General features: G+C 45.9%; 1 protein-coding gene across 1 annotated transcript; it reads right to left on the reverse strand.

The window, feature by feature from the left end:
- Nucleotides 1–13,739: 13,739 nt before the first annotated feature.
- On the reverse strand, nt 13,740–59,255 carry LOC119449928 (zinc finger protein 808-like). The gene is made up of 14 exons (XM_037713221.2): nt 59,127–59,255; nt 57,551–57,768; nt 55,699–55,851; nt 50,599–50,848; nt 48,241–48,394; nt 45,265–45,353; nt 41,379–41,585; nt 38,705–38,882; nt 33,628–33,818; nt 31,625–31,858; nt 28,630–29,013; nt 25,788–25,943; nt 18,813–19,026; nt 13,740–15,141 (listed from the first exon to the last, which is right to left on the reverse strand). The coding sequence occupies exons 2-14, from the start codon at nt 57,738–57,740 to the stop codon at nt 14,446–14,448; spliced, it is 3,096 nt and encodes a 1,031-aa protein (XP_037569149.1). The 5' UTR covers nt 57,741–57,768; nt 59,127–59,255; the 3' UTR covers nt 13,740–14,445.
- Nucleotides 59,256–60,948: the final 1,693 nt, after the last annotated feature.

Genomic DNA, 60,948 nt, shown 5'->3' on the forward strand with positions numbered 1-60,948 from the left:
GAAAGGCCACGGTCGCTGCCTAGATAAGCCAGTTCCTGAGCGAACGCACGGCGCAGATAATTCGCCAATAATTTCTAGCCATTGAATGAGAATGACTCGTTTTAAGAAAGCCTACCAATTTGTTGCCCCAATTTATTATCTTGTCAATCTCTACCACGTTTGCATCCCTTTAAAATCATCTGCGGTGCTGTAATCGCACTTCTCTGCTTCGACGAACACATCACTCTATGCGTTGATTACGTAACGTTCCTTTAATTAATTACTGGCATTGCCTTGGTGCCCCAGACAACTGAAAGCAGTTGTTTCCCCATTTACAAGCTCGTAAGCTTTCTGGATGTCAACTTGAGAACGTTATTTCATATCTACGACGTCTTGCATTCGTATCTATTATGTTTCTTTCCTTTTTTCTTTTTTTTTTGACAGCTTGGCTAATGTTAGCTGCGATCCAAGTATATGTGTCAAATAATGCACTAACAGCGCTGCAAAGTTATCGTCAGCAGATTTAGCAGTCATACTCCTCCAGTAACATGGTGAAGTCGCTCGACGCCTTTCTGCACCTGAGAGGTCGTAACATGGAATACCATCTGCCCGTCCTTTCCCGACTTGCAGGGATGCAAGTTAAAGTGATAGAGAATGGAAAATAAAACAGCCATTTGCAATGGTGCGGAATCTTAGCACCCGAATAGAACCGGTACGGCAGATTCACATTCTGATCTCTTACCTGGACCGAAGCGGACTCAGCGCGACTAGAAAAACGGGAATGAACACGCCGCACATGGCTTTAAGCCTGCGAACAATGATTGGACCTCTCGATTTATCCACAATATGACAAAAGCACTTAAAACCATTGCGATTCATTCATTCATTTATTCATTTTTTTTACATGATGGAACTTATAAACTGGCACGCATTTGCAACGTGAGACGTTTACGGTCAAAACAATGCAAGGCACTCCATGCAATAATTTCCCCACTTGTATACATAACAGCAAAACACTCTCACTCACTCACTCACTCACTCACTCACTCACTCACTCACTCACTCACTCACTCACTCACTCACTCACTCACTCACTCACTCACTCACTCACTCACTCACTCACTCACTCACTCACTCACTCAGGTATAAAATATATGTGACAGTGACAGAAATATATTACGAACATGGCTGTTTGGGCATGTTAGTATGACATGAGTTATGCCTTTAGCGTACAACAAGGCGCCGACGAGAAATAGACACGAAACAGCGTTCGTGTGTTTCGTGTGTCCTTCTCGTCCTCGCCTTGTGGGCTAAATGCTTCACTCATCTATTACGAGCTCTGTATATAGCTTTGTGCGCCATTACGAAGATACCTCCTTTCCAAAGAGGGCGATCCACAACGCACCCACGCGCCCACATGCACTGTACAAACATCTTATTTCATTTGCGTCTCTATAGCTTGTTTCCACACCAACTGCTCCTCGATATAATGCATAGTACAGATGCCAAGCCGGGCACGCTTCCTTGGTTGTACCTTTGTACAAGGATCCACGTATTATCTCGCAATCGCTCAAACCAAGATTTGTCGGGTGGTGGAGCATTTGCTGTGCGCTATAATCACGCTTGTCAAACGCTGACCTTCGCGTGACGTTCGGTATCTGATCGACGCCCAACAATAACGAAACCGCCACCGCCACTCACCGCCAGATTCGCTCAACGCCACGGATGAGTCAGTCACTTTTTTCATCGACCTTTTCGCGCGTGAGCTAAATAAAAGAACTCATTCACGAGTGCCCGGCTCACACACTCCTGAACCATGAGGAGAGTGAGCGAGTGCTTTTGGCACAGTTGATTTGATACGGCAGGAGAAGTGTATAGGAGCTTCGTCACAATTTTACCCCTTCCTGAAAACAGGCCCGAGCCCGTGTAATAAACGCGGTCACCTACAAACGTTTATGGGACACCGATCTGCGAAGCCGTTGAGTTCCCGCGAAGTCTGAACACAGTCTCGAATTCGAAGTTTTAATATGTATAGTAACCTTTGCCACCTACGCATTGATTCATTTAATTGGAGGCGTCATGCCTTAACAGAGCAGAAATTCACATATCTTCTGATACCCGTGACCTGTAAACTTTTGTGGCCGCCGATACATTGAATCAGCGCGATCGCGAATGAATTCCTTGGGCGAGAACTGCTGTAACGGTCATAAAAATGCCGTAAATTATTTCATTCACTCATCAGGGCAGTGACTAACACTCTCATTAGAGAGCCTTGAGGTTGCGGTAAGTGGCAGTTCAGTGTGAGTACAGACGTCAGTGTATGCGAACTTACATAATCGTGATTGAGTGTCGCGCAAGTTCTCCGAGGTACGCGCCAGCAACTGGTCAGCATCAAACAGAGCGCATACGGTATATCTGCATGTCGCGACGACGAAGTATGTGGCTGCAGCGTGGACTGATATCAGTGTCGGCTGTTGTTGCGATGGTCTCTGTAGGCACATTCCTCGGCGGATGCGCGATTGGGCCTGCGAGCAGGTAAAGGGAGGGTTAGAGGGGTGGGGGGGTCTAATTTTGCGAGCGGCCACCCCGTCTCCTCCGGGCGGCAGGCAGCGGATGCTGCAGCGTTCGTCGGGGGATGGGGCCCGTTTCTGGGGTAGCGGCGGCGGCGGCGGCGACGAAATGCAGGCCAACTTGCCCCTTTCAAGGCCGCATGCCTGCGGGCGCCTGCGTGCCCCTTTACCGGAACCCCTCTCATGCCCCACCGTGTAGCGTAACCGGCTCACCTGTGCCGCCGCCGCCGCGAACCCGTCCGCCCGGCCAGCAGGCAGCATCCATGCAGGGCATCGGCGCCGCGGAGAGCACGTGGTGGAACGAACACCACCCCCCACCACCACCATTGCCACCCGACCCCACCTCTTCCCACGGACGGTGAAACTGCTGCCGGGGCGGAGGTAAGAAAAAACAATAATAGTAAGGAATAAAGGTGACTCGATGCCGCCTGTCGTTTGGGTGGTGCACCTGTTCGGCCATTAGGCACTGCCTGCTGCAACTGTTTCTGGCGGTCGCATTCGGAAACAAAACGCAAGCGAGGATGCACCGCTCGTCAGGGCCTGCATGGCTACGCCTATTCATTTCGCTGCGAGAGGCGCTCGAGGAATGAGAGACCAGGCTCACGCGTTGTCACTCCGTTAGGAGCCGTTCAAGCTTTAACTTTGGCTTGAACTTGTAATAGCTCACGAATAAGCAGAGACATACATGCACAAGCGCACATTTGTATACATGCACAGTCGTCCTCATGCTGAAAGTTTCGAAATCGCTGCGCGTCTGACCGGATCTGAATTGAGGCCTCCTACACTGATGGCTCGTGCAAAATCTTTGCTTCTTGAGCGACCCGTCTATAGATTGGTAAGGGCGCTTCCATTTAGTATTCTCAGTGTCAAAGCACCAGGCACCTTGTCAGAGAGCTCGACGTCAGATCTTGATACAGAACAAAGTGGCTTAGAAGATCTTCACAAGGACTGTTTACATGCGTCTACATACAGTTTGCGTACTTCATAATATTGCTTATTTGCGTAAATTTCCATATGTACGTGTGTATGCCGAAGCTCTCAACGTAAAGCGTACAGTATTTCGTTGTTTTCGACTTGAACTTTGCTGGCTGCACGGAGCTTCAATGAAAAGCGAAGATGACCGGACTCGGAGAGTTCTTATATCCTTATAAGAACTAGCGCAACGGCAAGTTTTTGTCACAGCATTGCTCAACCAACACTGAATTTTCTGTAAATTACCGGCGCGCACGGGATATGTATCAGCTGCAGCTCGAACATTTCGGGAACGTCAACCCGTTCCATAACATGAACGCAGCCGACGTTTCTGCCGCATGCAGCAGCGAAAATAAAGGAAAGGTCACCTTTCATTATAGTTGTTGAAATAATATATTGCTGGACATTAGAACTCAACGTCCCCGGTCCAAGGTGCACGTATAGCAGCCAACAGCCCAAGAACGAAATTAACTGATCTGAATTAATCTGCACGCGCGCTAATTAATCTTTAGCAGAAGTGAGCACGTGGCATGTTTCGTAATATACCCTGATATGCAAGAAGATGAAAGTCCGGTATTTTACTCTGATCCGCAAAACTCACTTTTGTCTCTATCAGCTTCCATTCTCGGCTTGCGATGGCGATGAATACAAAGAGCGCGCGCGCGTTTGTTCTGCGACTTTACAAAGAAAGAAGGAGAGATATGGAAAGTGAGAAAGAAACCCAGAAACAAGTGGCACAGCCATGTAGAGCACGGCCGAATTTAGAGCTCAGGTAACGAACTTTTACACTCGCGTTCATTCCTTTAATGAATTTGCCTATACGAGCACTTCAGTGTGATCACTATTTTCTCGGTGAGAATACACATACAGTGTCGACACAAAGCTAGCACGTGGCTGCCAAATCGGCATTCTTTGACAATATTGTTATTATATCTTTATTTTCCACTTTTGTTATAAGCATCAAAACGATAGGCGCAAGCTGGGCTGACAACCGAAGGAAAAGGCAGTGCCGCTTCTTGGGCGAGTTGGTAATTCATATTGTGCTGGTGTGCACTTGCAGTCAAGAGCCAGAGTGAGGCACGCAAAGACAATTATACGGCGGCACCAGAACCCGCATTACAGAAGCGGCAACGTCACACGGGGCGTTCTTTTTTAAAATGCGGAACTATTAGGTTCGGCACAGCGAGAGTGTCACAAGAGGCGTGATTTTTGTTTCTGGCGCCATAATTCTTCATCATCACGTAACCGCCACCGATGAAGTTAACAGTCAATAGCGGTTTCAGCATCACGAAGAGGCCCGTGTTTTTTTTTTTTTTTTCTTTTTTTTTAAATCAAATGTCTTTTTGCGCTCGCGTGTAGCAGCCCCACTGATCACAGATACGCAGCCAGCCACTCGTGACGTCGTTACACATCAACCTCACGGGCACCGAAATTGAAACTGGTTCGCAGAAACAACAATAAATTAAGGGGTTCAGGTGCTTGCCACTATTCATTCTATAAAATTTAGGGCTATTGAATTGGGCATTCGTTTAACGCTTAGACAAGTCGAAAATCTCATGTCAGCACTGACGTACCGTCCTCGCACTCGAAAGAAAAATCTGAACTCCCATTCTACTCGGCCCGTTTAAAAAACTCGGAGTACGCTTAGGCTTCGCATTTAAGAGTGGAACGCGATAGCGTTATTGGACGCCGTTGACGCCGACACCGACATCGTATTTTCTGCGACATGGGGCCCGATCAAAATTTAGAAAGGCTCGGTTTTCAACATTCCCCTCAATGTTGCCTAGAACCAAAGTATACAGCGAAACACCATCAGAATTGGAGGACGCTTAAGCTTCGCCTTTAAGAGTGGAACGCGATGGCATTCAAAGGTCCCTGGCTGCTTATCAGGCTTTTTTCTCTTATATTCAAATTACAATCCGACGCTATCACGTCTGTAGGTTGTGGTTAAGTCGTACTTTACAGTCTTCAGTAGGAGGTTTCGGCTGCGTAGCGCGCTATGTCAAACCGTCTTGAGGCTTAGGTAAACTATACCAGGGCCTCCTTGATATTATCTTTATCGAGGAGGCTATGACTATACCTAAATGTAGACGACCTTGTAAAGCTATAAAATTTTACATCAAACGCCCACTAAATGCCACCGACTCACTCGTTCAAAGGAGCAGATGTGCAAGTAGGCATCCGCGGAAAACTTTGACCTCGAAACTCGACCTCGCTGAGCATTCGACCTCCCTCAACCTATCTTCGTAACGGCGCCACAGAAAGACACGAACACGGCATGACACATAAGATCACAAGTGCCGATTCACAATTACAAGTTTATTCGCAATAGACAGGAGCATATATACCAACACGTAGTTAAACAAACAAGCAAAGGTTAGCCCTTCAAATACAAAATTTCTTCTTGGTGCAACGCAATAGTTGGAATACTGATACATCCCTCAACCTCCCTCAACCTGACATTGGGATGATATGAAAATTGTTCACCTCACTGACAAAATTTCTAGCAGTCGCCAACCTCACCTCAACCACAACTAACATTGGGACGTTGGGGTAAAATTGAGGTTGAGGTTGACATCATGATGTAACCTTTCCCACCTTTGCTGGACATCACTGCGTTGCGGAGTAAAGTTTGGTATGTGAAGTGAAATTTATATATGAAAAGTTTATTTATAAAGGACAATCTTGATAAATGCATAACTATGAGAGCTAAAGAAATAGTAGGAACGGCAGCATTCCAAAATACCACCCATCTTACGAGCGGAAGAGCAGAAACGTAAAACAGCCTCACCGTCGTCGTCGCCGAAGACGCATATTTGACGCACAAGTCGGTTTCTTCGGCCATCGATGCACCAATCAGTCTCCGACACCTCATTAGCATTTTACCAACGGACTGTGGTATTACATTGCTGAGAACAAGGCATTTGAAAAGAAAAAAAAAGTGCCGAAGGTGGATGTACGGCAATTGTTCGTGCAGCGCTCTGCTGAGTGTATCAATATCGCTCGTAACTTTCGCAACGCGGCACGGCTTCCATATAAGGGCGCTCTCGAAAGCGAGCGCTCGCGTTCGTTTGCGCGAGCTCGGCGCCATTTACGAAACCCGAAGGGAAACAGTGTGCGCGCATAGTTGTAGCTATTGCAGGGTTATATAGCTGCTGCATATTTGGTTGTGGCATAAGATAAGCAAGACGATGTAAAGAAAAGATAGGGCGAGAAAGAGCGTCATTCGTAACTATAAGCTTATCCAGGGTGGACAGTCCGCCCTTGAAGGAAAATCTTGTCAGCGCGTGCGCAAGCACATATGCGTATGACGAAATCAGATTAGAGACCAGGGGAAATGAAGCTGCCAAATTCTACGCTTATTCGAACATAAAATCTCAGAATTGATGTTCACTGCTGAGCAGGGCCAAAGACCAACGCACAAACTCGGAGGCTGCAGCGAGCGCAAAGCCGCGCCCTTCGAGACGACGTTCTGCTTGCGTCACCCAGCAGCAGGCAGCCAGTGCGTTGGGCTCCCGGCATGAAGGAAGGAAAATTTTTTACCTCCATGGCTCCCGGGCTCCTTGCTGTAGCAGCGCGCTAACTACCCGCAGTTGGGTGACGTAACCAGAACGTCGCCCCGAGAGGCGCGGCTTTGCGCTCGCTGCAGCCTCCCAGTTTCGGTTTCGCGCGCTCTGATAGCCGAAATTCGTCGTGGCACAGCTCCGCGGGTAATCGCATATTTCCAGATCAAAAAAGTTGATATAGTTTGTACGGAGAGCTCGCTTCAACTTCCCAATGAGCCCGCTGTAACTAAATGTCTAAAAATTAGTTCATGAATTGTTTTTAATTAGCGACTAATTACTACGTATCAATCACCCGTCGCCCCATGGTCGCCACCACTGACGCTGTCTTTGGAGGAACCATTCTCTTAATTATATATATATATATATATATATATATATATATATATATATATATATATATATATATATATAGTGCGTCAAAGGTAATGGAGCGGCACCCTGGATTATGATGCCGTTACTGCACGTCGTCCTTCTCTTCCTCGCTGCTCTCCTAATGTTGTTGTTGCTGCTGATGCTGCCGCTCCGCTATCTTTGACGCACTGTAACGATATGTATATTCCGGGTGAGCCTCGAGCAGTCAGTCACGCGGCAATTTTGCGTGTATTCGCGAACTGCTTTCACGCTCGGAAAAGCACTTTTACGTAGCACGTATTGAGCAACAGCAAGCTGTATCTGGAGTTTTAAGCATGAAAGTGCTTTTATCTCCCGTTGCCGGCGACCTTCAAGTGACCTTGAGCCAAAAGCCAGACTCGTTATCCGGGTATCGTTGCGAGAACAAAACAAGATCATCCAGGCAACCAGCAAAGAGTTTAAAAAAAATGCCGTCTCTGGCCCCAGCCCTTTGTACAGGACCGCATTACATACGCTAGTTACTGCCCAAACAAGTTACAAAAAATAATGCTTCCAAGTTATTCCTAATGTTTGTTCACAATATCACTCAAGCTGTAACTTCTAGTACGCTGAAGTTTTATTTGTCCTTTCCAATAGCGACGTTCAAAATGCATATACAGGGCACCAGACACTTGTTTGTCATCGTTTGGCGCTGAGACAGGGTTGCTTGTGCTCTTTTGAACGCCAGCGGTCCGTGAGTTCCGCGGTGCGGGTTTCGGGTTTCCTCGAGAGATGGCGCCACGCTGCGTGGCGCCTCCTTCAGGCGCTTGTCGTCTTCCAGCTGGGCAGTGCGCTCTGTCTACCTGGAGTCTTTCACTGCCTGTCCTGCCGCCTTTAGCCGGCTTTCTTCTAGCTGGGCAGCGTCCATAATGGATCAGTGCACAGCATGGCGTGATGCGGTGTGGTGGGGTGTGCCGTTGCGAACATGCGCTACATCGATTTTATAAGGTTGTGGCTATCTCCAACCAATCTGCTTTGCCGGTAGCCATTTCATACTTACATCTACTATCGATTACGGGAGAGCCAGCAATTTTTTCATGTTGACAATTTTCTCATTGACACTTTTCGTCTAATTATAATATTTGAGAAGTTGATTATTTCATTAAGACTAATTATCTAATTAGCCGGAATACAAAAAATAAACTGAGTATCTCCAAGCGACGGCAAACAACATTGCCTTGGTTCTGTCCAGCTACGTAGCATTTAGATATTTTTAAACTTTGGCCAAAGTTGAGTGAAATACCCTGTATATTGCGTTTTAAGACATGGTTATGCATCCGCGCGCTAGAATACGGACCTTTAAAGCTGCAGCATTGAAAGTGTGGCCAGATAAGTTCATTCCTTGCAGCCTACAGGACTGCCACGAAGTTCTTTAAGGAAGGCCAGAACGCAAACGTCGGTGAAAAAAATTAGCTTTGTTGATAACCACCTCAAACTATCCGTCAAATGCTACACCAATCCAGAGGAAGCTTCGACTAAAGAATACCACCATGGAAAAAGTTAAGGCACATGGATGTTTTCTGCAAATGTTCGTGAACAAAAAGGTTCCTTCTTATAGTGCTCGGGTGCTGCGCTCGCTTTTCGTCTGCTACACATATCGGGCATTTGGTCTGCATGAAGACAAAATGTCAGTTAGTTTGCGCACGGATACAGAAAAAGTAAAGCCCCGAAAGTCTGCTAAATAGAGGCTTACTCATTCGTTTGGTGTATACATGATGCGGTCCCTGCAAACTTCCAGCTGACGAGCATGTAATAGCAATGCGCTGCACAATACTGCGCTAGCAGCGTCAACGAACGACGCTGAACGCATTCCTGAAGCTTTTAGATGTGCAGTCGCTTTACTTGTTCGTTTCAGTTCCACGTTCTGTGTCAATTTTTCTCCTTCATAGATTCGCTCCCATCGCGTGAGTGATCTATTTGGATGAGAGCGGAAATATGGGAAACCATTGTATCGCAAGCTTCTCCACAAACAATATAAATTTTTCAAAGAAGAAAGGATGTTACCATGAGATGATATAAAAAAATGCGTTCTGCTAATAAAGTGCATTTCGCAAACGTGTTTAAAGTCAATGATACAGAAAAAAAAAACAGAAATACAAAGCAACAAAACGGCGCGTTCTGGAGTTCATACACACAAGACAATCAGTCAATCTAATAACAAAAAGACGGTGAAAGGGGTTAGTTGGTGGCTGTCCATACATATCATACCCCTGACACACGGGCACTCTAAAGTCCTTTAGGTAAGGGGACATCTACTGGAAAGGCGTTCAAGCGCAGTGACACACGACAAAGGAGTACCTCCCTCCCGGCAAAGTTCCTTTGCGGGAAAGAAGATCGGGCATCTACTTTTCAAGCGTAAAGGTGTACTCTCGCATACAGCGTGCACAACTCATCTTGGGCCGCGATTTCGTAGCGATGCCTTACGACTTATTCTACACTAGTCTTATCATCCACCGTTCACGGCCGGCTAATCCCGTTGATAACGCGAGCGGACCGTCGCTCTGGCCACTGACAAAGCGCGATAAGCGCGAAAAGTCATTATTACCGGAAAGACATCGCTACAAAATACTGGCCCAATAGAAGAAAACCTGTTACATAACTAAGGTGCCCTGTAAGTATTGGTTTTATTTTGGAAAATGTTTTAAATTTTAGCGGTAATGCGATTTGTCGAACAGTGAAGATTTACTCTAGCCATACTCTCAAACGCCCGCACCACGTCGCTAGCGCCGCCATGTTAAATTCCAAATATGCGCATTATAAGCCATCAAAAATGGGAAAAGATGGTTTTAGGTTCTACAATCACTAAATGTAATCTACATGCGCAGCTTCTTGGAAATGTTTTCTCTCTTGCTGCTTTAACAAGCAGCACTTTTTTTTCCCCCTTTTTTTTTTTTCGGCGTTCATTTGAGGAACCACCTAAAGAAGTTAGTGCGCTGCCGTGTGTCATCAGCGCAACTCCTTTCTGCAAAGGGTCCTTCAGAGTAACAAAAGGGGTTTCCTGCAAAGGACTTTACTTTTGCCCGTGTGTCACGGGTATCAGTCTATGTACGAAAAGAAAGTGGAAAGGAAAGGTGGACAGGATTGCGCACCATTCTTTTGTCCGTGTTTTCCTATCTCCGTCTTTTCATACATAACGCAAGAAGAAAGTGTGGCGACACACTGCGCACAAACCGGCGCAGCCTCCGCCTCGCCACTTGCTAGCCCGTTGAATTCTTTGCCGTCGATGCAGCAATAACTCCTGACGGAGGCATGCAGCGTTTTCATACACGTCACTGAAGCATAAAGTATAGGCACAACAAGCCCACGCATGAGGGATACGTTATAAGGATTCATGAAATATCTAAAAACCAAATTAGACACGTCCCAGCTAGCGTTGATGCACGAGCGAAGGGAACATACATGCTGGCTTATGCTGCCTGTAGCAACGCTAATCCAAGCCACTGCAAAAGTTCAAAAGATCCCGGAACGGTGACGCCATCTGTCGTCGCGCGGTGCGTTTCGTCGTGCTTTCGTCGTAGCGGTGCCAGATGGCGTCACCATTACGTTGCAGTGACATCGCGAGCTGCCTGAGTATGACCATAGGCTATAGCCGTTCATCCCTCGATATCGAGAACAAATCTCAATAAGACCGCGGAGATAACACCCGAACTCTGCTGCCGATGCGATATAAAGCGTAGCGAGTCTACAACACCAGTCACTTCCCGTGATGGAAACAAACGGGTTAGAAGCGCCTACTTGTTCGGCCTGAAGCGGGCCAAATGTCGCCATGTCAGGCGGTGACATAGTTTCTGTATTCGGAAGTCTCCGGCAAACATCGATAAAAACCGCGCTTCTGCTGTAAAATGGAAGACGCATGGCGACTCACTGCGTTCCCGCTCTGGCTGCCCATGACGTCACAGATTTATACAGGGACAGGTAAGTACTAGTTAATAGTTTATAGATGTACAAATATTACATTACGTTCTAATGCAACCAACGGCCTGACTTGAATTACTATGTTCTATTATATATATATATGCAGGCAGAAGTCGCAGTTTCGCACGAAAGGCGAAGCATTGGTAGCGATAGCAATATACTAGAAAACTTAACAAGCCTTGACGTCATACTGACTTGCCAGTGCTGCGTTTAGGGCGCGAAATTTAACGGAAAGTACTTTGCCTTCAATTATGTGGGGACGCTCGACTCTTTCGCGCTCCCTGATGTCTTCGCCGCATGCATCTCCTGGAATCTCGCTTTCCCGTATAGCACATGCTGTGGCAGAAGTGGGTGCAGTTGTGCAATAGTGCTCGAGTGTTCCGCTGCCAATGCCACCTGACGGCAGGGATGGTCGATCGCAAGGGGATCAGCCTCCTACTCTATGGCTACAGTGTACTAAATACCTTGGCAAGGTATTCTAGTACACTGTACTATGGCTACGCCGTCCGCGCGCGGTCAGCGTCGGGCGCTCGCCGGCACGCTTCCCGGGACGGACTTTACAATTGCTAGTAGGTACAGCGGGGGCGTGGCAGGTGCGCGTCGGCCACGCGACCGCGCGCCGACGCGCAGTATGCAGTTGACGCCAGAGTACAACGCTGCCCGCAATCCCTCCCCCTCCCTGGTGCCTGCGCAACGGAAGAAGGCGCGCTTCCTCCCTGCTTTCTTGCGCGAGCGAGATTTCGACGCGGTCGTCGGCTCCCCTCGCACACACAACGGCGCGCGGCGACAGCGTTATCGCCCTTGGACTTTATACGGAACATCTATGCGCCAAAACTAATTTTAGGGCCACAACGCGTCATAGACACCATCTTTAGATAGCAAATACGGATCTCAAAGGCCATACTTTTGCTGGCGGAAACCAAAAATACGTCATAGGTGTCGCCCCCGGCACTTTGGGAGGCCAAAAAGCCACCAAGCCAAGCGACATGAAAGGTCAAAATGGCCGCTCGGGCTGGCGCGGGCGTGGCAGTTCGCAACGTATGATGCGGGAACGGTCTCACAGTTGCGACGCAACAGCGGGGTTACCAATGCATTGGGTTTTATGGGAGCTGTGCCGGGACTGTCCGAGAACGACGAAACAGCAGGGAAAACGCAGCACCCGGAAAGTAACAGCGGGGTTCTATGCATAGAACCCCGTTGATGCGTTTTTCAAGGTACTGAGAAAAAAAAAATGTACCAGCCGGGAAAACGTAACTATGAGGAAAGCCACAAATCGTCACAGCGATGTCAGAAACATTTGTGAATGGCTGCCAGTACGGTTATTAGACGTCTCGATGCTCGTACCGTGACCGAGCACCGTCCTCGGTGCGTGTGCATAATTAAGGGAACATGAACAAAATTTCGCGACAGTGGCCCCTTTCAACCTTGATCATATGCTTGATCACAATATTTTACTTATGTTTCACCGCAAAACACGTCTGCATTGCGGTGCAGCTGACTTGAGAGAACCAGCGATTATGCTACTTATATAAGACCCTTACCGGTTACAAAATAAATGTAATGCTACACTCGGTGGATCTGCCCCAGAGTGCGTGGTTCCCGGTAGGCTTCAACTGATGCACTTCGCTTCAGGTGCTTCACCAACAGCTCTATGCAAATGTGCAGCACCTGGCTTGTGCAACTTTGGCCGCTTATTGCAAACTGTGGTCGATTACAGCAAACTTTGGTCACATACTGCAACTTTGGTCACTTACTGCAACTTCGGTAGCTTACTGGAAATTTTGATAGCTTAATGCAAACTTTAATTGCTTACTACAAACCTTGGTCGCTTACTGCAACCTTTGGTCACTTACTGCAAACTTAGGTCGATTGTTGCAACGTGCCGGTAGCTTATTGAAACGCACCGGTCACTTGTCGCAACGTACAAGCTGGCTACACCGCTAAATTTAAGTGACTGCTACGTTCAAACGCAACGTAAGATGCAGGAACATTACAGATTGGCGACATATCAAGGGGGAACATAATACATAGAAGTCAATGGGAGTTAGGTTGGGACCGCGAAAATGCGACAGCAGCCGGGAAAACGCAGCACTGAGGAAGGAACGTATCAACGGGGTTCCACTGTATTGTAAGCATAACAGAAGCAGGCTCAAAGATGGATGAATGCTGGTGTATTCAAGGCATTTAAGCTACAAAATTTCCATTTACACTGCCATACACTAAGCAATTTACAAGCTGCTGTAGTACGGATATGTACTGCCAACTCTTAGGTGAGAGCACTGTTATTGTCACTCTTATTCACAGAAGCCTTTCCACTCCATAATAAACAACAAAGCTCCACCCCATGATACAGAAACCAGACAGAGCATAGGTGCATTTATTTCAGTATCATGGTGACTATAGAAAAAAAAAAAAAAAAACGGAAGTCATCACAAGATAACTTACAACAGTCTCAGTGTGAAAACACTGCAAATTAAAACTTAGTATTACTATACAACTTCAACATATATGGTACACGATAATATATAACATTGTTTCTACATAACTCAATTGACTTACATGCACTTGGATTGCAAGCTTGTGTTGTAGATGATTAGGTTTAAAATGCTGAAATCAACGCCTTGAAGAACAGAAAAATCTTTCCTACACAAGCTCAAAGACCTGATCTCCAGGGGTCATCAACATAAATGGTTTCAGTGAAATATTTAACTTGCTAATTGGTACGTAATATTAAGAGTCCCTGCATCCTCCTGCATCAATAGAAATATCTACTGAAATTGTTTCCTTTTTTTAAACTTACAATTGCACCTTACAGGTTGTTGGGAAACATACTGAGCAGTAAACATGCAATCGTAACATTGAATGGCACGTTAACGAAAAATAAATAGAAAAGAAAAGCAACAGCCCCGCAAATACGCCCGTCTGAGTCCTTACAGCGTCCAGAGCACACACTTCAGGTTTTTCTCACGGGGCTAAACAGCCAACACAACTCTCTGCACTTTAAGACCTATGACCTATATCACGTACCTTCTTGTAAATAAGTCTCACGTTAACTACCACACGTTTGAACAATTGCTCTGAGGCAGGCAGACCTCACTGACCACTTCCTCAACTTGGGACACAGAGAGCATGTGCAGCATGTGCTGCGCCGAGCCCACGACAGTCAATGACGGTCCACCTGCAACCACAGGCAAGGAGGCTTCAGGCTGCTGCATGCTGGCAAACAAGTGCTCCACGGCGGCATGCTCTTGAGTACCGGGATCCATTCGGGTCAGCTCAGTGATCTCCTGCACCGGCTCCAATTCAACGATGCTACTGTCTGTAGCGGACAACGCCGGTAAGGCAACCGAAGCTGCAACTTCTGCCGCATTCTCAATTGGAGCTGCTGTTATATTGGAGGCCGCCGCTGGATAGGAGGAAGTTACATCTGGAACCGGAGGCACCGCAGGTGCAGCTGTCATGCATGCAGCCGAGGATACAGAGGACAGGTTTGCTACATCTGGAAGTGAAGACACAGTGGGAGCAGCTGCCATGCCTGAAACCGAACACGCAGTCGATGCGGGCAGCACTACTTGAACTGAAGGCACAATGGACACAGGTTCCGTGCCCGCAACAGAAAGTGTGGCTGAAGTTGGAGCTGTGGCTGGTTCGGGGTTGACAACTGTTGTTGTGACTGAGATAAGAGCATCTGCAGAGGGCTCTGGAGGGTTAGCAATAACTTCGGCTGTCGCTCCAGCTTTGGCACCATCCTTGAAAAAAAAAAAAGAAAAAGTCCTTTCCGTTAATAAAAATGGAACAAATTCTTATTAAAAAAACAAGCCTGGGACTAGATTTTATAACAATATTGTCTATCACTGTAAACTGCAAGAAGTGGTAATAAGCTGCATTGTTTAACAGCAGCCATAGGGACAAAATTAATGGTCTTTCTTCTAGAACTTGAGAAAAGAAGACACCCCACAAGGATGCTAACTACAAGGAGATGCACACTGTAAGGAACACTTTTTTTACTGCGCTGCTTTATATTTTTGAATGTCTTGTTTCCATTTGTGAGGGCTCTGATGAGCCCCTCATTTTCTAAAACTGAAAGCTTGCGATGGCAGTGGGAAAGAACTTGGCAGCACATGGTGTTGCAAGCTTTCAGTTTCAGGAAATGCAGCCCTCTTCAGAACCACCACAGATGGAAACGAGACTGTCAAGAATACAAAGCAGTGCAGTTAAAGCAATGTCAACAAGGAACAAATAACTGACAACGCTACGGCAATCAGCACGAATAGAAGGAAGGTCTCTTTGGTAGTCTGCGAACCTACCTGGTTCGCAGACTACTAAATGTAATGTTGTAATCAATTGTGATTAATTTCTTTAAGAGGGAAAGATGCTGTAGTTATGCTACAGTTAAACCTGCTTATAACGAACCTCCATATAACGAATTCCTGGATATAACGAAGTTTTTCGATTCCCCGCCGTTACTCCATAGAAGCACATGTATTTGAGACCTCTACGTAACGAAGTGGCAGCGGGAGACCCCCTCGATGTAACGAATTTTCCCCTCCGACCACCTAAAGATTTCGCCCCAAATTTTGTCATTTTTGCGCGAGCTGCAGCCGGAAGCCCCTTCTCCGCCACGATGGAATGCGAAGCGAGCGCACGCATGTGTGCGTGCGTGCGTGTGCGAGGCGGCCCTGCATCCCTCGACCCGGCGATCTTGCCGCCGCGGGCGTGACCTTTCCCCCTCTCTTCATTCAAATCTGATCCTGTCGCTTGCTGCAGCTGGCCTAGCCCGCCAAGCCGGCACCCTCTCTTTTTCCAGCTGATGTTGCCGACGCGCTGGTACACGCTGTGGCACATCAGACTCGATGAGCGCGGACACGCGCTGGCGGCGTGTGGAAGCGCCGCTGGAGAACCGAGCGAAGTGACCTTCGTGCTGTTGTCTATCGCTTCAACACAAACTGAGCGCCGAGAACACATAGCACGCAGAAAGCTACGAGCCGCCGACGCACCTACACTGCTAGACTCTGCCCCAAAGCAGATCGCTTTCAAGATACGGCCTGCGCGACCGCGCGCCGCCCCGCTCTCCCTCCCCCCTCGCTCCCTCGCCAGGCGCCTCGAGCGCAGCGGAAGAAGGCGCGCTTCCTCCCTGCTTTTCTTGCGCGCGCGAGATTTAGACGCAGTCGTCGGCTACCCTCGCACGTTTTCACTCGCACATACAGCATACGGCGCGCGGCGACTGCGTTATCGCCCTTGGACTTTAGGGTACGGCCACGCTAGCGGCAAAAACACGCAGCAAAAACGCGCGTCAGAAACGCGCGGCAACGCGTCATGCCGCGCGCGGCAAAAGCGGCAGGAATCGGGGGTCTTGCGACGTGCCGCGCGAAATGGGTTCTGCGGCAAATGCCGCGTGCCGCGAGATGAAGAACCAATCAAGAGCGACGAGCGTGACGTCACGGAGCCATCACAACCGGAACGCCGCCGGTGCGCGCCGGGTTTTCAATCGACGATCGTCGTCTCTCGCACGAAGCAACGAGCGCTCGCGGTGTTGCTCGTCCGTTCGGAGAGCGCGGGAGATCTTATCGCGCTGCCGCGCGGCGAGACGCGCGTGCCACGGTGGCCTCGCGGCAAGGCGCTGACGCGCGGCAACTTGCCGCTCGCTGCATGACGCGCGCGTTTTTTGCCGCTAGCGTGGCCGTACCCTTATATACGTAATATCTATGAGCCAAAACCAATTTTAGGGCCACAACGCGCGTCATGGAAACCATCTTTATATAGCAAATACGGATCTCAAGGGCCATACTTTTGCTGGCGGAAACCGAAAATACATCATAGTTGTCGCCCCCGGCACTTTGGGCGGCCAATGCCATCGTCAAGCCACCAAGCCAAGCGACATGAAAAGTCAAAATGGCCGCTCGGGCCGGCGCGGGGTGGCAGTTCGCAACGTATGATGCGAGAACGGTCCCACAGTTGCGACGCAATAGCGGGGTTACCAATGCATTGGGTTCTAAGGGAGCTGTGCCGGGACCGGTCGAAAACGACGTAACAGCCGGGAAAACGCAGCCCCCGGGAACGTAACAGCGATGTTCTACAACACTATACGACGCTACGACGCCATCGTGACGCTCGCTCTTCGTTTCCGATGCCTCGCGCTTGTGCGAAACGACACGCGTCCACGCATCCGGTGACATTCGGAGGATGAGTGCTTCGACGAAAACGGAAAACGGATGCGCGTTACAATTGAGGGCGCGTTAGAATCGAGTAAATACGGTAAACGTTTATTTTTCGAATTTTCGTGCAGAAACCTGCATATAATGAAATCCTCTTTATAATGAAGTTTTTCGGGAATTTGTCAATTTCGTTATATCCAGGTTTAACTGTATTACTAAATGGCGCCACAGGCGGCCCCCTTCTTTGTATATATTTCTGCTACTAACAAATAAAGTGGTCTTCGTTCAGCTACGTTATTGTGTACTTGCTTGCATTGAGTGCCACTCCGCATGCGCCAAGCCGAGCATACAACGTTGTCACAACGTCTACAACAGCTGCATTTCACGTCAACAAAGTTTTCGTGGAGCAATCCTGGACACAACTACACACCGAAAAGAAAAAAAAAAAAAACATAAAACTCAAGAGCTACTCTTGCGAGTCCTAGCCTAACAAAATGTTTACAATCAATTGTTTACAGTCAAAATGTTTACAGCAAATATCAACTGCCTTTGAATGCCCTCCAGATATTGCTGGTGAGAGCCATAAAGCAGCTGACTGTAAGAGCCAGCGCCATTGTCAGTGTCATTAAAACGTGGTGAGATAACAAATTTGTGCGTAGTTTGCAACACAAATGTGCCGCTCCCTTTCAGAATCTCATTCAAAAGATTAATTATTTTACATCCAAAGCCAGCAGCAACAATGTGTGAGATGTTTCCCGCCATTTGGGCACATTTATGCTTAAGCAAGTTGCGTAAATCATCAACATGTGATAGCTGTACCCCACAGCACATTTGTCAAGGCAGAGCGCCATGTCACCATCCATGAAGAAATGAACAATAACGAAATCATAAGGAGTGTTCGTGATTTTGATTTATCGAACAGTGAAGACACCACCACAGAGTATGCACTCATTCTAGCAACACCTTATGCAATGAAAGCCTTTAGTACAATCTGGAGTTTCATCAGAGGGCATGCCAATGATGTCACGATGCTCATCTGATAGAAGGTGAAAGCTGCAGTGCATCGCTGCTGCTTGGCAGCAAGTGCAAACAAGTCGATATTCAACTTCTTCAATTAAAACTACTTTTCTGTGCCCCTAAACCACAAGTCTCGTGGTTATTTGTAAATTTCACATCTTCGAAATTCGGCAACAATGAAATTTTTTTAAAATTGCCATCATTCTGGCGCGATTCAACTGCATGTCTTCTAAAAAACACAGACCAACCTTGTGGGCAAATTTAACATGCAGAAGCATGGAGGCATGGTTCAGGAAGCCCCGGTTGCAGACAGGACAAAAGAAGCGCAGGCTTGTTCGGTGCGCAGTGGCAATGTGTTTCTTGAGGCTGCAGCGACTGCGATAGATCTTGCTGCAGACGCTACACTTGAAGTTGACCTCCTGGGTGTGCGTGCGGAAGTGCATTGCCAGGCTCAATTCAGTCCTGCATAAACAATGCAGCGAAGAAAGTGTTTCAAGAATCAAGGTCACCTCTGGGCACTGCTAAGCATAGTTGAAGTTTCAGATGAACTAATGCAAGTCGAGCAGTGCGCAAATACATATACATTATTATTTCGCAATATATATTAAAGTTCAATATATAACAAAATTTTTGATGTAACGAAGTATTTAACTTTGCATAACTTCTGTCCATAGAACACATGCATTTTAAACCTCAATATAACAAATTGTGTTTATCTGCAAGTTCAATATAATGAAATTTCACTGCTGCTGTGAATGATGACCGAGGCAATAAATGGAATCTACTGTGGGTGCCAGTGGTCAAACGGTTGAATTCAATGCGGCTGTTTGCAAACACATCTTTCAAATTACACGCCGAGTGGGAAAAAGCAGCTGGTAAAGCAGTTTGGCAAATGGCCAGCCATGGCCTCTGAGATCCTAACTTGCCATATCTCAGAGGCCATGATCTGGAGATCGCAGTGTTGAGCTGAGGAGGCACTAGGGGGCATACGTATCGGTGCATCGTATCATGCAAGTCACACATTTCTATCGGTACATTGTACGCAGTAGAGTCGTAGTTCCATATTCCATGCGTGCCTTGCCTCAGTGCCTGATTTGGTCTCTGACATGGTGTTTTTATTGTGACTAATGTTCTCCACCAGTTACGTCCTAGCCTCATGAGGCCTAAACATTGTTGCAATAGTAGTGGGTACTAAACACAAGGCCGTATCACTTGAGGAGGCTGGTATCTTGCAAGCAATCGTAATTGATGAGAAAGGATATGAAGAAAAAATTCCAACATAGCGAAATTTCGATGACATAGCGAATGAAGTGATAATTTTGCCAACTTCGTTATATTAATGTTTAACTATAGTTATTTTTCAAACCAAATCAAATATGAATCAAATTATAACAGAATCGAGTCGAATCTTATGCCGAATACATTTAGAATAGTTTTCAAATAATGAACAGCCATTTTCACATTAATATAAAACAATGTTCACACCCTGTGTATATTCACGATGTTAGCAAGCTTCTGTCCTTACAGTGCAAATTCTGAAGTATTATGAACAAATAAGCAGTTAATTTGCATAGCCAGGACACCTCCCTCGGCTAGTGCGAATGACAGTGGTTTATCTGGAAATGTCTGGACCTCTGAGCCACGTAAAGCATGCTCCACTACGTAATTTCTTGGGTCTTGTGTCGACTATGGCAACTGGGATTAAAATTATGACACTTTTGCTTCAATTTTATGCTTGATCACCCTCAGTTGATGGTTTAAAATATTAGAAAACTATTTGATAACTATTTGTATTTACGAATAATGGCTGCTTCATTTGAAGAGTGAAGTTATTTTGACAATATATTTGATATGTTATTCGGATATTTTCGCACCTCTATATCAATCAAAGTCACTTTATTTCAGGGCATTCCCTGCGGAGACAGAAACTAAAGGATGAAACAGCCTGACAGGGCCCCTGCCCCCGTTCAGTTCATACAGCATTTACAATAATGTGTACAATAAGGTGCACATTATATGAAAATTACAGTTGCACTCAATGTACAGCCAAAGAAGGAAAAAAAAAAAGAGACTTCTCATACATCAGATAACAAGTATAAGATGCATACATATGCACATAGTTCACGCAGATACACATTATACATGCATATTACATATACAAATGGTCATACAGGATTCATGTGTTAGATAGCTTAGTAGGTCTTTTATCGATTCGTGTTATAGATATGTGGAGAACGATTATCTACCAGTACACTGTGCATACAAAACAGAAATGTTATGAATAAAGTAGAGCTAATGTAAAATAGTCTACAATACAAATGCTGTTGTTACAAAAAACGTTTTGTACATTCTTTTAAGTTTACCAGGGCTATCTGTCCAATTTATTATGTCTTTCTGTTTATTCAGAATCTGTATAGCTTGATATGTCAACGATTGTTTCCCGCAATTTGTCCTTATCTTCGGAAGCCTCCTCCTATGCTGCCTAAACCTGTACTGATGTACAACTACCATATCAATATCTTTGTATATGTTTTTGGTGTGTATATGCTGCACTAATTTATAAAGAAAAATTCGATTGGCCATAGGCATGCTGTGTTTCACAAATAACTCCCTGGTACGTAAGTCACGGATATCTCCTGCATAATTTTCAAAAATACGTAGCACATGCTTTTGTAGTACCGTTAATCTATTATAGTTGCGCTGAATGGTGGTACCCCATACTAGCGAACAATAGGCAATCTTAGAATATACTAGAGTGTAATGGTTTTTTTAGCCGAAGAGGTATTATTGTAGAAATCTTTCTAATGAATCCCATTGATCGAGCTATATCGATTACCAAATGGTCCACATAACATGACCATGCCAAAGACTCTTGGAACCAAACGCCTAGGAATTTTTGCTCAGGTGTTTGCTGAATACTCTCGGTTCCATATGTAATATTGTTATGAGTCAGTTGTCTGGCAGACAAAGAAGATGCTGAAGCATAGAGCCGACGAGACCAGGAAGAAGTGCAACTGTGGTTCGCCACCTTTGTTGTTACTATCCAACTTTTAGTCCCCTTGTACATAGTGTAAATAACCCCCTTATCTGTAAATCTCCCCGTAACAATATGCATGACATATTGGTCGCAGCTTATTTGAAGGAGAAAAAAATGATGTATTTGGTTTTAGAGGCATTTAATTGTAGACAATTATCATTTAACCATTCGGATAGGTTTTGTAGATAATGATTAGTCTTTTCTTGAAGTTCACATTTCGTCCGTGAAGTAAAAAATAGGTTAGTATCGTTTGCGAACATTACTATATCAAGGGTGTTGTCAATTTGAGTTATGTCATTGATGTATAACAAAAACAGGCTAGGACCCAATACTGATCCTCGGAGTACACCATTTGTTACATTTAATGATGTAGAGGAATAATTATTAACATCTGTAAATTAGAAGCGTTTCTCAAGATAGGTGGTCATTAATTTCAATGACATGGCACGTATTCCATAACATTGCAGTTTTAGAAGTAGTATACTATGATTAACCAAATCAAATGCTTTTCGCAAGTCTAGAAACAGCCCTAATGTATAATCCTTATTTTAGTAGCTTGTTCAGTTGACTTGTGTTTTTGAAATTCCAAACTGCGAACTAGATATAATTTTATACTTCTTTAAGAACTTCGTTATGTGATCATTAATTGCCCACTCATCGACTTTTGATAAAACAGGTAATACCGATATTGGCCGATAATTTGTAAGGACATTTTTGTCTCCGCATTTGTGCATCGGAACAACTCTTGCTATTTTCAGTTGGTCAGGGAAGATACCAGTGTTGAACATTAGGTTAATAATATGGGCGAGAATGTTTCTTGGTTAACTTGGAAACATACTTTACTGGCTCTGAGCCGTGCTCCCTCAAGGGCTGCAGAAGATAGCGCCAACCTTTCCTTTCTCAAATGAATGACTTAGTAGTTCAGCCCTAAATTCATCATAACCAGTGGCAATATTTTTTATTCTATTAAGTAACTCTTCAGTCTCTTGTGGGGAAACGTAATAAAGAACAAACAAATTTAGTAAAGAACTGATTTGTCTTGTTGGTTGTTGACTGCCTATAATTGCGATACCTGCCTTCCCTGACTGTATAAAATACTCATTGGAGGTGTTAGCCAAACACTGCCCTGCTATCGCATTTCCATTTATCTCCATCTCTTGTACGCTGGTTGTTGCATTTTTTCTGCTTGTCAATCTGTTTACTGTTTCCCATATTTTTTTTACATTAGTTTGATGGAGAAAAAACAAACTTTCATAATAATTTTCTCTTGCTTTCTTTAGATCTGAAGTTAGTTTATTTTGAACCTTTTTGAACTCCTTGAATAGATTTACATCGTGCATATTAATAAAAGCGTGATACATTTTGTTTTTTTCTCTTATTCTTCTGTATAATGCAGGGTTAATCCACAATTTTCTTATTCTTTCGGCCACATTGTAAAGGAAACGCACGATCATAACTTACTTTTAACTTGTTGTAGAAGTTCTCGTAAGCATCATTAGGATCATTGCAGTCATACAAACTAGTTGATTGCCTCCACCAACGAAAAAATTTTTTTCGAGTGATTTGTTATTTATCACTCAATACTTGCTTACTTCAAGGTGATGTCGGCGTGTGAAGTGAGCAGTAACACAAAACATGGGCAGATGATCGCCTATGTCTCCAACTATCACTCCACCCATTAGTTCAGATACACTGATACTCTTAACACGAATGTCTATGGTTGTACCTGTTTTAAGTTTTAGGACCAATGCGTGCAGGAACCAAAACCAAATTCTCACATCCGTATGACATAATCACTCTTATAATTCATCGCATATTGGTCATTACTAACCACATTTATACTTATATCACCACCAACAAAAAAAGGTAACTTGTTTGTCTGAAAAAACTGCAGCAATTGCTCAAGAAAGTCTAAGAAGTCACGTTTAGAACCAGCTGGTTGCCTATAGTATATGGCAGCAAGCTGAAATTGAGATGTCTTTATAAATAGGCATTCAACATCTACATTTGTAATTGTGTACTTCTCAATGATGCTATAAGTATAGCTATGATTGACATATACCGCCACACACCCTCCTCGTTTCCCAACGCGGTCCAAGCGTATGCATGTGTAATTGTTACTAACGGGTGTATCATCGTAATAGCCAACCAAGTCTACGTAAGAACAATGACTTCCAATCTCAGCACGAGAGAATCCAAGAAAATTTGTAAGTTGTCGAGCTTGTTTTTTAATATATTTCTAATATTGAAGTGAATCAAAGAGAAGTTAGATTGATTAGTCCTAAATGTGGTATTAAATACTTGTGATCTGTATACATCACACGTGCTCATCTACAGTAAAGAGAAAGCAAGCTTATAATTAACTGATGGAATTTTTAGTTGATTGATTGATTGCTTTATTTGCTTCGTCACAGTACAGTGTAACAGGAGGCGGAGGGAAAAGCCGTTCAAATGACGGCTTGAGGGATCCTCTGCCCCCTTTGTGAACAATGGCAGCAGCTGAAGGACATCACAATATCATAGCACTTTTTTTTTTTAAACTGTCACATTGTTTTATGCAAAGGTCAAGCCATAAAGGAAAACTGAAAACATGGTTTATGCATAGCTTATACAACAAAGAAACCTGCTGCAATCTTCTGCACTTAAATAAATTGCTACATAGTTTATATAACAAAAAGAGCTGATAATTCTGCGACACTTAAATGAGACACATCTATAACTTTGCTAGTGTTATTATTTAGGATTCGCGGAAGAGTACATCGAAGCATCTGAAAACCATAATTAGTTCATTTGTGCAAGGTCATCTGAAGAAGAGATTTGCAGGATACGGCTATCTTAGTCTTTTCTTGCTAGGACCTTGACACCTGTTGTCCACACGAGCTTCCATTTGAGCTCTTTCTTCTTTGCCATAGTTGCTCCAAGCAACTGCTTGTTGTGTTGCGTCAAATGTTCATTGATGAAAATTGCAGTGTTATCACCAGCCAGGCCAACGTCTTTTGTGCCAATTCTCATTTTTTAAAGAAACCTTGGCTATTATCGGTCTCTCTTAGCACGCCCTGAAAAACGAATAAACAATGTTCTTGGTTGTTGAGCTCGCAGTTAGGACTCTATGGCATATGTCAATGTCGCTCTCGTCAACTACCTCTCTGATTAGTTCACAGATTTTTCGAACGGCTACTAAAGAGTCACACTCGTCCGGAACACCTTTGATCTCAAGGTTGTTACTTCTTTGATAGTGTTCCAACTCTTGTAATTTCAGAGTTAACTGTTTGTTTTCAGCTTTTAGTTTTTGATTCTCAGAGACCAAGCTTTTTAATTCATCTCTTAGTGCCTTTAGATCCTGAGTCACGTCTTTGACATCGTCACACATGTCACTGCAGTGCTGAACAAACTTTTTCAGGTCCCTGAGTTCAGCACGCATTTCCCGCTTAAATTCTGCAAATGAGGCTGCTACATCACTTTCCCCCTCCTTCCCTTTCCCCGGCGACATTGTACGATAGCACAGGTATCAATCCAAACACTTTCATACAAAAAAGACAGCGACAACAGGCGTGTTCGGCAGCAGCGCAGAGTTGCAAAGACAATTTCAAAGCAAATCGACACTATTTCTCCCCTGCAAAGGATGCAAATTTGTCGTTAGTGTGTGCACAATTCGATGCCCTGCCGCAGAAGTGGACGCTTGGGCTCAAGGGGACCGTATTTAAGCCGTTGGCCGTCAGGAAGGTACAGCAACGCCCCCAGCTATTTTTGTCACGTGGTAGAGCCTTGGTGGGCGCAACATATCTTGACTGTAGCGCTGATTATCTCGGCCGCTTCTTGAGATGGCTGCAAAGGATTCAGATTTGTCGTTAGCGTAAGCACAATTCAATGTGCTGCCTTCTTTATTCTGGGGTTTTACGTGCCAAAACCAGTTTTGATTATGAGGCATGCCGTAGTGGAGGGCTCTGGATTAATTTTGACCAACTGGGGTTCTTCAACGTGCACTACAACACAAGCACACGGGCGTTTTTGCATTTCGCCTCCATCGAAATGCAGCCACCGCGGCCGGGATTCGATCCCGCTATCGCCGAACTCCACCTTATGCCACCTTAATCAGCAATGCCCTGTCTATGCATAATGGCAGAGAATAAGTCAGTACAACTCTGCTCCTGCAGTGCCCAGTGTCACAGCCGCAGGCAAAACTCACTGGAAGGCTTTCCCGCACTCTGGACAGAACTTCTCCTCAGCAGTTTTCCCCTCAATGCCATGAACGAAGACCCGGTGTGCACGAAGACTGCCATCAAACTTGAAGAAACGGCCACAAGGTTCACAGCTGTATTTCCACCGTGAACAGCCATACCTCCTGCAGAGCAACAGGGTTAACACAGAGATATGCTGCAACTTTTTCTTAGTTTCCTATTCACAGGCAAAGTGTTAATAGAAGTTATGTGCATGCATAAGTATACTGCTACTATACAGTTTTGTTTCAGTTTTTGCCACAGCCGGTATGTACGAGCATAGATATACAACGCAACACCTAGAGTTGTACACAGCAGTACTAGTAGTGACACCCTGTGGCATTGTGTTTACCCAATTTATCGAAGTGGCAGACTGCTTTCCGCTTATTTGCTGCTGTAAATATGTCAGCAGCAACATAACAATCTGGAAGCTGTATTGACCTACTATTTTCATTATCAAAGATAATAGTTGTGAAACACAAGAATGTTTCTAGTCCACTGTGGTTGACCACAGTGTCGCAAAATGTCACCACTAGCATTGTTCATGACATTATTTGACATTACAGTAAACATGTGCACCAACACTGCAACACCATACTTGTAATCTACTGCAGTGCTCCCAAAATGTTCTTATACTGAGTTGAGCCTTGTTACAAGAATAAAGCTAAGGAGGAAGAATTGAAAAAGACAGTTTTATTCTTCTTTACGGGACAAAAGCCACGGGGGTCCTTCGTGAAAAATAAAGATCACATTGCAATATCCCGGTGCCATATTCTGCTGCTTCACAAGGTTTCCGATTGGTTACCCCACAGCTTTCTAGCCCGTACACTTCCCGAAAAGCTGTATTTCTAGAAATTCAGCATTGATTTCTAGAAATTCATCATCAATGATGATGAATTTAAGAAATTCATCATCAATTTCTAGAAATCCAGCTTTTCGGGAAGTGTACGAACTAGAAAGCTGTGGGGTAGCCAATCGGAAACCTTGTGAAGCAGCAGAGTATGGCACTAGGATATTGCAATGTGTTCTTTATTTTTCACGAAGGACCCGTGGCTTTTGTCCCATAAAGAAGAATAAAACTGTCTTTTTCATGTGGACACAAAGAGCTTTGCAAGATTAAGTGCCATGAGAACTTGTATTTCCTGGCTGCTTGTAGCAGCTTTAAGAATAGTAGCAAAGTTGCTGAAACAGAAACTACTACTGCTTAAAGAAGATATGGTCGAAGGAGCTGAGGGCGTGACAAAATTTGGCAAGAATAACCTCAAGAAGAGCATGAATAAGACCCAAACAAGAGAAGGCACTACATATGACATCTACTTCCTTCCTCCTGCCCTTGTAGGGTAGTACCGTATAGACTCCTTTAACTCTTTTTGTACCGCGCCCATTGGGCATGGTTAGCCCTCTTTCGATGGTTTGAAACACCGCTTTCGAGACCTTCCGCGCCGCTCACAGGACATACTGCGCTATTGGACGTGAAAGAGGAGAACTATATTTTAGTTTTCTAAGCAGTTCGCTTTTTTCCTGCGAGGTGGTGATTTTTAAACCCACTCCGAAGTTTCTCGATCGTCAAAGAACAACGAAAAAAATGGCCACCCGCTATCGATGGTTTGAAACGCGGCTTTCGAGACCTTCTGCGCCGCTCACGAACACACTGTGCCATCGGACGTGAAAGAGGAGAAACTACAGTTTTGTTTTGTATGCAGTTCGCTTTTTTTCCCGCCAAGTGGTGATTTTTAAGCGCGCGCCGAAGTTTCACGATCGTCAAAGCAGAATGCAAAAATGTCCCGGTTCTGGAAACGGCGTGCACGCTTCGGGAGATCGCAGATATCGTGATTCCGCTGACTCTGCGGCTGATCTTATCAATACATCGAATAGCAGCGAGTCGGAGGACGCTGACTTTTTGTCCGACTTTGAGTCTGAAAGCTACGACAACGCAAACCCGACCGGAACATCGGCAGCCGCAGCCCGCCAATGCACGCCTAACTGTAGTGCTTGCAATTAAATTTTTGTAGCGAAATACCTGTTCAATGAAAAATTTAGATTTTTTTCGGAGACAGGGCCTAATAGACGGCAATACATAGTGTATATTTCATAATTTCCGTAACATTTTTTTCTTAGTAGATTCAAGCGTGTCTTTACAAACTTTGTTCAATTTTATCGCACAATCTCGATTTTAACAATTTATATCTTTTGTGACACATACATCTCGCTAATAAAACATTTATGCATGAAAAGTGCATTAATCTTGCTTTCTGTTTATGTGTTACATTAAATATTGAGTGCAGTAGTTCCTTCAGAAAAACACATCTGCTGTAACATATAAGAAACACCTACTTTCCCCATGGTAGGGAAAGAGTTAAGGGCTGCACTTTTTTTTTTTTTTTCACCATTTTCACGAGGTGCGGCCCTTACGCGGGACTGAACCAAAAGGTTCGGTCCTTTGTAAGGGTTGCTGCTAGATGACTCTAGGTACTAGATGCCACTAGTAGATGGCTCTTGCCATCTAGTAGTGGCATGCAGAAGTACGCAGCACGCGAAAATTTGCCAATGCGCATGCGCAGCATCGGTGCACCAAATGAGATTACTTCTCTACATTGAAATTTTTTTTTTCCAAATTTTGGGCTGCCAAGTTGTGGGTATGGCCCTTACACGGTGCGGCTCTTACACAAGTCTATATGGTATTTACACTGTTCCTTAATGCAGTGAACATTCAACCTATTAAACTTCCTGCACTGCTGCCACCTTCCAAGAAAAACCCATGCAGCCAGTTTTCATGTTCATGTTCCAGGAGACACCTGTGTTTCCACTCACCTGCCTGGCCTGTGTGCCCAGCTTTTGACGGGCACAGCCTGCTTTGCTGTTGACTTTTCATTTGTACCGCCATATGAATCGAGATGTGCCACCCTTCGGTGAGCTACCATGCCACTGGACGTGCGAAATCGCTTGCTGCACAGGTTGCATGTGAAACGCGTTGCCTGTCCATTATGAACCGAGGCCTGGTGCTTCTCCAACAGTCGTGGAGTCTCGTAGAGCTTCTTGCACTGGGTGCACTCGAGGCCTTTTGCGTGGGGGGCACTGTGCAGGGCCACATGTGCAGTGTGAGCGTCCTCAGAGATAAAATGTCGCGGGCAGTGAGGGCACATCAGCGGGCCTCCTGGTCGGTGCTGGCGCCGCATGTGCAATGTCAGCTGGAACCTGCATGGGCAAACTTTGAACATCAGCAAGAAGATAATGTAGTAATTTTGTGACACCTTGGCATTGCCAGCTAATGTTAAGACTAGGGCTGGGCATTGATTGAACATGGCTAGATCGGAGCGTGAACTACTCGGACAAAAGTAAAGGCATGAAAACAGACAAGTCACAGTAAAGCACTGCGTCTTGCCTCTTTTCGTGCCTTTACTTTTGTCCGAGTACTTCGCACTCCGATTCAGCCGTACCTCCAAACCAACTCGTCCATTTTTCACATCTGATTGACTGAACACTTAAACTCGATTAATTGGAACATCATATTCAACTAATTAATTGGTTAAGTCGGATCTGTGTATTTACATACGCAAGGCAAGAATATCAAAACTGATTATTTTTATATATAATTTCAAAGAATACATGCTATCTGAATCAACATTCACCCATAATATTACTGCAGTGGCACCTTGCTTGAACGACCATATATAAAGAATATCAAACTTCCTCAAATGCAATCATAAGTCTAGCTGCAGTGAGGGTGTTTCCTTGTCCCATTGGCCCTAAGTGCAGCGCTCACGAGTGGCTTCTGTCCCAATAAAATGCAGGCGCTGCCTTATCCGGAACATTTTAGCTCATTGTAAATGTTTTAGCTCATTACTGCATTAATCAGCTATTCAAAAAATAACACAATCAATTGCCCAGCCCTAGTTATGACTTGACCACTTTTTCAGCGGCTAAGCTAGCATTGGCTTGCCGATGCTCTCAGTTGAGAGTCTAAACTTCTGACTAACCTGGCCTAAACTTCTGGCTAACATGCATTTGCCAGTATCGCACTCTTCCCTGTACGAATGAACAAAAACCTATATTTAGCAGTGAATAATGCGACTTGGGGCGCACACACAATTGTCTGGCCTTGCCTCAAGTTGTGCCGTTCAATGCTTGAGATGCTCTACCTACCAGGACAAATCTTAACGCATTCAAAAGTTGATGTCATCGGGATAGCCGCAATGGGTACATTTTTCAATAGCCCATGTGCAGCTTCAGGATGTTAAACCTTATAATTTATTTTTTGGCTTTTTTTTGCATTGTTTTAGCCTTTCTTTTCCCCTTTTGCAAAACAATCAGGAGCACACATAAACGCATTCCAAAATGACCAATGGAAGCCACCATGCCTGGGGTTGCAAATATGAACAAAGATTTTTTTAAATACTGCCGTAACCATAGACGATGACTGTCAATGTAAGCGAACAGCTCTAATGAGTGAGAACCAGCTAGAGAGAGAGATTTGATGATTTTTGCTAGACTTTGTTTTCTCCCACAGATTATGCACCGTACATGGTATGCAAAAAACCATCATCACATGTCAGTAGAGGTCAACCGCAATTTGGCAGTGCCATTTGATATGGGTGATCAAAAAAACAAGATGGCGGCCATGTGCTTTCCGGTGCTAGCGATCACTTCCTTTGCTTTGCTGTTCTTGTAAACGAAAATGGCAGCAGGCTCGCAAGCGAGCTGCTGCATTGTTTTACACAATATAAGTGGAGAGAAAAAGTATTTGCGCACTTTTTGTACTACAGTAAAACCTCGTTAATTTGACCCTCGTTAATTCGGAAAATTGGATAATTCGGACTCGTTCTCTGGTCCCGGCCGGCGTATGCATTATTCATTGCAATCAAACTTTCGTTGTTCGGATGTATTTGGCCGCATATCGGTTAATTCGGACAACTTTCGGAGCTCGGCGAGCGAGGGGCGCCACAAATGTGCGACGCAATAGAGCAAGAACGGCGCTAGTGTCCAATCGAAATGAAGCGGCGGAGTCCGCATCGCTGTAGTCATCAGCGGAAATCGTATGTGAATGACAGCAACGCCAGAACGCTTCGTCCCGATTTGTGTATTTAAAGGCTTTATTCTTGCCTTTGCCACCGTGCATAACACTGCGTTGGCCGCGGGCTTTCATAATTGCGTAGTCATCATCTACGATTGCATAGATAGGGACTGCGGTTTCGTCTAGAGTGACCTCCGCAGTTGTTGCAGCGTACGGTAGTTTCGTTCTGACTTGGCGCGTGCTTCGGCAATGTCGCTGTTCATAATCGCGTCGATAGCGGCCGCGATTTTCTCTGCAGCAGTTGCGATAAACACTTGTTTCGTTTTGACTCGGTGCAAAGCTGTCGAGGATGAAGAGCACCGGCTACATCGTGATTATGATCAGCAGGATGTGCAGCATGTCGCAAATGAAGGTGCGTGCCGCGGCCGTGCTGTGAAGGAAGTCGCGAGGCCTCGATCGCCACTGTGACTCATAAAGATGTCGAGAACTTCGGCTTCCACTCTGCTTTTGTGTAAAATAGCAACAGGAGTCACTCATTCATTAAATAGAAGCGCGTTGACGTAGTGAGCATTTGCTTATTGTTTTCTGGATACCCTCGATAATTCGACATTCGGTTAATTCGAACATTTTTTTCGGTCCCGTGAAATCCGAATTAACAAGGTTTTACTGTATGTTAGTGTTACACGGATTTTGGCAAATTTCGTTGATGTGAGATTGCAGTTCAGTGATGATTCGTTATCGATAGATAAGAAATACACTGAATCCTATGGGCCTTAAAAAGCAAGAAAGACTGACCGGAAAGTAAAAGCCCGTTCGCACAGTGTGCATGAGAAGGGGTAGCGCCCTGTGTGGGTGGCCCGGTGCTGGCGGAACTGCAGGGCACTGTAAGTGGCGAAAGAGCAATCGGCGCAGCGCAAGTGCCGCACGCGCGTCATGGCGTCCAGTTCCTCACGTGTCAGCTCCTGCTCATGCACCACTGCCATGTGTGTCTGCTGCTTGCGCTCGTTCGGGAACTTGTGGCCACACAGTCTGTGAAAAGAAGGGAGCGAACAGGAAATCAGGGTGTGCTGTAGACGCGCGATGCCACATCAGAACCTGATCTAAGATATCGCAGTGGGCAATACAAAATTAAACTTCTGGGGTGACATTAAGTAAAGGTACATTTCATTTTTCAATATTTTCACCCGTCATCACTGGGATTGGCCATTTGACAAGCCAGATAAGAAAACAAATAAGTTGAAAATAAAATAAGTACATTACAGAATAGTAGGGGTTTGCGAAAACTCGAATATTCGATTTTCAATGAATGGTGAATGTCCTAATTCAGTTCACGAATCGAATATACAATTTTTCAAATATTGGTGCCTTCGGTGAATGATCCGGCCATGGTCTGTGACTTGACGCGTGCAGCGTTTCTACAGCACGCAATCTCTATCAATACAAGGTTCGACTAGGTCAACTAGACCAATCAAAACGATTAAAACGATTAAAGTAAAGAGATTTTTTTTTCCCCTTCTTGTCCGCGTCCATCTGCCGTCTATGTAAACGCGTCTGCAGCCGAGGGTTGTTTTCGGGCCTGCCATGTAAGTACAAACCTAGTTTTGTGACGGATCTCTCGAAGCTACGAAAAGAGACCGTTGTGCGCCTACGAACAGTGTTTGGAACGAGAGGCCACTGTACGCTTCCGTTGGCGAGGCCTTTTGTCAGCTTTCTGAGGGTTGTGCAACTTCTGTGAATAGATTTGCATTGATTCGGTAACCGTAACTTTACTCACCAACACCCAATGACACAACTCCTATTAGGCCTAACGGGCTAGACAGTGTGGCTAGTGGTGTGGCCGTGACAAAAATTCACCGCCTGTCATCGGCTGACTTGGGCCATTCGCCCGTGCGATCGCTGGGGACACGCCATTCCAGCCTTGTTGTGGATAGTGTACATTCCCCACGACCGCCGGCGCCGGCACGACGTGAAGCCTGCTGCTTGCGCGCACAGCTCACCTTATGCTGTGCGCCATGCATACGAACGGTGCTTGAGAAGCGGGCCCCTCTCGACCTCTCATTCGCATCTCTCTCCTTCAGCATCCAAGCTAAGCGGGCACCTTCGCCCAGGAGATTCACTTTTGGTGCTCTTGGTTGTCGGCTGTGCGGACCCACTTGGTCCCGCGCACCTCTGAGCAAGGCGGCCCCCTTTGTGTGGCGAACCTAGCTTGGAGGAGCCTATGTGGCAGAGAAGACTTCCCGGGAGCTCTCACCAGTAGTCTGCGACTGCCACCCAAGTGCCCTAACCCCCGTCTTGTACACCCATTTTGTACCTAACAGGGAATAAACCCCCATTCGTTTGTACCACGGCTGAAGTCATCTCTACGCCTTGCCGGTGAGTCAGCAAACCACCGCGGTGCCTCTTTGCATGCGCTATGGATTGGGGACGAGCTATGTGTCTCTTTAGACTTTAGCTAGCCGGGACCGCAGGCACATTACACTCTACTTGCATTTAATTGTCTGAGAAAGGCAGATTATTATAATGGAAAGTGAAGCCCATGCTGCCCTTTTCAAATTTCACGATAAACGCTGACATAAGTGATAAGCGACATCCATGATATCACAGAGTTCACCACACATCTTTGATTTTTGGATCTTTTCCCACTTCTGGCAGTTAAGACTGGCCTGCTTAGTGTAAAGAATGAGATGTTCTCCTATCCAGCTTAGTATTTTACTTCAGCATTGCCTTTAATAATACACAAAGTGAAGAGTGCAGCCAGCCCAGACTATTGACTGGAAACTGCGTGCATCACATCTTACCGGCAAGAAAATTTGAAGTTGCGGGTGTGGACAAGTCGCTCGTGATTGCGCATGTAGTCGAGGGTGGCAAATTCCTTCGAGCAGTGCGGACACTTGGTGGCATTGGCAAAGTCGTGGGTACGCTTGTGCTTGGTCAGACTGCCCCTGCTGGTGTAACGGTGACCGCATTGATCACACAAAAATGGCTTGGCCTGTGGGAGGGCGAAAGATTGAGTGCACCATGTGAGCACATATGAAGCCACAATAATTTATTTATTTTAGTTATTTATTTACAATACCGCCACTCTCGATCGAGAGCATAACAGGTGGGCATATTGAGGGTACATTGTACAATACCAATGAGAAGAAAATATATATATATACATATATATGCATATATAGAAATATGCAATTGCAACATACATATTCACATATTTACGCGTGCTAAGTCAGCCAAACCAATGAAGCACACAAACAGCATGAAGAAGTAGAACACACTGCTGACTATCTGCTGTACTTATGTTTAATTTTAATTCTGGGGTTTTACATGCCGAAACCAAGATATGATTATGAGGCATGCCGTAGTGGGGACTCCGGATTAATTTTGACCTACAGGGGATCTTTAACATGCCCTGGTAGTAAAGACTGACATTTTTTAGCCTGCCCGATTTTTCGGACATTCTTGCAGCCCCTTGGAGTCCAAATAATCGGACGTTGATTGCAACAGAAACAGGTATCGAAGGCCATGGTTTTGAGCAGTGCAAACACAGAAAGCTCTTGCAGGCACCAGAAACACATTATGGCCACCCTATCCTGAACACTACCTATAATGCAATTGGACTGTACAGTCAATAATCAGAAATGGTGTCATCGCCACTGCCAACGCAATATGGCAACACAAGTTTTTGTGTATGATGGCAACAACAGCACACCACTTTCATAACAAGAACTCAATCAAAAGATAACTTATTTACTGCGCATATAGCAGAACCTCGTTGATACGATCCCGTTACGTACTACAGTAAAAGCTCGATGATACGAATCTCACGGGGTCACAAAAATATTCGTATTAGCCGAAATTCGTATCATCGAAACACTAAAACTACTGTCGAATCTCGATAATTCGAACTCGAAGGGGCCCGAAAATTTGTTCGAATTAAAAGGACGTATTTTTGAAGTATTCGTGCACCATATCACGATGCACGAACGGTGCGAGTCGTGAAATATCGTGAAATATCGCGGCGCGCAAGCGCATAGCAAGCGCGGGCCACGAAACTACCCACGCCGGCTAACGGTCGCTTCCCGATAACGAAAGAAAACGAAGCTTCAGGGAGCGAGTGGGCAGCGCCGGCACACGGGTGCGCGCGGAGACCGTCGAAGGTGAGGGAGGAGGGCGGCAGGGAAGCGGATTTGGCCGCGTCAACTCCGCCGCTTCGGTGGCTCCCCTCGCCCTCCCTCTCAACTCCCTCGTAGCTCTCTCACCTTCGACTGCGTGCGCACATCTCCGTGCGCGCCCGCCGCCGTGCTGGCGCCAGCTTATTTTACCGCCCCCTGAAGTTTCGTTTTCTGCCGTTATCGGGAAGCGAGCGTTTGCAGGCGTGGCAGTTTCGTTGGCCCGACTGTGCCTCCGCCGCTGCTTCCCTCTGCGCTGCTGCCGCAGCGTGCAAGGTCAACATGTGACTAGAAAATAGAGGAGAAGGGTTTACTGCCATTTTATCCGCGTGGCTGAGACGTCGGCACTAGTGTGTGCTAGAATACGGTTGTCTAGAACACTCTAGTCGGCACGTACACGCTTGTTCCGGCGCGATGCAGAAACGGCGACCTTGCAATTTGAGAGAGAAGGAAATTTCCGCCGCGGGTTTTTTTTTTCCCCCGTTCCCTCGCGCGCGGCATTGAGGGGTCTCTCCTGAGCTTTTGCTCTATGGCGGTGTCGGAGCAATGCCGGTCGGAGGCGCCGCCGCGTGATTTGGCGCGCTGCTAAGAGCATTGTCGGTGCACGGTATGTTCGAAATAAGCGTGTTCGAATTCGCTTGCTTCGCGTTGACGTTGAACGAAAGCACGTTTTTCATGATAGTCTCGCTGTGCAACAATTGTGCTCCGTGTTGACGTTGCGAGGCCTAGCTCCTTAGCCAACTCCGTCCGCTTCCTCTTGGGATCCTCATCGACCTTTCGAAGAATGTCTAATTTCTCTTTAAAGGAGAGTGCTTTCCGCTTGCGAGACATAGCTCGCTGCGACTAGGCAAAATGGCGCAAACACGAAGAACGCGGCCCGAAGCGCAGCAGCCACTCCATCTGACGGCTCGCAGAAAAGGAGGAAAAGTACAAAAGCACCAAAAGCGCCACCGCTTCAAACTCTTCGCGCCTAGTCGCGGAGTCCGCGCTGTCCGGCGCCGCGCCTCGGCACCAAAAGAGAAGGAGAGAAAGCGCGTGACTGCGCGCTGTTCTCTTTCGCGGCCGTCGGTGGGGCGGCGTTTATTCGTATCAACCGACGCAGGCTGAAAATCGATTCGTAACAACCGTTTTCTAGCATGTTGCAAAGTAATGGGGCTCAGCCGGGACCATAGAAAAATTCGTATCATCCGGAAATTCGTATTAGCCGTGATCGTATCATCGAGCTTTTACTGTATTTCCCCAAGGCCAACGTTCGCAATCCAGAACAGAAAAAAATTACCCAATACAGCTTTGCTTCCTTTTTTACCGTTCATATGTTCATTCAGCACATCATCAAACTGCTATCATATACATCTTACCGCTACATCCCATGTAAACAAGAAAAGGCGCAAGGCGCACATGATCAATAACAGTAGCCACCTGCTGCAGCAACTTCCCCGCAATACAGTAGAACCTCGCTGATACGTTCCTGCTTAACACGATTTCCCGGCTCCTACATTCGCAATCGCGAAAAATAAACATAACCCCATAGAGGAATGTGTTAATACGTTCCAGTTAATACGTTCCCGGAAAATACGATTATTCGGCAGCAACGTTCAGCATTGCGGCAAACTGCGGTCGTATGATACGTTCTGTAGTGAAAAATTATCATTCAGGTGTGCAAAAAGACTATTCTCATGTGCTTGTGAAGTGCTAAGCAGCAGACAGCGGCCGCGCGGCTTCTCTGCAGTGCTCAATTCCCCCCCCCCTCCGCGACTTCTCCGCATTGCTCGTTCGCCTGAAGTGACAAAGCACGGCAGCAGCGGCGAGCTAATTGACCTTTGCGCTGCCTTGCTTCAACGCGAACTACTTAGCGGCGAGAACAGGCGGACACCGCGCACGCGGCTCTACGACTTGCCGAATTCGTAGCGGAGGTGGTCACGGCCGAGGCGCCTGAAGACGGCGGCGAGAACGGAGGCTTGCGCCCACCGGCTACCTTCGCCGAAGCCCTTGCTGGCCTGGAAGCCTTACAAAGCTTCTTCCGCACGAAAGACAACGAAAATGCGGACAACGGTCTGCAATGTGCGCAAAAGGAGTTGTTCCTGTCCAGGGGTGTGACGCACCAGCAGAAAATACAATCGAATCTCGATAATTCGAACTCGAAGGGGCCCGAAAATTTGTTCAAATTAAAAGGACCTATTTTTGACGTATTTGTGCACCATAGCGCTACGTACGAATGGTGCGAGTCATGAAATATCGCGGCGCGCAAGCACATAGCGAGCGAGGGCCACGAAACTGCCCACGCCGGCCAACACTCACATCCCGATAGCGCCTCTTCACAACCACAATCTCTCTCTCTCTCTCTCTCTCGCATCCTGATAACGGCAGTGAACGAAACTTGAGGGAGCAGGCCGCGCCGACATGGCGACGCGCGCGCGCGTGGAGACCGTCGAAGGTGAGGGAGGAGGGCGGCAGGGAAGCGCATTTGGCCTCGGCAACCCCGTCGCTTCGGTGGCTCCCCTCGCCCTCCCTCTCAACTCCTTCGTAGCTCCCTCACCTTCGACTGTCTCCGTGCGCGCCCGCCAGCCCAGCGCCAGCTTAGCCCACTCCCCAAAGTTTCGTTTTCTGCCGTTGAAGCGAGCGCTGGCCGGTGTGGGCAGTTTCATTGGCCGGACTGGGCCTCCGCGTTGCGTCCCTCTGCGCCGCAGCGTTGGCTGAGACATCGGCACGTACACGCGTGTTCCGGTGCCACGCTGAAACGGCGACCTTACTATTTGAAAGAGGAAATTTTTGCCGCGGTATTTTTTTTTTTATTTCTCCGCGCGGCGTTGAGAGGTCTCTCCCAAGGTTTTGCTTTATGGCGGTGTCGGAGCATTGCCAGTCGGAGGTGCTGCCACGTGATTTGACGTGCTGCGGAGAGCATTGTCGGTGCACAGTTTGAATTGACCGTCGCAAATGCTTTCGTGTTCGAATTACCGAGTGTTCTCACCCATTGGAATACACATAACTTTGACGGGACCACAGCGCCAGTTCGAATTAACAAGATTCGACTGTAACCATGTTTTGCAAGAAATAAATGTTTTCTGCCCTTGCACCTCAATATGGGCTTATGAGCTTCAATTTTTACTGGATTCGGATCGTACGTTTTCCCGAATCGTACGTTTATTTTTCGCGTATTTTTTAAAAACGTATGAACAAGGTTCTACTGTACTTGCCCACCAATCTCAAAATAAAATGCCAGCGAGTACTCAGTTCCCTATTCCGGTACCAGCATATCTCCTCTTGGGTCGTCACCCGCCTTATTCACAGCTATCGCCACTAATCCTATTACAAAAAGCATCTTCACCAATTTGTTTAATAGCATGTGAACGTAGTGCCGTTGGAAGGGTACTGCATACTTTCAATAGGCAAAAACGCTAACGCGCCGGCGTTCCCTGCTGCAGGTGGGGCGAAGTGAGTGTCATGCCATGGCGTCATGTTTAGCTCTGGTGGCATCGTAGGTATCGCATTCCGGCATCGTCCACCAGGTTGATTTCGTTTCGGTTTCCCATTTCAGTCTTAAAGCACTAAGCAATAGAAAAACGACAATGCACGTCTCAGGTCTCTCGGGCCCCACCACCTTGACGTGCATCGGCGTCTCATGCCACAACGATTCCCGCCGAGTACGCAAGTAAAAACTTGCCCATTCGGGAGTGGAACGACCTGAAAAGGTGACATGGAAACCTGCCTTTGTGTGGCCCCTGAGGTGCCCCCAGTAGCCGCTGAATGTCTTCAACCGACGGTCACAGATCTGACACAGATAGTTGCCATCCGAAGTCGGCTCCACATGAAGCAGCTGATGCTTGAGCTGCATGTGCTCATCACACTCGGCCTCCTTAAGGAATGGCTGCTCGCACTTTTTGCACCTGCACCAAGGTGAAAACCGTCTTTGTTACCACTCTTGAGGATAACTACCACTTATGAGGATGACTGAACAATTGCGTTTCATGCCAAGATTAGTGCAGGACATTCTAGTGTCCCAATCATGAAACCACTGTGAGATGTCTTCTGTAATCAGTCGGCCTTAATGGGGTCCTGAACCACTCCTCGGGTTTGGTGAAAGAACAGTCCGCGGATAGCATACGCTGCTGCAAACATCTCAGCCAAATTTTGCAGTTGTGCGTAGTGTGTGTAGTTCATGAGCGGAATGTGAAGTCACCTTTTTCTCAAACGCTCTCCTTTCAGCAAAAGCCTGCTCCTCACTCTTTTCTGGACGCTTTATTTCGTAATACAGCAGATTTCCATACGAAGCTGCTATTGGCCAATAGTTGATATCAATGAAGAAGGGCGTTCGGAACAGTGCGTTTCTTCCTGTTACTGTGTATATTTGTTGACACACTTTATTGAATAAACAGGCTGAAGTAAGTGAAAATCTGCTTTGGAATTTAGATAATAATTACATACTTCCAGAGGAAGCCAACTGTCGTCTGCCCACGCTCTGCTGTGGCCGCCTGCGTAGGAATTAAGCTTCGACCACCCTACTTATCGGTGTTGTAGCAGCTGGGTCTTGATATTTTCGACTAGTTTTTAACACTCAACTAGCCTTGAACCACGCGAAACTTAAGGTAAGACCACACACACGCTTGCCAGCATGAGCTCACTCCTGGCCGTTCCTGCTTAGATGCCTTGGCAGGCTTCGTTTCGCATTGAGCTATTGATAGCGCTTCAAAATGCGCAAGTTGGATGTGGCTACCATCCGTAGGTCAAGCTGGTGCAGGACAAAGCCAGTCCACAGCACGTTGCACAGCCAGACAGAAGCATATGAGCGCAAGCGCGCACTCAAGTCCTGTCGTGCACAAAGCAAACACTGCACATACGCACTGCAGTTGCATGTAGCTGCGGTCTGCTACAAAGCATACATACCATGGCCACCGCGGGGTGCTGCGACGAGTCCACTGGCTGAGCGCACTGCATTTCGCCAAGGACAACCGCGTTTGGTGCGTCGTAAGTGCCAAAATTGGAAATAGTGGAGTCTTCGTGAACATCCAAAATAAAATTTGAACTGCATGCCCCGGTGACGTTCAGTAGGCAGAATGTTATAGGCACGCTGCGCTCCGTCGTAGCCTTTGTAGTGCAAGTTATTGAAGAAGGCATAGAAGCACTGCTTAAGGGATGTGTGATTGCCAATAACTCCGCTTTTGCAGAACATATTGAAGTACTTTTTGAGGCAAGGTATTTCTGATATAGTCTAATTTAACTTCAAATGCATTTCTCAACTTTAGTAAAGAGTGGTTCAGGACCCCTATAAAGAGTTTGCAGGATGCATGTTTTGTGAAAGATCTGGACTTCTGCCCAGCTTTAGCTCGCAGCTAGTAGAACAGTGCAGCATTATGCTGGTCAAATACACTAATACAGATAGCAAATCTGAAATCCAGGCCGTGATTGCAGGCTCGGGAAATATTTTTCTCAGATGCCATGCCCTGTAAACTTTTGACGCTGACTCAATCTCTCTGCTTTGCTTTGACAAGGCTTTCTTGACAAAGCACACTACAGCTTTTTTCCTGATCATGTTTTGATGCTTCAATTCTGTTGTGTGTGCCTGCCCTGAAAGGATTATTTAGAGCAGCTGAGTGTCTTGAATATGCAACTAAGTCATGTTATCACGTCATTCTTGAACAAATTCTATTCATACATTGTGACAGTGGCACTCAGAATGCAATGTCTGCAGACAAAACCTTAAAGGAACTGACAACTGGCCAGAATGTGTTGCGAGACGTTGATAGAAATGAAATGACCATGATCTATAGTGCTAGAACCAAGCACGCTGTTTGCGGTTTAGGTAGGAATTATTATTTTAGATTGGCAAAGAAAGTTTCAAAAACCAGCAAGCGACATGAACTGGTGCTAGCCTTGGTACTTTGGATGTAGTATATGAGGTTACTGCACGTAAGTCGGCTGTTATTAAGTACAGCATACTCATTGCTTAAAGTTACAGTTCGTATTTATTAGATGCTTGCAGTTTATTCTATACGCATTATGAAGTAAAAAAATGTCCACGCTAACGAACAGCGCTCACATCCTTCAATGAGTGATGGTGCACATGACTGTGGTTCCATGGGTGCGAAATTCTGAGCATGCATACGAGGTCAACTTCTTTGGCCCAGCTCGCTCAGGTCATCCACAGATGACACAGTTTGGAAATCAAAAGCGCATGCGTGGCGACAGAAACACGCTGAACTGCGTATCCCCTGTAAAAGTGTCATTTTACTTGAGACAACTTGACTTTTCGAAAGGAGAAGACAGGTGGGGAAGGCAGGTGGGGTTCTCAAAGGCTGGAAAGTTTGGGAACCCCTGCCTTAAAGCAATAACAATTTCAATAAAAACAAACGATCCAGCATTAGTTTTTTTCTTTGTCCACATACCTAAATATTGGTACCGTGGGGTGGTTTGATGCAACGTGCTGTGCCAATTCTGTGGGCTGTGCGCAGCCAAAGGTGCACTGGTCACAGGACAGTGCAACTGGAATAGAGTCTAGTATGGCTGCTGTCTCCGGAGCTGTCTCTGGATCTACACCGTCTGCTTCATTAACTCTTTCACCAGTCGACACGGCTGACAGGTTCTTGTGATACCTGAGGAAAGAAAATTTACAGTAAGGTAGAAAGATGAGTGATTGGAAAGGATGCATTGTTGCACTGACCAATAAGCATGCAAAGAAAAATTAATACGATTGTAATAAGAAACATGGACTAACATTGCCAAAAATGCCAACCTAACTATAACAGGCAAGAGACTCGCACTACAGAGATACAGTGACCCCCCCCCAACCCGATAATTCAAAATCTCTCCATTCGAATTGATGGAAAATTTGAACTGCTCTGTTGGTTCCAGCGAATTCCTATGTATTTGAATAGAGAAAAACTCCCGCGAATTCGAACTCTAAAAAAAACAGTGCAACGGTTATTTCGAACAAAATTTCTCATTCCCATGGACTGCTTTTTGGACAAACCCAAACAAAAGCCAAAAGTCCTATGTGTAACTAGCTACCGTAACGTCGCATGCCGTAAAAATGAGGAAAGACACATGGGGAGTCCAGACTGAATCGGAGCAAGCAGAGCGGCATGCGTACTCCTTTCCCATCTGGCTTAAAAGGAGCAAGGAGCCCCTACACTAGGGGAGGGGAGGGGGCTACTTGCCCTCCAGCTCCCTCCTAGTGTGCACTTGATCACATCATTTCCAAAACAGCATGCACAAGCCTGTACTTCTCGGCTCAGCCTCACACCCCCAGCAAACGGGCCATGAGGTGTGAACTTATCGCACTTGAACTTTACACGGAACCTAGTCTGACGGCACATGTGGTCGCATGCTGATGGATGAAAGATGACTTTTTTAATGCGAGACAAATGGCAGTGCTGGTTTTGCATGCTGTATGGCACAATTGATCAAACGCTATACTTAAAGGGGCGCTCCTTAATTGAAACTCCCTTTTATTATAATAAATTTCCAGTCCACCTGGAGTTCGAATTAACGAGATTCTACTGTGTTAAAGGCAGAATCTACGCGAGACTAGAATGGTAGATTACTACAGTCGAATCTCAATAATTCGAACTCGAAGGGGCTTGAAAATTTGTTCGAATTAAAAGAACTTCGAATTAAATGCAGGATGTATTTTTGAAGTATTCGAGCACCATAGCACAATGCACAAAATGCACAAACGGTGCGAGTCGTGAAATATCGCGGCGCGCAAGCGTATAGCGAGCGCAACTGCCCACGGCGGCCAACGCTTGGCTCCCAATAATGGCCGAAAACGAAACGTCTGGGAGCAGACGGCGCTGGCGCGCACGGGAACTGTTGAAGGCGAGGGAGGAGGGCGGCAGGGAAGTGGATTTGGCCGCGGCAACTCCGTCGCTTCGGTGGCTCCCCTCGCCGTCTCTCTCTCTCAACTCCTTCGCAGCTCCCTCACCTTCGACTGTCTCCGGGCGCGCCCAGCGCAGTTTAGCCTGCTCTCTGAAGTTTCGTTTTCTGGTGTTATCGAAGTGAGCGTTTGCCGGCGTGGGTGCCGGCGCCGCCGGTCCAGCCGACCCGGCGCCAGCTTAGCCCGCTCCCTGAAGTTTCGTTTTCTGCCGTTATCGGGAAACGAGTATTTGCCGGCGTGGGCAGTTTCGTTGGCTGGACTGGGCCTCCGCCGCTGCATTAAGGGGTCTCTCCTATGCTTTTGCTCTATGGCGATGTCAGAGCAATGCTGGTCGGAGGCGCCGCCGCGTTGATGTGCTGCTGAGAGCATTGTCGGTCCGCGGTATCTTCGAACTAACCGTAGCAAATGCTTTCGTGTTTGAATTACTGAGCGTTTTCGCCCATTGAAATACACAACTTTGACGGGACCACAGCGTCAGTTCGAATAAACCGGCAGTTCGAATTAAGCATGTTCAAATTAACGAGATTTGACTGTATTACCATATTTACACGATTGTAAGTCGACCTGTTTTATTGCGATAGCAATTATATGGACACTTCAACCGGATTTCTGCCGTCGGCGTCGCCGTCGCCGTCGCCGTGAGGTTCCCTATAGATAAAATCTTCGCCGCGCGCCGTATGCCCGAGCGGAAGCGGGCGGGGACGCGCGCTATCACGGAGAGCGAACGCACTCAATCTCCCACGCGCAAGCAAGGAAGCCGGAAGCCAGCGCCGGAGGGAGCGGGGGGGGGGGGGGGGGGGGGGCGCACTTCTCTGCCAACAACCGCGCTCGTCTCGCCCGCACGGTCTCTTATCTCCCCACGGCTCCTCTCAGTTTCCGTTGAAGCGATAGACCGCACGTACCTTCGCCGCTGCGGCGTATATATGCGCTTGCTGCCAGCGTTTTGACAGTCGTTGTCTGCAGTCATTCAGTGTGATCTATTCACGTTTGTTTGTGCGCGCTCACACCACGCTTGTTCATTCAGTTAGTAATAGTCGGGCCACATTTTCCAACGCACGCTACACATGCAATGCTGCCCGGATCGGCAGTGCAGCACTACAGGTGTGTCCCTTCGCACGCGTTGCCCACGGGAAGCGTTTCTCATCAACACCACCATTTCACACGCGCCTTCTCGTGGTCATCGAGTCTCTCTTCATGTCGGTCTACTTACGCCGCAGCCACCTGCTTACTTAATCAGCTCATGTTTACTACAATTCATATTGCTACCAAAGCCGCTCACCTTACTTCGTATGACATTGCTGTGTTGCTATCGCATTCATTGCTTCGCCCTTAGGACGAAACTCTGACATTTTTTTTTTAATTTGAAAATCTGAAGTGCGGAGTCGGAACCAAAACATGGCACCGCCAATAAAAGGAGAGAAACGAGCTATCATGGGCGCTGCAATGTCATTACAATTTTGTCTTTTCTCTACAGCTCTACCCGTACCGTTCGGCTATTCTGCGCGTTTGTTCGGAAGGGTTTTTTCAACATTTTAAAAAGCTTTACAACGCACTCAGCACTAATGGTTTTGCTGATAGTTGATGGAAGGGCTGCTGTTCCAATTGCGGCGGCACTGACTCTTGGAATGCAGGTGCTTCCGGGGGAGTATTGATAGTTAATGGAAAAGCAGACGCCACTCACGTGTCTCTCTTTATAGCTCTACGTTTTACCCATGGGTATGCTCTTTTTTCTGACACATGTGATATGGGGCGGGTCGACTTACATTCGAGTTGACTTGCAATCATGTAAATACGTATTTGCAAAATTCTCTGCATTTGCTTAACCGCAACAAGGTTGCATTTACATAAAGAACTGAACCAACTTACCAAGCGGGTACTACTTAATTTTACAGCTCTTTCATACCATTCCATTATTTGCTTCATTGGTGTTCACATTGTAACAAGGACCAACAGTAATCACGGAAGTGTAGAAAGTGTGCTTACCATATGAAGCCAAGGAAAGCATGGGACACACATACTTGTTTTATTTTTATTATCTTTTCTTTTGCCCTATTTCATTTGTTTGATCTTGCATATGCTAGACAAAATTGTTATGTGGTCATTTGGATTGATTTTACTATCAGTATCTATTCTCACTTAAATAATTAATTTATCCTGATGTTTGTTTTTTGTATTCTTTTTTTCTTTGCATCTGACATGCACACACAATTTTGCACTAGACCGGGTACTAGCCGCTTGTCTATTGGTCCAGATAGTGTTGTAATTTATCCTGTACATGAAAAATAAAGTGTTCGATTGATTGACTGACTGATTGATTGATTTAATTCTGCCCCCATGCTTTCTTTGTATTCACTGTCTCTTTGGTTCTATGGTAACTGTCACTGAAATGCACCTACCGCACCACATGCCGTGCCAGGCCAGCCTTGCTGAGGAAGAGCTGCTCGCAGTGGACGCAGAGGAATGTCTCACGTCCATGCTGGTGTGTCTGCACACATAACAGTGCACATTCTTACTGAAGTTACAGCACAAGTAAGTTGGATAAATGCAGTGGGCTACCTTTTAATGATATACTGAGGAGAAGTACAGTAGAACCTCGCTGATACGTTCCCGCTTAATACGATTACCCGGCTCCTACGTTCGCAATCGCAAAAAATAAACATAAGCCCATAGAGGAATGTGTTAATACGTTCCGGTTAATACGTTCCCGGAAAATACGATTATTCGGCAGCAACGTTCAGCATTGCGGCAATCTGCGGTCGTATGATACGTTCTGTAGCGAAAAATTATCATTCAGGTGTGCAAAAAGGCCGCTCTTGTGTGCTTGTGAAGCGCTAAGTGGCAAACGGCCGCCGCGCGGCTTCTCTGCAGTGCTCAATCCCCCCCTCCTCTCCACAACTTCTCTGCATTGCTTGTTCGCCCGAAATGACGAAGCGCGGCAGCAGTGGCGAGCGAATCAACCTTTGCGCTACCTCGCCCCTCGCTTTAACGCGAACTACTAAGCGACGAAAACAGGCGGACGCCACGTGCCGCGATACGACTTGCCGAGATCGTAGCGGAGGTGGTAGCGGACGAGGCGCCTGAAGACGGCGGCGAGAACGAAGGCTTGCACCCACCGGCTACCTTCGTCAAAGCCCTTGCTGGCCTTACAAAGCTTCTTTCGCACGAAAGACAATGAAAATGCAGACAAGGGTCTACAATGTGTGCAAAAGGAGTTGTTCCTGTCCAAGGGTGTGACGCACCAGCAGAAAATACAGCCGAATCTCGATGATTCGAACTGGAAGGGGCCAGAAAATTTGTTCGAATTAGAATTAAAAGAAGCACTTATTTTTAACGTATTTGTGCACCATAGCGCTACGTACGAACGGTGCGAGTCGTCAAATATTGCGGCGCGCAAGCACATCGCGAGCGAGGGCCACGAAACTGCCCACGCCAGCCAACGCTCGCATCCCGATTGCGTCTCTTTCTCTTCACAACCACAATCTCTCTCTCTCTCGCATCCCGATAGCGGCAGCGAATGAAACTTCAGGGAGCGGGCGGCGCCGGCACGGCGACACGCGTGGGCGGAGTCCGTCGAAGGTGAGGGAGGAGGGCGGCAGGGAAGCGCATTTGGCCTCGGCAACCCCGTCGCTTCGGTGGCTCCCCTCACCCTCCCTCTCAACTCCCTCGTACGTAGCTCCCTCCCCTTCGACTGTCTCCGTGCGCGCCCTCCGCCGTGTCGGCGCCGCCGCTCCCGCCGGCCCGGCGCCAGCTTAGCCCGCTCCCCGAAGTTTCGTTTTCTGCCGTTGAAGCGAGCGTTGGACGGCGTGGGCAGTTTCGTTGGCCAGACTGGGAATCCGCATTGCTTCCTTCTACGCCGCAGCCGCAGCGTTGGCTGAGGCGTCGGCATGTACACGCGTGTTCCGGCGCGACTCAGAAACGGCGACCTTGCCATTTTAGAGAGTGAAATTTTCGCCGCAGTATTTTTTCTTATTTCTTTTGTATTTCTCCGCACGGCGTTGAGGGGTCTCTCTTAAGCTTTTGCTTTATGGCGGTGTCGGAGCAATCCCGGTCGGAGGCGCCACCACGTGATTTGGCGTGCTGCTGAGGGCATTGTCAGTGCACGGTTATGTTCGAATTAACCGGCGCAAATGCTTTCGCGTTCGAATTACCGAGCGTTCTCGCCCATTGGAATACACATAACTTTGACGGGACCACAGCGTCAGTTCGAATTAACGAGACTCGACTGTAACTATGTTTTGCAAGAAATAAATGTTTTCTGCCCTTGCACCTCAATATGGGCTTGTCAGCTTGAATTTTTACTGGATTCGGATCGTACGTTTTCCCGGATCGTACATTTATTTTTCGCATATTTTTTGAAAGTGTATGAACGAGGTTCTACTGTACTCAGTCATTTTAGAATGGTATAGCACTGTTTCAGTACTGTATTAACAGTCTTGTGAAGTTTCAATACTTGTCTAAAGCGATCGTGGTTGTGAGTTAGACAGGCGTCAATTACAGTGAGTCAAGTATACACACTTCATAGCTGTTACCAGCCGCATGCCAGCGCATTATTATTAACAGTTATAAATTCTATGCGAAATCTACGGCTTGTGCTCAGTGTACACCACTTGTTCCTCCAGAATATGGCTCAACTGCACTGAACAGGAAAAAGCAGCATTCAGTACACGAAATTCCTTACAATAGAACTAAGGTGTTGTTATCACGGAGGAAGATTATTTAGGAGTTGAAACACCCATTAGCGCGGGCGACCAGATAACGTCACAAAAATTGTATGCGCCGACAGAGGCGCATGCAGTGACAGCGCCTTGCGGCGCTTCATGCAAGTCACAGCGAAAAAAAAAAAAAAAGCGAGACACCTGGCGTGCAGCTCGGGCGTGCACTCTTCGGCGGCGCCTGTGTCTTCCGCTCAAAGCAGACCACAAGCAGACGACACGGGCGTTCGCTTCAGCGGGCACGTCATAACGTTGTATTTATGCGCCCTTAAGTCAAACAGCAACTGTCCTTGTCGGTGTCTGTTCGAGGGCCGTTATATTAACAACGCTGCTACACGCAGTGTGCCCTTCTTCGGAATTTGCTAGCCTAACATGGGACGCAGGTGGGACACAGGTGGGACACAGGTGGGACACAGGTGGGACGCTTGAGTGCCCTCAGTAGAACTTGTCAAGTGCGTGGCCAAATGGGAGCAACACACGCGGCCGGTTGCCATGGCAACCAAAATGGTTGCTCCACGAGCTTGTGACCTTTTCTGGTCGCCGCAACTAGCGGAGTTTCCATTCCTAAAGGTTTCTTGCTCCGTGGTTGTTATTAACAGCATTCGAAGTCTATACTGCACTTTCTACAAGAGCTCCTCGTGGAAATTCCAAGCAACTCACCAAGTTATGTTCCTGCAGCTCTTTTTGGTCAGTGCAAGTATGGTTGCACTCCTTGCACTCAAAGGTGTGGGTTTGCTGGTGACGTATAAAGGCTGCTTGGCGGATGAAGCCTCGATTGCAGGACTTGCACTGGAACGGCCATTCAGACTCTGGCCTGCATTCCATCCAGAGTGACCAAATGAATTCTGCCCATGCTTGGATAAGTGTTTCAGAACAAGCAGAGTGTCCCATAATGAGTCTAAATAGGTGGCATGGCTTATCTCAAGAAAGCTCAAAACAAGTCAATTTGATTACAAAAAGTGCATTGAGGTTACCTATACAGAGTAGAAGCTTATTACAGGAGGAGGCTCAAAAATTTATAAAGAAAAAAAAAAACTGGTAGGGGGACCTTCTGTAATTACAAAAACGGGTAAATATAAGAAAGAGGGGAAGCATTAATAAAAATGTGGACATGTGTACAAGCATATGAACACTGACAAGTGGATTAGAGCAAATATAACTTGGTGGTTCGTGCATGCAATAACGTTAGTAATAATAAGCAGCAATCAAAGTACAGACATGTTAACTTAACAAGCATATAAACAGTAACAGGAACAATCAACTTGACATAATGAATAGTACAGCCTTTGTCAAGCAAATTGATTGCCTTTAGCCTTATTACTTCAGACTTTTGTAAAGACTCAAGGACAAACAATTAAAAATATTTAAAGGGACACTAAAGGCAAATACAAAGTCAAGCCAAAGTGATGGATTAGTGCTCGAGTATCGCCAAGGCATCAATATTATCATGATCAGAGCCTTAGTAATCGAGAAATTGATGTAAATGCGGGACACGATTAGAGACTCCCCCGGGACATTCAAGTACTTGCCTGATGACCCGATGACAAAGGCACTCCTCATTCAAATTACGCCACTAGTATTCAACCACTAGTTATAAAACATTATTGTATTGAATTATAAGACGAAAGCAAATGCTACTTGACCACTTCTATTTCATTTTAGAAAAAAGAACTCATTGACATTACACCATTGACACCGACGCGGCCAGTCGAAACGTTTCGTTTTCGCTCGACTCTGCGCCACCCATGCTTTCGCATTTCAGTAGTTCCGTTATCGCGCAGTACTGCACTGCACAGTAAAGCCCTGCAACAGTAAAGCCCCTGGAATTCCAAGGGCTTTATGCAGTGGCGCATCGCACCGCCGTCTGTCGAGCGCCGTTTTACTCACCGACGGCAGCAAAAGGCAATGATAGCAACGTCACCACTCCCCAGTTGGCGTGGCAGGAGATTTTAGTTGCCATAAAGGTATTTGGACTCTTCAGATGCAATTTTCTCATAAACTAAGAATGGTATATTCTGGAATGGTATTTGAACAGTCCACGTCGACTTAGTATTTGCCTTTAGTGCTCCTTTAATAAGAACTCAATACAAACTAAAAGTGGCACATTTATCAGAAAAACTTGGCTAGTAACCCAGCTGTGTAGAATTACCATACATACTCGTGTTGCAAACGCACTCGCATAATAAACACACTCCCAACTTTAGTCCTGAAAATTATGATTGTTTTCCCCCTCATAATAATCACACCCCCAACTTTGGTTCCGTGCTGTTCCGCAATCGAACCGCCCTGCTGTAGTTCTTGGGGGAAACTAGTAGACGTGCGTTTAGTGCAAGCCCACTAATCTTGTTGCCCGTTGCTATGTGTCAGCACAGCCCACGCAGGGGCTGTGCTGACCAGAATCTGCAGAACTTCTAGGTGGCTTTGGTCTGCCCAGCCACCTGGGCAGACCAAGGTGGCTGACCAGAATCTGCAGAACTTCTAGGTGGCTTTTTCAGCCCTCTCGTAGTATTGAGTGAATTGAGCATTTAGGTGGTATTGCTTGAGCACTCTGGCAACAGTAAGGCTGTTGGTAGCTGTGTTTTCATCATGGTGGGGGACTGGCACTCGCTGCAAGAAAATAAATTATTTTTACAAAGTAAACACTTGTTACTCTTTTTCTTCTGCCACATTGTTTACAGAACAGTACTGCAAACAAGCAGTTTACTAAGGTGCCCGCACCTGCAGCTAGAAGGCCTTTGAAATTTTGATGCAGTTCCATGAAGTTCCGTCATTTGATAGAGAAATTGACTCAACAGCCTGGCCATGTAGCGGTGCATCTACTTCTCCGACGAGTCGAGACTGTCGGTTCAAAGGCCCTTGAAATGCCCGTGTGACACCAGTGTTAGAGCCCTGGAAGTTTCACGCCAGTGAACTTGCGCGTGTGGCATAGGTTTTAATCAGCGGATCACCTGTTCTATAAGCGTACGCCAGCAGAAGGAAACATAACAGTTGCAATGCAGTGCTCAATCCAATGCTAACCTGTGTTTCCACTTGTGCAGCAGGCAGTCAGCGCTAGTGCCGAAGGTCTTCTTGCAATCCTTACAGCCGTACAGTGTTTTGGCAGGCTTGTTGGGGTTAACTCGGGCATGACTCAAGGCCTTGTGCAGCTGCAACACCTCAGCATCGCTAAACCAACCCTGGCAGGATGGGCACAGCAAGCCCGTAGTCATAGTGAGGGAAGCCTCTTGAGACCTCGAGGACTGTCTGTTGCCATCACCTTTGTTGGAACCTGCATGTGGATCCAGTGATGTGTGGAGACATTTATCAACTATATTTTAATTCAATTCATTTTTCACTAAATCCCGTGAAAAAATTATGGGTAAAAAGAGGAATCAACTGCTTAACGCGACCCATAATCCCTGTATAAGCGTCGAATGGCGACACAGGAAACAATACAATGACAACGCAATGATAACAGATGAACATGGAGCAAACACCCTCCCCCTTCCCCCCAAAAAAGAAAAAAGACGATGAACAAAGCAATACGGCATTTATTTTTGTGATTTCATGCACACAAGTTTGTTTCTATGAGAAGATTGAATGTAACTTAAAAAAAAAAATGCTGCACAGCAATATGAGTGCACTAAAAAAGTAAGAAGAATCAACAGGCATTAAGAATATTCATGTTGACCATTAAGAATATTCATGTTGGTCAACATGCACAACCATCATGCTGCAATGGTTTTGTGAAGGCCACATGTCACACCACAAACCAATATCAGTGTTTCAACAACATTGTAACCCTTGAAAGCAAATGCCACCCCCCTCTCTATGATCCTTCTTTACTTCAGGATTTTGCAGACCACCCTGACAGTATACAGGTTCAAAAGACACTACGTAGTACATGGCTGTTGCCAATTGCAAAATGTGTTGTTACCATGGCGATCACAGAAGGGTGCAGAATTACTAATGACAGGATTCAGGCTAAAGTTAAAGAATAGTGGCCAGGAAATTGATGGCAAATAAAGACACCTATCACAGAACCAAGAGAAAATAAAATAGTATAAAATGGTAGTAATATAAAATAACTGCAATGCATCAGAGTTAAAATTATATGTGAAGTGGTTTACAAACCAGCTAATGCCACTTTTTTGGCCTTCGTAAGGACGAGAATATCAGAAAGCACAGTGGGCACTATAAACAATAAACCACTTTAAATGGCATAGCATTATATAAAGATTGTGTTTCTTTGGTGGAAGGCTAATTAGTATTAGTAGAGAAAATAATTAACAGAACTTGCATCTTTTATTGCTACGCTGAAGCCACTGCACCCATGATGTCAGTGTGACGTCAAGAAGTTGATGTTATTCTCACGGACATATGTGCAGTGATGTTGTGCCATCAAAGTAGAGGTCGGTGAATACGTATCAACTTTTTTAATACGAATAATAAGTATTGAATATTGAATAGTCAAATGCAGATGTATGCTTTTACAGAATCAATACCTATTTGGGTATAATTAAGTACCATGTCTGTACTGACTAGCACAAAAAAGATAGTAACTATCAGGGACAATGGATTAGTTGCAAACAGAAGATCACTGATTGTCATTTAAAGACTGCACGAATAGCATCTCAACAACTGTGCAGCCTGGTTGCAAACAAGTCTTTCAATAATGGATGACTGCTGTATGACAAGCTTTCCAGAAACGTTAAATAAATGGTTGTCACAAAAAGATCAGAAGTTGTGGAGAAGGCAACAAAAAGCTATTGACGGACTTGTGTGTCGTAGTGACATGAAAAGGAGCCTGTTCCAAGAAAAATATTTTTGGTTGTAGTGTAAAAGATAAGACTGCTACATGACCACCACCACCACTGGAGTGTCGAAAACACAAAGTGACAGACTACAACCAAACATCACAGGTTGTCATGTAGGCTGCCACCGCAAAACCAAAAACAGAGGATGTATTATCCATTTTGTTCTTGCGATGCTTCGAAAACTTTTGTGCTTGTTTCACTTCCAATAATTTGCGACACTTTGTTTACATTACGAAGAACAGTAGTCAGACCTTAACGGTTTATTGTTGCAAAATATTTGAAAATACCAAATAGTTTGTTTGCAAATACGAATTGAATATTACATACTAGCTATTTGTATTCGAACCTTCGAATATTCGCCTATCCTAAGTGAAAGTTCAAGCTTCCCAGGTTGAGTACTTGCGTGCTTGGAAAAGTAATGCTACCCTTTTATAGACCGTTTTTTCATGGGCGCCGCCATTGCGTAGGCAGTGGCGCCATCTATGGGCAGTTGGCATGCTGGCTTGGGCAAACGGCCGTGTTGTATGCTGTGGTATACGCTCGGCGGCAGTTTCTGGTGGATTTTTTCGCACTCGCGCGGTCTATTTAGCATGAAATGGCATCTTCTACCTGGGGAACGGTCCTGTGAGGCATAGTGAAGGAATAAGCGGCTGAAGTAACTACTGGTGTTAGGGCGGACGGAGCACCCAGCGCGAGGTGTGCGCGTTTGTTTGAGCTTACAATCAGCCTCGGATATCAGTTAGGTATTTCTGAAAATTCGTTTCACGAATATTGCCTTACTGCAGCATTCTCAGCACTGTAATTCCAAGCTCTGGTTTAGCTGCAACGAGTATAGTTACGAAACATTTGACGATCCTAACAGCGTGGGTACCCGTACCGTTCTGCTGGAGAATAAGTCATGCTGTTTTCTTTGCATACCGTACAGTGTGAATCACACTTTTCGAGTGGTCCAACTACCAGCTGCAGACTGTGCGAGCGCCCGAGTCAGTACGAAATGTTGTGTGATAGATCTGTTTGTTCTATATGGCGTATGGTCCAAGTGGTCTAAGCATGTGGCACGTCCGCAGAGTCTTACTGCGTCGTTATCCCGTGTTCTGTTTTATTCTGCCGCAAAAGGACGACATATGAACGCTTTTTTTTTTTTTTCAGTCTCCTAAGTTCAGTCATTTACAACGCGTTTACCCACGTTACGAAAATTGTGTACTTACAAATAGCTGTTGGATTCTCTTTATGTGATCCCCTTTATATATTGTGCCTTAAAGGGCAAAAAAGGCAATGCTGATCTAAGCAGGAAAGAATTGTGTGTATCATGTTGGTTTGCCAACCGCAGTGCTCGCTGTATTGAGCAAAGACTTCAGCCTCTTGCAGGAGGCTAACGTAGATATAGTGACTTGTAGACTTAAAATGCATGAGAACGATGCCGGCGGCTGATGGAAATGTTTCACAGCAACTCTTCATCGAGTGAAAACCCATACATCCAACATAGTTCAAAACACATACACACACCGCGGCTGATGCGCCTCGCATTCTTGCACATCCAAGAGAAATTTCCAGATACGTAGCTACTGCTGCGCCTAAAGGCTACACAGTGGTTGTCCGACGACCTCGTAAGAATTGACATTCAGTAAATTGCACTTGGAACTAGCTAAAACACCTCCAAATCGTTCCGCAGCGCGCGACCGGCAACACATTCAAGCTGCGCCGCGCCGGCTCACACAGGCCAGCGAGGAGGAAAGGCTCATCGCACGCCCTTTCCTTGTTGCCCGATGAAAAGGTCTATACTGACAATTACCATATCTGCCAACCTCGAAACGTTAAACTTTGTGAAAATCCTGTGGACATAATACAGAAGGAGGGGAGATAGAATGCATTAAAAGAAAAAGAGATTGGCCCCGAGCTCACGCTTTTTGTGGGAACTACTACACTTCATTAACAATGATGCATACCTTTGATGCTGCAATGATATATATAAAATGATATAAAACATGACGCAGCATTCTTAAAATTGCTACACGAGCCCAAATTCGTAAACTATGAAAAGGTCGGGAGAGTTGGCAGGTATGAATTACTAGTTCTGAACAGATGGTGTCGCCGCCTGTTCTTGCATTTTTTTTTCTGGCTTTGCAAGGATCAGCTCATAGCAACACTACTTTAATGAGTGGTCTCCAAGTGTAACCTACCAACTTAGCTTAGCCTAATATATTTCTTTATCGTCGCTTTTTTCCTTCATTCAACCATAGATTTACAGTGGAGAGAGCTTTAAAGACGGCCAGTGGTCTTCTTAAACTAATGTATGATCGTACGTATTGTGAAGCAACAACCAATCTTTTGGTGTGCTTAAACTTCCTATATAGTGGCAGCTGTGTGCCAGTCTACAACAAACATACAGCCGCAAGAGTTCTTCGAAAAGATGCTGTAATAGCAAAGTTACAAGACCCTGATGAATGACTACATGGTTTCCAAGGTTTCTGGCTTGCCTTCACTATTCTACCTCTCTCTCCTCGCCAAGTACTTCTCTACAGTCCATCTCACCAACCACGCACAGTACTGTGAAAGCTACGAGTCGTGCCAGCCAAACAGAAAAAAAAAAAAGAAAAAGGGAATGTTCTATTGTCAGATTCAGATCGCCTTCCATAGGAGCTTCACAGAGGACCAGTGGGCGCACAATGGGCAAGCACTCTCCCTTTTCAAAACACGCAGCCGGCTCTCGTCACGATGGTGTGCTCATCCCTCATCAGTTTACGAATCGATAGCTTTTACCCTGGTGATGTCACACGCATGACCCTGCTGGCTTCACGGCATATGAGAAACGGACCAGAAAAGCACAAGGAGGAGCCCGAAATTGTTTTTTGAATGAAGTGATCCCAGATGTGTAGCGCTTCCACGTTTGTTAAAGATGATCCTCACAGCATTCTTTAGACAATATACGTGTTTATTTAAAATGTGTTAAATATATCCAGGTTGGTTTGGGAGCCCGTTAATGCATCTTTTACCTGCTTTTCAACCTTTCTCTGCCTGTGATCTCTCCCGCATTCCTTGATATCGTTTGACGTGCCCTTGCATCCGCTATGGGCAGTGTGCCAACATCTTCCACAATGTGACAGAAAAGCTCCACAGCCACAAGAAACATACTAAAGGATTTTGACTATATCTTCCTTCCCACAACACTCACAAAAGTACACAGAAGTTCCATGGCTACAAAATAAACAAGAAAATTGCAACTATGAAAAAACAAAGCATGAAGCAGAAGAACTATATCATACGATATGGCCTCCGAGTCAACACTGGACATAACATATGACTTCAAGCATCCAATCATTACCTAAGATTACATCATCCACAGCTTCTTCATCGGATGGATCAGGAATATCCTCAAGGTCTTCAGGCAGCGGAGCATCTCGTAGCGTGCAGAGAGGGTTTCGCTCTCCATAAGGCACACTGATGAACACTTTTTTCTTCAGAGGTAGTTCTTTTCCTGTGAAGATACAACAAGCCAGATGCTCAGATTTGTTGCAAATTCCTGCTCCTATTACACTGAATGACTGCATTTCATTTGTCTGCTTGTAGTAAGAAACGGGCAACAATTGAGCAGCCAACGCACCTTTAAAGGAACCTGTATATGGCCAGCAATCATTGCTGCTCATTTCTCTTCTCATGGCACATGCACAGATGTGCACACTTGTACTAGAATGTACTAGATTGGGGGAGTGGGTCCCACGCAGGCTCCCCGCTGAGGCTTCATTTATTGAAAAGTTGGTGGCGCCACCGTCGCTTTTTCCTGAATGAGCGACCCCGCACACCGGCCGGACCGCAGTTGCATTGCATGGACCTTTGATAGGCGTTTCAATCTGCTGCATCTAGTTTAGATACCCAATGGCGCCAACACTGATATTATTCCCCACCGATCTATTGTAAATAAAATGGAAAAAGAGTGGCAGAAAGAATGCAAACGACACAACAACGACGGTGCAGACAGCTCAGTAGCTGTCTGCTCCTCTTGAGCAGACAGCTACTCAGCCCGTGAGCTCGCCTCAGCCAATGGGCGCTGCCAAAACAGCCGGAGCCAACGTTTATTGGCCGGAGCTTCAGAATAAGGCGACGGCAGCGCCGCCACAATTTCAACATTTTTTGCTTCACCCTCGGCGCTTGCCGAGGCATCCCCTGGACCCACTCCCTCATTCTAGTACACTCTACTTGTGCTTGCTCTTCATACATCAGCCAATTGCTGCCATACATTTGCAATCTCCTCAAGCATGTGTGCTTGGTGTCCCAGAGCTAGATTACCCTTCACCTATATGTCATAGTTTTTTTTTTTCTTTTTTTGTACTATCAGCTTCATGCAACTTTGCATGTGCCTGGTACATGCTGCTAGGTGATGACGGCGTGACTTTCAAGGCGCGTAGTCTACTTCCATGCTTCAGCAATGTGTTTGCACATATATTTGTGTGGCTTATTAAATGCTAAGCCCCCACAGCATCTTGGTGGCAACGTACTGTTGTAAATCTCATTGCTGGTTTGCTAACCAAGACACATGTACTCTTCACATCTCCCCTCAACATCTGTACTTCCTGGATTATGATGTTTAAATAGTCATTTGATTTGATTTTGTTTTTGGCTCTACTTGCTGATGTAACAGTTCTCTGCACAGCATGTGGGTGCTTGTGCAGTGAGCCTTTTTAGCTTCCACACGACCCATCCTGTCCTTACCTAACCTAAAGTGTACCATGGTTAGGTTAACCATGGTACACTTTTCTGCTTCCATGTTATGCGAGTCTGTGAGTGATGCCAGGGAATTTCTACAGGTGTGCTTAGACAGCTAAAGTGCACAGTGAACTTTTTCAAGCTATCTACAAAAATTTAACTATCATCAAGGTATTTGCGACTGTTTCCTTTTTTATTTATTTTAATTTTTTCGAAGAGGAAAGTTTTGCAACACCAAAACATGTTTAAAGCTTTATGGATGAACAGAGAATCATAACATAACAGCACTGCATTTTTCAATCTGTCTTCCTGTACTTCAGTGTATGCTGTGCTAGATAATACTGATACATACAGAGTAACACATAATGCAACAAAGCAGGGCAGAACTTTATTTCCTATTTTTATTTTGCCTATTGGCTCCATGCAACTTTGTGTCACGGTACGTTTGCAGCACGAGGACCACTTGTACATACCAGATTTCGCTTTTGTGGCAGACTGGAGAGAGATATGACGCACTCCATGGTCTTGCGCACCTTGAGGAGCCTCCTGGCTGAAGCGGCCAAAGACAAGAGACACAAAGCCTCCGACCTCAATACCTTTCGGGAACACTAGCTCCGCACAAAAGGGGTCCAGGTCCACATTGATGAAGACCCGAGTGGACATCACTAGTGTCAGATGTCAGCCAGCAGCACTGGAAAGCAAAAAATGGACGACAAAGGCGGTGTTCAAGAAAAACAAATGATGCATAGAGGTCAATCATGCAGTGTTCACAAGGCCAGGCTAATATCAGAAAATGTAAAAACTATAAACATCTCATGAAACACGTGAAGTCATCTGACAATTTTCAGCAAAACATAATAAATGCAAGCTGTAATCAACGTTGTTGACTTCAGCCCATGATAAGTCACCTGACAGTTCTGCCAATGCAGGGCTGCATGACCTACACAGTTACAGGATGCCATCAGAAATGCCCCAGTGCTGCTGCTAAGTGTAATGCCATCATGAAAAGCTATTTCAAAAAATTTCTGCACATTCTGCGATGCACAGTACTGGCATTTCGTAACATATGGCTTATTTCATAGCCCCAACTTGGGGTTGTTGAAAATATGTTTTTCTCTCTCCCTTATTCAATAGCCACTCTTCTAAAATCTCTCAGCTGCTGTTGCCAATTGATAGTGCCCATCACCGCCAGCGCTACGGTTAAGGTTTTTCTTTTTTTTTTTTTTTTAACGAACTCGGTAAGGTATCAACACTCAAGTGTACCAATAGTAGCTTTGAAAACTTGTACACTGCAATAACTGCTTGTGATAAATAGCAAAATGTCTATACAAGAATGTAGTGAAATTTTCAACTGCAATCATAAACGTCAGCAACATATTTAAACAAACATATTTTAGCGGCAAGCATCCTTTACAAAAGACAAGGGTGGCTGAGTGCCTTTGTTGGAACGTAATTTACGCATCAATTCTGGTAACATTGCTGAGAGCTTAGCCTCAGAATGTTTCTAAATCACTTTAAACTGAGACAAAACTACGTGATCTCGTTTTTGATTCACCGGAGAAGCAAAATACACCACTGCTGCTCTTTTAATTTAAAAGTGAAGGCTGTAGTAGACAGAATCACGAGAATTATTTGCCAGGTCACTTCTAGCAGTGACAAGCCAAGGCAAGAACGAATTCGGACGCTAGCCCGTCACTTTTCAAATTGCCAGTTAAGTTTTTGGCGCCATCTAACACATGAACCGGCACCACTAATTTTCCACGCTTACGGAAAACGGCCAAGGTAATTTCATAAAGCGCAAGATATAATTCGTATTAAACTTACCAAGATTAATCTTCCTTTGTTGTGTTTATTGCTCTAATCGCGCAGCAAAGCATGGGAACTTGTAAAGGTGAGTTTTACAAGTCGATGTACTACGTTCACAACTGAGAGAAACGATCAGGAAACGGTGTTGGCTACGAGATCGTGGACTTGTTCAAATGCTGACTACTAAACACAATGTCGGCAACAATATGAACAAGTCTTAACTAAACAAGTGCCCAGAATTACCTCATAGATCTAGCAGATACACTGGCGTCATTCAGTGCAGCACCTTTCATTCCAAACTTTGCACGGCAAGAAACGAAACAAAACAGTAAAAAATACAATGAAGCGTACATTGCTGCCAGATGGTGAAGCACTTACGCGCCAAACTCGCGGTACCTCTGTAAACCGTCGACCGGGTCAAAGCAGTACCGGCCAAATGAAAATCATCGTTCATCTGTATCATTAACTCATATTAAACCTAAAGTATTCAAAAATATCCTTCGCGTTAAGTCCAACAACGGATTCCTTATTAATCTTTATTAAAAAACAAACTGATTAAAAAAACGCGGCAATTTCAAAATTGTTCCAGAGCGACCACGTTCACTGAAACGTCCTGCCGACAAAATGCGACACGGAAAAACTCACACATCTGTAGATAACCGCCCGAAAACGCTCGCAGCTCGTGTTTGCACTACTTGTTTCGTACTGTGTAGCAAAATTTACGTTTAAAACCGCCCAGTGGCGCACCGACGGGGGGGTTCGGGGATTGCACCACCAATGAGGCAGTTACTCCCCCCCCCTTTTTTTACGCCCCACCTCAAACCATTTTGTGTTTTTTTTTATGGTCGCGTTGTACTCATTTTCTCCGTATGTGCGAGTGAAAGGGCGCGAGGGACGCGCTCTTTCACGGGGAGTGAACGCACGGCGGAGAACAAACGCGCGTTCTGCGCCGTGCTTCCTTAAGGGCTGCAGAAGTAGGCGTCTCTTTCCTCCTTTACAATCACCATATATGTAGAGCAAACGCGCCTTCTTCCGATGCGCGAGAGGCCGTGGGGGAGGGGGGGAAGGGGGAGGGAAGGGAGGCGACGTTTAGCTGCGGCACCAAGTGCCTATTTATATCAGAGGCTCCGGCAACAGTCACCAACGCCGCACGCATTTTGAGCGAACGCGGGCAAAATGCCGACGGCGTCGACAACAGTTCGGCGCGTTGCCGGTGCTGCTGCATGTCCAAGTTTATACAGCTGATAAAGCTAATATCATTACTCCGTATATCTCTCTACAAATTTGCTATCGCAATTGATGCTTCACCTTTCAGGTGAAACTGCGACAACTTTTTTTAACCCCTTTTCTTTCCTTGCGCCTTTGAGTACTGCAACTAACTAGTACACTCTAACTGCAACTAAGATGTAAGACGCGCAATAGACTGCACACTCGCAAACTTGCGCAAAGAGCGCTTTTTTGTCAATTTCCCGTGAAGAAATTGAAATTAGTGCTGTTTAGATGGTATTGCGAACGAAGGCAAGCTGTCAAACCCCCCTCGGCTCACCCTTGCACGCTTTCACTCGTCCATACAGCATACGACGCGCGGCGACGATGTTATCGCACTTGGACTTTATACGGAACATCACAGCGACGACGAAGGAAGTGCACCTGGAGTGTCCATATAATTGCGATCGCAACAAAAATAAAGAAAATAATTCGGCAGAGACACCTAAGAATGCTTGCGTGTGGGAATGAGAAAGCATTAAACCGCTTGTAGACCTCGGAACGTCATGAACGCGCTCATTTTGCACATTTATGACATGCCGCCACCTCCTCCCCGTTGTCTGCGCCGTCACGTGCCCAATGCCGCATGCGCTAAGCCACACCTTTAGTGAGCTGTATGGCTTTTACGTGACGTGCGCGATCACGCACCCCCTTAGATTAAAGTCCCTTTAAATGAAAAGTACCGCCTGTATCCTTTGATCAAAGCCGCTTCTTTCTCTCCTGTATCTCCGATTGGACGATGATAGCGCGCGCTTTCACTTCTTTAAATATTTTTAACGTGGGGGCGAGGGCATGCACG

This window comes from Dermacentor silvarum, chromosome 4 (assembly GCF_013339745.2).
Source record: "Dermacentor silvarum isolate Dsil-2018 chromosome 4, BIME_Dsil_1.4, whole genome shotgun sequence".
In the NCBI taxonomy this organism is placed as follows: Eukaryota; Metazoa; Arthropoda; class Arachnida; order Ixodida; family Ixodidae; genus Dermacentor; species Dermacentor silvarum.

Excerpts from the sequence above, each read along its gene's own strand:
- LOC119449928 (XM_037713221.2), bottom strand. The coding sequence starts at position 57,740 with ATGTCCACTCGGGTCTTCATCAATGTGGACCTGGACCCCTTTTGTGCG. Across the intron at positions 45,354-48,240 it reads AGCTGCAGGAACATAACTTG|ACACACCAGCATGGACGTGA; the intron begins GTGAGTTGCTTG and ends TTATGTGTGCAG. Across the intron at positions 41,586-45,264 it reads CTGGCACGGCATGTGGTGCG|GTATCACAAGAACCTGTCAG; the intron begins GTAGGTGCATTT and ends TTCTTTCCTCAG.